General features: G+C 44.0%; 2 protein-coding genes and 1 pseudogene across 3 annotated transcripts; all 3 read right to left on the reverse strand.

Moving 5' to 3' along the window:
- Positions 1-2,074: 2,074 nt before the first annotated feature.
- Positions 2,075-14,931, reverse strand: LOC109886503 (translocating chain-associated membrane protein 2). 2 transcript variants are annotated; one of them, XM_020478166.2, is made up of 11 exons: positions 14,710-14,931; positions 12,507-12,570; positions 12,114-12,223; positions 10,852-10,968; positions 10,707-10,765; positions 10,210-10,294; positions 8,441-8,511; positions 5,685-5,789; positions 3,601-3,744; positions 3,286-3,443; positions 2,075-3,111 (listed from the first exon to the last, which is right to left on the reverse strand). In XM_020478166.2, the coding sequence occupies exons 1-11, from the start codon at positions 14,827-14,829 to the stop codon at positions 3,035-3,037; spliced, it is 1,110 nt and encodes a 369-aa protein (XP_020333755.1). In that variant the 5' UTR covers positions 14,830-14,931; the 3' UTR covers positions 2,075-3,034. The 2 variants fall into 2 exon arrangements, with proteins under 2 accessions (XP_020333755.1, XP_031656587.1); XM_031800727.1 differs by lacking the exon at positions 5,685-5,789 and having other exon boundaries at positions 14,710-14,925.
- A 2,091-nt stretch (positions 14,932-17,022) lies between these two features.
- LOC109886502 (XK-related protein 5-like) lies at positions 17,023-28,640 on the reverse strand. The gene is made up of 7 exons (XM_031800919.1): positions 28,386-28,640; positions 26,742-26,925; positions 25,991-26,175; positions 24,952-25,164; positions 23,338-23,507; positions 19,679-19,790; positions 17,023-19,250 (listed from the first exon to the last, which is right to left on the reverse strand). Exons 1-7 carry the CDS (start codon positions 28,510-28,512, stop codon positions 18,220-18,222), a joined length of 2,022 nt encoding a protein of 673 aa, XP_031656779.1. The 5' UTR covers positions 28,513-28,640; the 3' UTR covers positions 17,023-18,219.
- Positions 28,641-31,473: 2,833 nt separating this feature from the next.
- Positions 31,474-32,199, reverse strand: LOC109886500 (ruvB-like 1 pseudogene; annotated as a pseudogene).
- Positions 32,200-72,089: the final 39,890 nt, after the last annotated feature.

A 72,089-nucleotide genomic window follows, 5' to 3' on the forward strand; every position in this document is an offset into this window, starting at 1 on the left:
CACTTAAAAAGATGAGAGGCCTATAATTTTCATCATAGGTACACTTCAACTATGACTGACAAAATGAGAAAAAAAATCCAGAAAATCACATTGTAGGATTTTTTATGAATTTATTTGCAAATGATGGTGGAAAATAAGTAGGCCTACAAACCTGACTCGATTACACCAGCTCTGTCAAGAGGAATGGGCCAAAATTCACCCAATTTATTGTGGGAAGCTTGTGGAAGGCTACCCAAAACATTTGACCCAAGTTAAACAATTTAAAGGCAATGCTAACAAATACTAACTGAGTGTATGTAAACTTCTGACCCACTGGGAATGTGATGAACAAAATAAAAGCTGAAATAAATAATTAATTAATTAATAAAAGGATTAAATGTCAGGAAATGTGAAAATCTGAGTTTAAATGTATTTGGCAAAGATGTATGTAAACTTCCGACTTCAACTCTATATTAATTTGGGGACAAGTCGAAAAGCATTAAACATTTATGGCAATTTATCTAGCTAGCTTGCAGTTGCTGGCTAATTTGTCCTATTAAGCTAGCTTGCTTGCTGATGCTAGCTAATTTGTCCTGGGATATAAACATTGAGTTGTTATTTTACCTGAAATGCACGAGGTTCTCTAGTCGGACATATACTCCACACATAAAATGGTCAAACGAATCGTTTCTAGTCATCTCTCCTCCTTCCAGGCTTCTTTTTCTTCATATGGCAATTGGCGATTGGCAAAGGTGCATTACCACAACCAACCTCAGTTCATCATTCAATCACCCACGTGGGTATATCTTCCTAAAAACCAATGAGAAGATGGCATGTGGGTATATGCTTCTAAAAACCAATGAGTAGATGGGAGAGGCAGGACTTGCAGCGTGTTCTGTGTTACAAATATAATTCATTTCTATTTTAGCGCCTGGCAACACAGATGCTCGTTAGCACGCACGAGAAGTGTGGGTGCAATGATTGAATAACGCGTGTACATTTATTTTGCAAAGCTCGTGCACGCGACGTGACCAGTGTGGTCAGCATGTTAGCCTAGTCCCAGATCTGTTTGTCTTGCCAACTCCTATGGCCATTGACGTGGCAGATCTGGGACCAGGTCTAATTCTTGTCTCATTGACATTTCAGCCCATTCGGAACAGAACCTTCTTCCAACCATTAACAGATGTATTTCACAGATTGAGTGAAACAGAGAACAGTGATATTCTTCCATAAACCCTGTTGCCTCAGTTCACAAGTATCTCATCTAAGATTTTTACCCATAGTACAACCACCCACATTGGTAGCCAACTCTTATGACCCCTTGTCTTTGTCTCCCTTCATCAGTTTTCAGATACCGCTTTGTGCTGACCACTACATGCTAAAGTACCTGGAGTCCATCTCAGACCAGATCCCCTCTCACACCATGACCTCCCTGAGGCAGAGGCTCAGCCTATGGATGGCTGACCAGCTAGTGGAGACCCACGCTGGCCCTCCCTCAGTCAGATAAGGGCCTACATTTCAACAGCTGTTGCCAGGGTGACACATTAACCTGGATTACTTGATTTGGGATTATTTTGTCAGATGAGTGTGTGTGGATGCATGCATATAAACCAGACTCTCCAACAGTATACTCATTCCTCTCCCTTCTTTCTTCAGATGACATCAGAGTGGAACCCTCTTCTTGATGTCATAAAACATATTACTCCCCTACACATTTTCTCCATAACAGAACATCCTTACTAGCTTCCCTCAGACTATGAACCAAGGTAAGTACACCCTTGTTGCTTTGACAAAGTCATTTCTGAAGATAATGAATCACTAACCACATGAAATAAATTAAGGTAAAAAAAAATATGAACTGTCCCTCACCTGTCCAGCTCCCCCATCAGACCTCCTCCTCCAATGAGCTATCAGACAAATTGAGGAAGCAAGGAAGGAGGTTGTAAGGATTTGACAGCCACACAAAACAGATTTGCATCATGGCAATTGCAAATGATCAGTTATTTTAATATTTTAGTGTGTAGTGTACCACACATCAGTTTTATGGTTGAAAGATTCAATGAATGTAAAAAAACAATAACAGTCCAGACCATCACAATGGAGAAAAATGCATTATTTAATTAAGTAATAATAGATACTTCTTTAACAAAAACAATGGGAAATGGCATGCGGTATTATCCAACATACATGGTCATCAGGATGGGCATGGTTTGTGTCAAGTGACCACAGCATGAGCACAACGCGGTCCGAGTAACACCGACCATGACCAAGAAGAAAGGGCAAAGGAGTAACCAGAGCCCCATGATTGGTCCAATATCAACCTTGTCCCGCCCATTCTACACACTACCCATCACTGACTGGGTAGCATCAAAGCCAGCACATTTGGATGTCCCTCTAGGGCCACCGTAGTATCAGCAACATCCTTCCTGCACCACATTACCAGGGTCGTATTTATTAGGGCACGAAACATTCAAACATTTATCAACGGAAACCGAAAATGTGCGTTTCTTATTGGACAAGTCCAGATAGTGCCTCAATGTTTCATTCCATTTGGTGCCTAATGAATATGACCAATGCTAAAAACAAAAAGCGAAGCCTGCTCATTCAACGGCGACAACAGAGCTCAAAATCAGCTGCGGTGACATTTCGACAAACACTACACCAGTACAGTACTTAACGCATGAGGCATCACATTCAATGACACATACAGTGTGCCAAACAAACAACATATTCATCGTTCTGTATACAAAGGGAGCTCCAAAAACAGAGTGGCCATAGCAGGCGGTGTGGGTGTATAAAAAAAAAAATACTGATATTAGAGTAGAGAGAGAGAGTAAATGTCTGTTCAGGGCTCATGGGGGGTTTGGTTTTGGATTTTCATCCAGCATTTTTAAAGCCGTGTTGTGTCCATAGCGACAGACCCAGGCCCCGCATCACCTCTGGAACACGCAAAACAGGAAGAGGATGAACCGTGTGGGACCAGTTTCCTGTTCCTCTGATTGATAAGCCATATAAATCAGGGCCACTGTTAGGGCAGCCATTCCGGGTAGAGCCATTAGGGGGCCTTGATCTTCTTGGGCCGAGGAGAGGCTCCATTCTCGGCTTTGATCACGCCATTTTCATGGTGGCCAACTGTAAGAGGGAGGTGGACATACACACATTAACATGTTATTGTTGCTGCAATAGAATGGCTTCAACTCTTACCATTGACCATCTTCTAACTAGAAAACTTATAAATCCCCTACTGATCTTGAACAATGGCATAAGAGGTGCTATAAACCCATTCTAAAGTGTGTGTACACTCACGGGAGTCTCTCTTAAGAGGTCGGGGGGTTTGCTTGGCAGCGGCCCTCTTCCTAGAGGCTTGTTCGTGTCTGAACTCTCGCCACCGCCTCAGCTGGAAACGGATAAACTTCCACAGGAGCCAGGACTGGGTCAGACACACCAGCAACAGCACAGTCATCCTATACAGAGGGATGATAGAGAGAGGGTTAGGGAGATAGTGGTGTGTCTGCATTTGTGTGAGAGAGGGAGAGACATATTAGTATTAGTGTGCACACACGTGTGTGTGTGTACAGTAGACATAGAAGTACGCTGTTCCAGCCATCAAAAATCTCTTACCGTATCAGCACAGTGTTAAAGTTGCCCAAGTCCCAGTCCAGTCCCTGGTTTTCAGCGCGGGCCAACCCAAAGCCCACAGCAAGGAACATAAGGGTAAGGGTCACCATCCGCGTGAACACAAAGCACACCGCCCACACGTCAAACCTGGACACACACACACCGAACACATCAGTACATGACATAAGTGGATTGTGATTATGCTAGGATTGATTGCCTTAAAGGTAGAGTCAGCAATAAGATGGCATTATACACATCGGAGATTCACAGCATTTTTAGAAAACAACAAAATAGAGATTTGCCAAGAATGTAGATATTGCGAAGAGCCAATAGTGAGAGTCTTGGCAGGTTGTATTTCAGGAAGTCACCCCACTGTGTCTGGTGATGTCACATTGCATAGTTTAGCTTTAATGAAGTGCTGTTTATACAGTTGAAGTCAGAAGTTGACATACACTAAGGTTGGAGTCATTAAAACACGAATTTCTTGTTAACAAACTGTAGTTTTGGCAAGTCGGTTAGGACATCTACTTTGTGCATGACACAAGTCATTTTTCCAACAATTGTTTACAGACACATTATTTCACTTTAGTCACAATTCCAGTGGGTCAGATGTTTACATACAGTAAGATGACTGTGCCTTTAAACAGTTTGGAAAATTCCAGAAAATGATGACATAGCTTCAGAAGCTTCTGATAGGCTAATTGACATAATTTGAGTCAATTGGGAGGTGTACCTATGCTTTGACATCATGGGAAAATCATACCGCTCAGGAAGGAGACGCATTCTGTCTCCTAGAGATGAACATACTTTGGTGCGAAAAGTGCAAATCAATCCCAGAACAACAGCAAAGGACCCTGTGAAGATGCTGGAGGAAACAGGTACAAAAGTATCTGTATCCACAGAAAAACAAGTCCTATACTGACATAACCTGAAAGGGCGCTCAGCAAGGAAGAAGCCACTGCTCCAAAACCACCATAAAAAAACTACGGTTTGCAACTGCACATGGGGACAAACTTTTAGGAGAAATGTTCTCTGGTCTGATGAAACAAAAATAGAACTGTTTGGCCATAATGACCATCGTTATGTTTGGAGGGAAAAGGGGGAGGCTTGCAAGCCAAAGAACACCATCCCAACCGTGAAGCACGGGGGTGGCAGCATCATGTGTTGGGGGTGCTTTGCTGCAGGAGGGACTGGTGCGCTTCACAAAATAGATGGCATCATGAGGAAAGAAAATGATGTGGATATATTGAAGCAACATCAAGACATCAAGACAAGTTAAAGCTTGGTCTCAAATGGGTCTTCCAAATGGACAATGACCCAAAGCATACTTCCAAAGTTGTGGCAAAATGGCTTAAGGACAACAAAGTCAAGGTATTGGAGTGACCATCAAAGCCCTGACCTAAATCCCATAGACAATTTGTGGGCAGAACTGGAGAAGTGTGTTAGAGCAAGGAAGCCTACAAAATTTACCCAACTTATTGTGGGAAGCGTGTGGAAGGCTACCCAAAACTGTTGCCCAAGTTAAACATTTTAAAGACAATGCTACCAAATGCTAATTGAGTGTATGTAAACTTCTAACCCACTGGGAATGTGATGAAAGAAATAAAAGCTGAAATTATTCTCTCTACTATTATTCTGACATTTCACATTCTTAAAATAAAGTGGTGATCCTAACTGACCTAAGACAGGGAATTTGTACTAGGATTAAATGTTAGAAATGGTGAAAAACTGAGTTTACATGTATTTGGTTCATGTGTATGTAAACTTCCCACTTCAACGGTATATCACAATATGAATAGCACTACATTAAAAAGGTAGATCCTGCAACATGTTTTGCAGTTGGAAGTAAAAGTAAGTAGCCATAGGCTCCTGCGCGCTCTTATTCTGTAACATGAAGCAGCATAATGGACAGGACGATGGTCAATCACAGGCCATTAGCACAAATCCATCTGAGTGCCAAGTAGAGAGGCATCGGGCACCATTTTTACAGTCTTTGGTATGACTCAACCAGGGATCAAACCCCCCAACCTTCCAATCTCAGGACGGACACTAAGCACAAGGACACTGAGTTGGAAGTATGAACTCACATTTTTTGGTGGCTCTCATCAGTGAAGTAGAACATTCTTGCGATATGGAAGCCCATCTCAGACAGGTACTGGAGGCAGAGGAGCACCAGGCCCACACGACTCAAACTGAGGGAGGGGAGGGAGGGGACGGTGAGGGAGAAGGACATGGTTATGTATGTGTTATGAAGTCCTTATGCAAGTACACATTTGGAGTAAATATGAATATGGCAAGTCGGGTGCTCTTAATTATGGTATAGGTGTTTATATATGCTAATGTAAAGTGCCGTCAGAAAGTTCCCTTGACTTATTCTACATTTTGTTGTCTTGACAAAGATTTTCTAGCTGATTTAAGTCAAAACTAACTAGACCAGGGTCATTCAATGTCATCTTGGTAAGCAACTCCATGTATAGGTTATGCATGTGTTATTTAGTCCTTAAGCAAGTACAACTCCATGTATAGGTTATGCATGTGTTATTTAGTCCTTAAGCAAGTACAACTCCATGTATAGGTTATGCATGTGTTATTTAGTCCTTAAGCAAGTACAACTCCATGTATAGGTTATGCATGTGTTATTTAGTCCTTAAGCAAGTACAACTCCATGTATAGGTTATGCATGTGTTATTTAGTCCTTAAGCAAGTACAACTCCATGTATAGGTTATGCATGTGTTATTTAGTCCTTAAGCAAGTACAACTCCATGTATAGGTTATGCATGTGTTATGTAGTCCTTAAGCAAGTACAACTCCATGTATAGGTTATGCATGTGTTATGTAGTCCTTAAGCAAGTACAACTCCATGTATAGGTTATGCATGTGTTATTTAGTCCTTAAGCAAGTACAACTCCATGTATAGGTTATGCATGTGTTATTTAGTCCTTAAGCAAGTACAACTCCATGTATAGGTTATGCATGTGTTATTTAGTCCTTAAGCAAGTACAACTCCATGTATAGGTTATGCATGTGTTATTTAGTCCTTAAGCAAGTACAACTCCATGTATAGGTTATGCATGTGTTATTTAGTCCTTAAGCAAGTACAACTCCATGTATAGGTTATGCATGTGTTATTTAGTCCTTAAGCAAGTACAACTCCATGTATAGGTTATGCATGTGTTATTTAGTCCTTAAGCAAGTACAACTCCATGTATAGGTTATGCATGTGTTATGTAGTCCTTAAGCAAGTACAACTCCATGTATAGGTTATGCATGTGTTATGTAGTCCTTAAGCAAGTACAACTCCATGTATAGGTTATGCATGTGTTATTTAGTCCTTAAGCAAGTACAACTCCATGTATAGGTTATGCATGTGTTATTTAGTCCTTAAGCAAGTACAACTCCATGTATAGGTTATGCATGTGTTATTTAGTCCTTAAGCAAGTACAACTCCATGTATAGGTTATGCATGTGTTATTTAGTCCTTAAGCAAGTACATCTCCATTGTTAGTATTGTGGAGTAACTACAATGTTGTTGAGCCATCCTCAGTGTAATGGATGTGATTGGAGAACTATGTAACTGTTTTAAAGTCACCATTGGCCTCAGTGAAATCCCTGTATCTTTGTAGTTACTGGGTATATTGAGACACCATCCAAAGTGTAATTAATAACTTCACCAGGCTCAAAAGGGATATTACAATGTTACAATATTACAATGTCTGTTGACCCATCTACCAATAGGTGCCCTTCTTTGCGAGGCATTGAAAACCTCCCTGGTCTTTGGGGTTGAATCGGTGTTTGAAATTCACTGCTCGACTGAGGGAACTTACTGATTGTATGTGTGGGGTACAGAGATGAGGCAGTCATTCAAAATGAATGTAAAAACACATGTTGCACACAGAGTGAGTCCATGCAACATGTGACTTGTTAAAACACATTTTTACTCCTGAACTTATTTAGGCTTGTCATAACAAAGGAGTTGAATACTTATTGACTCAAGACACTTCAGCTTTTCATTATTAAATGAATTTGTAGAAGTTGTGAAAAACACAACACTTTGACATTATGGGGTATTGTATGTATACCAGTGACACAAAACCTCAATGTAATCCACTTTAAATTCAGGCTCGAACAACAAAAATGTGAGAAAGAAATTAAGGGTAGTGAATAAATTCAGAAGGCACTGTATGTGCTTATCTATGCTTCTTTGTTTTGGGTGCTCGTGCGATTATATATGCATGTGTGCTAATATTAGGAACTTATGTACACGTGCTTCTATTAGGGATGTCACGTTTAAAAGAAACGCTAACCGAAAACCATTCAAATCACAGGGCAGTTACCAAAAAACTAAACAGGTCCCGATCATCATCAAGCGAGAAAAGAAACATTCAACAACAATGCTGTAACGTAAGGAGATATTCATCTTTCAAACGATTTGCTCAGAAAGTTATCCTCGTTAACAATTGAAAAGAATTGCAGTGGGAGACAAGGAAGTGACTGCAGCGAAAGTCCTGTAATGGCAACACTTTGAGAAGTTCGATAAGAAGGTTGTGAAATGCAAACTTTGAGGTGGAATTGAGCCACAGTGGCAGTACAGCTGCTGAAAAGGAGGCACCGCGAGACCCAACCTGTTGCTGGTAGCAGTGCGATAAGGGATGGAATGAGAAATCACACCGCACTGATTACAGAAAGGATTGCGGTTGATATGCAGCCATTGTCAACGGCATGTCTAGAACCAGACTACAAGATGCCATGTAGGAACAATAAAAAAAATGTTTTTTTAAAGTGGCAGTTATAAACATTAAGAACATTTGTCACATCCCAACTGTAGCTTGTACATGTGCTTACTTGAGCAGGTATGCTGCAGAGACGTGCAGCAGGTAGAGACAGATGTACTGCAGCTGGCGAGGGATCTCTTCCTGAGGACAACAACACAGAGCAGTCACATCAGGAGTGGGTTCCCAACCTTTTTGGAACCATGGCACAACTTGATGGGATTTCAAATTCTGTATTTAGTTGGAATGGCTTTTATTTGGTCCTGCAATAATCGGTATCGGCGGTGAAACATCATAATCGGTCGACCTCTAGTCTGAATACTTTCCAAATGCACTGTAGATGGGAGGGGTTGAGCGGAGCTGAAGGATGGGACTAAAAATAAACTAAATGTAACTGTGTATGTGTGTGTATGCATGTATAAACAGGAAGTAGACGCTTAAGTGTTGCTGTCCATTAGTTTACTCAAATTACGGGAGAGGTGGTGGGGTAATGGGAAAATTATATTTTTTAAATACACATATTTAGGGCTCCCGAGTGGCGTAGCGGTCTAAGGCACTGCATCTCAGTGCTAGAGGTGTCACTACAGACCCTGGTTCGATTCCGGCCGTGATTGGGAGTCCCCTTGGCCCAGCATTGTCCAGGTTAGGGATTGGCCGGGGTAGGCCATCATTGTAAATAAGAATTTGTTAATCGACTTGTCTATTTGAATAAAGGTTAAATATTTTATTTTGTATGGGGGATTGGGTGATGCAAACAATTACATTGATGGAAGCCACAATCTACCATGTAACAGCTGATCTATTCCCCCAACAAATCTTTTTTTTTTGTTGATGGGGAACCACTGCTTTGTGCACGGTAGCAAAACATTTTGCAATGGAAAAAGTCAAACATGCGTTTCTAATTGGACAAGTTCGGGTAGGTCCCTCCCCGTTTCTGCCGGTTTGCTTCCATTTGGTTCTTATGGAATGCAACTTGGTTACATCATCCTACTCTCAATTCATAAAGATCGTCTGCATCTGGTTCTCTGTCAACGGGAATGTTAATGCTCCGAATGAGGTTGTGTGGGTGCAAACTAATGTTGTATTAAAAGGATAGTTCGCTCAAATGACACATTCACATATTTGTTGCCTTACGTTCAAAGCAAAGCAGTCTATGGACAAGGATTGCAACTTTCAAGGTGAGGAAGTAATGTGATTTCGGTCAAAAAGCACTTGAGAAAAAAAACAAACCCGCACACTGCTCTTTAATAAACCTTAGGTTTCGGCCCCACGGCCTTCGTCAGAGCTTTTGAGAGTAAAATTTTTGTTTTTGCACCCTTATGTAGACCTAGCCCCACCCACATCCATTCCACGCATCCAATGGGGTTGGAGTTGAGGTTTAACCTACATAGCACAGCCCACGTGGACATTTAATCATGTAGATAACATGGGTGGTAGAGCACGTAATAATGTCATTTATTTGGAACCGTTTTCCTGTATGTGGGTGGCAGAAATATTCACACATCATCATATCATTACACTGTGCGCAACCTCTGCGTCTATAAGAGGGCGTAAAAGAGCCTGGCTGATTTTCTTTTGTGGCTGGCAGTCGGCATGGACCAATTATTGCAATCTCTCCTATAAACAATAAGTGGTGGATTCTTAAATTCAGCTGGCAAGGCTGGGTCCGCAAAGAAGATAGCTCCGGTGCCTTTTGAATGGTGAAAAAGCCTTTACATTTAGGTGGAAAATGCTTTTTATGGGGAATATGATGTGACAGAATTCCTTATTCAAACTAAAGGAAGATTTCATTCATTTTCACACCAATATCACTCCTCCGTTTCTCACAGCCTCAGCACTGACCTTGCGTACTTTCTGGAAGTAGAGCTCAGGAAGGGCGTGAAGCCAGTAGGCCAGCTGAGTGAGGTAGAAGAACTTCACCTGAAACCTGCAGCGCGCACACACACACACAGACACAGACACGTTGTTTAAGGATATGATGCAGAGCAGGGCTCTCCTGACAACTCTGGTCCTGGAGAGCTATTGGGTGTGCCGGCTTTTGTTCCAGCCCTGCAGTAACATACCCGGTTCAGCGTAGAGAAGGGTTGTTTAACCCATCATGAGAGGCCTACTAATAGTTACACCTGAGAAGAATACAATCTTACATTTTTACTGTACTGGAAGATAAACTATAAGTTACATTGCCATTTTGCTAATGGTTATGGTTATCACAAGACATCTTGTTCGTGTCTGCGCCCTACAGATCCTGGTCGAGTGTAGTGCACTACACAGGGAATAAGGTGCCATTTGAGACACAGACAGGAACAAGATACCCCTGTAATAGTGCCGAGTCATCATACCTGAGATGGACATGTGGGTAGTTCTCCCAAAGGCTGCTAGGGTGAAACAGGTATCCTTCCTGAAAAGGGAGACTTTAGTGGAAGTCTTCATGATGATTTGACTTTACGCGACACTTTGGTGTGTGTGTGTGTGTGTGTGTCTTACTGTTATGAGTATGTAGAAACTCCACACGCTAGACACCAGGTGAAACACACACAGCTGGCCTGACTCATTAAACTTGGTGTTCTTGCTTTTTGAGAGATGGAGACGCCTATTCACTTTCTGAAAACAGAACAACAAAAAAGCATTTGATTACAAATAGGTTCTAGATATCGTGGGAGACAGGTTGTGTCAAAATGGGGTTCATTTCCTGGTTCCATAGAAACATTGTCATAATGATACACAAGGAAGTGTACAGAAACAAAAGATGCAAAGTGCCATCTTTAACCACTCTGACACACTATGAGCAGAGACGTACCGTACAAGTGTTACCCCAGGGGGATCAGGGGGACACAGTCGGTCTTCAACGAGCTCCGGGGGGCCGCATTGAAAGTGTGTTATATTTCCTCGCTGTCAAAGTTGGGGGGAAAAAACGTCCTCAAGCCATATTTTGGGATTTTTTTTATGCTCCCTGATTGTCTTACTTTCATTCCGGTGATTGTTAGCGAGCTGAATAGTCAAGAAACTGTATGAATGTAGGTCCATTCTTTCAGAGTTTCGATTTGGATTTAGTCATAAAATAAATGTCTTAAACCACAGGTTTGACACCCGTGTTAACCCATTGTAGAACACAGTTGATGATAGTGTGAAATAATATTACAATCCTTTTCCTATTAGCCAGGGTCCCAGATCTTTTTGTACAGTCTTGCCAACTCTTATGTTTAGCATTGCAGTGACCATAAGAGTTGGCAAGACAGCACAAACAGATCTAGCACCAGGGCCCCTAAACACAAAGCACTCCTACTAGGAAACGCTTTGTGAATACGGCCCCAGGCTACATCCCTGTATTCTGGAGGTTTTGTATAGGAGAGGAGACATAAAGACAACCCCATTTGACCTTGTGACCTCATAATGAGTATGTGTGCAGTAGGCCCAACAACCTTGATCTAAGGTCTGTTTTGCATTTCCAATTTAAATGGTTCATGCTACATTTGGCTGATCCTAGCTCTGTGCATACAAGGGTAACTTCTACTCAGATCAGTCAGTCTCCATTGTTCCAGGGTTTAATCTCCATTTTACCCATCGGTGTTCCCCTATCTACCATTGTATCGACAAGGCGGGCCACCCCACCTATCCCTATTGCCTCCAGTCTACAAGATTTTGGCATCTATTGGATTTAAATTACAGACAGTTAAGATGCCAGCGTTTCTGGATGTTGCATTTAGAACACCAATACCCACAATGCAGTGAGGCTTGGTATTACTCACATCCAGGATGTACTCCTGCACCACAGCGTGGAGGATGATGGTGATGAAGAAATAGAAGAGGATGGTGGCCCAGTCCCGCCAGCCATACTGGTACAACGTCACCTCTCCCTCTGGACAGACAGACAGTGGAGGGCAGGTAGGCATAATGAGTGACAAAGTACACACAAAGCAGGCAACAGCCAGGAATGCACCGATGATGACAGGTATGATAGAAATGGCAGATAAGCCTACTCTGATAAACAGGATATGGATGTATCCCAAATGGCAACCTATTCCCTACACAGCGCACTACTTTTGACCAGAGCCCATTGGGCCCTGGTCAAAGTAGTGTACTATATAGGGTATAGACTCATAGCTGATGTGGTAGTGTTGAATGGGGGATGTGGCACAAACCTGGTGACTGGGTGCTGATGTTGTACTGGGGTTGAATGAACAATATTGCAGTTTTTGCTGTTGCCTAGAAAAGAGAAGCATAATCACATTTAGGTTAGATATATGCTGAGATTAGATATAATGTTTTATGAAACTGCCGAGCGGCTTGCCTATGAATGACTTTCTTGTTTACGAAAGCAAGTAGACAGACAAATACGGAGTGGATAAAGTTCTGTTTCCGTATAGCGTCATGTAGTGACGATTGACACAATTGGCATGCTGACTGCAGGAATGTCCACCAGAGCTGTTGCATGAGGATTTTGTTAACTGCTCTACCATAGGCCACCTCCAATGTTGTTTTAGAGAATTTGGCAGTATGTCCGACCAGCCTCACAACTGTTACATGTGTAACCATGCCAGTGGGGAAAAACTCATTCTGATTGGCTGGGCCTAACTCCCAAGTGGGTGGGCCAATTGCCCTCCCCCGCCCACCCATGTGAAATCCATAGATTAAGGCCTAATTAATTCATTTCAACTGAATGATTTCCTTAAATGTACTGTAAAATCGTTAATTGTTGCGGTTATATTTTTGTTCGGTATAGTTCGCGTGTACTAGCTACCTAGCATGTCCTAGCTGGCTAGCGTGCATGTAGTGACGCAGAGCGTCGTGGGCAAGGCACGTAGAGATCTAACGCTAATGGGCGTGGTACTGTTACAATAACCCTCAATGGCAGAGGGCGAGTAGTTACTGCAGTCCACAGATACTTTGGGAAAGGAAAACTCTCTCAAACACCTCACACGTTTGGGGCGGTAATTTGACGATGTTCTTCTAAAGTGAATTCCGAGGGGGGCGGTGCTGTGTGTGTATATATATATATATATATAAAAAACGAGTCGTCTCGCCAGGACGAAGGGATACGCCGTTTATTTTACGGTAAACTCGAGCGCACTAACAGGTTGCCAACATTCCACGCGCGCCAGGGCCACCTGGTGTCAAAACTAAACCCCACCGAGTTCTAGTTTGCATGGGTCAGAGTCAACTGTTACCACAGTGACTTTCCGAGACGTGAAAGCTCAAGGAAACCCCCTCCATAGTCTATATGTAGCCTACACACCAAGGCCAACAGCGCGAAGGAACTGAGAATACCGGATTGATACCTGAAACAGTCACAGCAATGCAAACGACTTTGCCAAACCAACCGTAGACTAGGTTGTTTATGACAGATTAGACTACCGCAAGGGTTTCCCTACGTGCGAATTCATCAGCCGGCCTATGACGACCATTTTTTTTTTGTCGAGGCATTCAATGATCTACCCAAATCGAAGGGGTACAACGCTAATCTAACATTTGTAATTGAATTAAGATGACAGGTCGGGCGCAAGTAGAACGCAATTCGTGTCACGGTCAGTGCACGGAAAAACAAACACGTCCACTCTTTCACTGCAACACAACCCGCTGCAGCAGCGCTCAAACATTGAGACGTGGCAGTTAACGCGATCAAATTGGTGCAACGGGCTTCCTTCGTCGAACAGCTTTGTCAACGGGAACCAAGGGGCACTGAACATGTAACGTTATTCGTTTATGGCAATTAGTTGTGCCTTAAAATGAGCCTTTCCTTGATTTCAAATACACCGAACTAGTTTGTTCAAGTTTAACGTCAATGAAAAAAGTGCCATACTCTTACATTTTCAATTCTTACCAAAAAAAAAACTTTAAATTGGTTACTCGTAGGCTATGCAAAAACTTGTACATTTCAGACTGAACGAGTCCCGTTGCAGCTGACAAAATGAGCTACTTTTAGATGAACTACTGTAGCCTAGAAACAGCGATGTCGAGATGAAGGAAATGATAGGAAGTTATGCTGTAAAAAATGTCCCGTCTTTCACTTCCACTTCACCGCTGTCAACTTGCACATAAACCGTGATCAAACCACGATAAATTGTGACTTTGCAACCCTAGGTAGCCAACGCTATTGTGTTAACAAAAACTGCAACATTGTATCTACCAACCACCGCCATATCGGCATAACACAATGATTAACAGTGTAGCCAACAGCGGTAGTCAAAGTTAGTTGCAACTGCTTTCACATGAAACAGATGAAAGATATTACATGACGTTCAACTACATGCCATGGGAATATCTCGTGGTTGAATCTGTAGCGGACCTGCCAACAAAAAACAGCTGAGGTAGACGAGGGAAAATTGGAATCAGAATTCATCTCACCTCAAACATCAATCCAATCAGAATGAAAATGACCAAACTAAAGACGATATCGGCATGATTCTGTATTAAGAATTCCTGGCTGAAGAAGGGATAACTCTTGTTTCTCCTCCGGAATGCCATTTCAGCAGAATGACTTTTTCCCGACTTTTTACTTTATCCAACAAAAAAAAACTGACTGCGAAGTTCAGGAGTTAACTTTCTCCTTGCTCTGCGCATGTGCAAACTCTAAAAGGGGACGTTTTGAGAATTCCTCATTAAAGGTAAGGCTAAGTGAAATTCCTTCCTTTCTAGCAACTTCAGAATTACAGAATGCTGCAGAACATTCAAACCATTTTCTTATTTACAACAAAAACAACATGTCTGAAGTGATTTTAATGTAAAAAAAATAGTTCGATGATCGAGCTTGTTTAAGTCACCCGCCTCTTTTCATAGGACAAATAAAGACACAAGTTACCCCACATTACCTATGCATTTCTATGTAATGCATACATGCATACCATAACTAATTTGCTCTTACTGTAGATATAAAATTATAATATAATTCATACATTAATTTGTGTACATTGAATTAAATGAAAGTTGAAATAATTATAATATATAACCTTTATTGCTTGTTCGTTATTACATCAACTGTGGCCTTGACCTATGTAACAAAATGTTGAATAGGCAAGCACCTGAGAGGGGGAAAAGTATGAAAACCAGCATCATTTCAGTGTTCTGTATGTGTTGCCTATGTACAGTGCCTTCCGAAAGTATTCACACCCCTTGACTTTATCCACATTTTCTTACAAAATGGGATTAAAATGGATGTAATTGAGTTTTCCACTCCTGGATTGTGCAACATTTGCCCATTTATTATTTTCAACTTTTTTCAAATTCTATCAAATTGGTTGTTGACCATTGCCCGACAACCATTTTTAGGTCTTGCCATAAGTTTGCAAGCAGATTTAAATTAAAACTGTAACTCGGACACTCAGGGATATTCACTGTCTTCTTGGTAAGCAACTCCAGTGCATATTTGTCCTTGTGTTTTAGGTTATTGTCTTGCTGAAAGGTGAATGAATCTCCTAGTGTCTGGTGAAAAGCAGACTGAACCAGGTTTTCCTCTAGGATTTTGCCTGTGCTTAGCTCCATTCCGTTTCTTTCTTACCTTGAAAAACTCCCCAGTCCTTAACGATTACAAGCATACCCATAACATGATGCAGCCACCACTATGCTTGAAAATGTGGAGAGTGGTTCTGTTATGTGTTGTATTGGACTTGCCCCAAACATAGTTAAATTGCTTTGCCATAATTTGTGCAGTATTACTTTTATACCTTGTTGCAAACATGATGCATGTTTTGGAGTATTTTTTATTCACTCTGTCAATTAGGTTATTATTGTTGAGACAGGCTTAGTTTTCTCCTATGCAGCCATTAAACTCTGTAACTGTTTTAAAGTCACCATGGTGAAATCCCTGAGCGGTTTTCTTCCTCTCCGGCAACTGAGTTAGCGTGGACGCCTGTATCTTTGTAGTGACTGGGTGTATTGATACACCATCCAAAGTATAATTGATAACTTCATTATGCTGAAAGAGATATTCAATGTCTGCTTTTTAAAATTTTCTTCTTTTTTTAAACCTATCTACCAATAGGTGCCCTTCTTTGCAAGTCATTGGAAAACCTCCCTGGTCTTTGTGGTTGAATCTGTTTCAAATACACTGCTCGACTGAGGGACCTTACAGATAATTATATGTGTGGGGTACAGAGATGAGGTATTCTTTTAAACATCATGTTAAACACACAGTGAGTCCATAATTGTTAGGAAATTTCTTTACTCCTGAACTTATTCAAGCTTGCCATAACGAGTGGCGTAGCAGTCTAAGGTACTACAAGGCGTCACTACAGACCTTGGTTTGAATCCGGCTGTATCGCAACCAGGCCGTGATCGGGAGTCCCATAGGGCAGCGCACAATTAGCCCAGTGTCGTCAGAGTTAGGGAAGGGTTTGGCTGGGGTAGGCAGTCATTGTAAATAAGAATGCGTTCTTAACTGACTTGCCTAGTTAAATAAAGGTTAAATGAAGGTTAAATAAAAACATAAACAAAGGGGTTGAATACTTAATGACTCAAGACATTGCAGCTTTTCATTTTTAAATCATTTGTAAACATTTAAAAAAACATAATTCCACTTTGACATTATGGGGTACTGTGCGTAGGCCAGTGACCAAAAACATCTCAATGTAATCAATATTAAATTCAGTCTGTAACACAACAAAATGTGGGAAAAGTGAAGGAGTGTGAATACTTTCTGAAGACACTGTATCTTACCCTGGGTCATTTATAGAGCATTTAATCAACAATACAATGATCCCTTATAAGAGATGAAAAAATTAGCACAGCAAAACATTGTCACAAAATATGTCTTGGATATCCCTTATTCTTCCACTTACCTTCACATTTGAGGTGTGAAAACTGTTTAAAACACAACCACGCGCCTGACACAGTACAATAAAGCATATTTTAGAGTTTCTCAATTGGAAAAACTGCATTTAGCAAGTTAACATGTTCAACATGTCTTTAAGACAAAGAATAAAATAAAATAAAAATTATATCCTTGCAACAATGTACCTTAAAAATATTAATTAATTAGCTCAATAAATACGTTTGTTAATATGAATAACTTCGCAAAAGGCAAAATGGGACATATAAAATGTGGGACAACTGTCTGATTTCACCATCAAACAGTTTTGTCGAGTTGACTATGAAGCCCTGTCTGTCCTAAGCAGTGTCAGCAAATGAGTGTATACGTTCACCTGGGGTGTAGTCATTAGTGCACAGCACACCGTAGCAAATGATAGCTAAACATTTTGCAAAGGACAGGTTCAATTTAGTACTTCCCCGTTTTGGTTGTTTGGTTCCTAGTGAACCCTTGACCTGTTCAATGTGCTCATTATGTTCATTTTGGGGGTATGGGGAGTGAGTATCTTTTCAAAGCAATAACAAAAACCCAACAGGAAATTAGAGGTGCACTGATACTATCAATGATGGTACTCAGTATCTGGCCGATACGGTATCTGTAAATGCCAGCCAAAACAAAGTTCAGATACCAAGCTGACATATTGCAGTGAGTATCTTCACTTTAGCCGAGATCATGTCACCACTTCTTAGAATTATTTTTTAGAAGCATTTAAATAGGTTTTTATGTGGTATTATTTGTTTATTGTATTATATTTGGTTGATTAGGAGGTAGTGTTGATTGAACTGGGTTAAAGTTACTGATGTAAAAAGTAAGTACCGGTACTCGGCGGAATATGAAATCCTCAATAGAAAGCACTTGGTACTCGGAACAATCAGCAAGAAATGGTAACGGACAGCTTTATAGGAAATGTATATTACTTAAGATACTTGTGCTTAAAATGAGCTAGCTTTGAGCTGGGCTTGTGTTTCATTATGCTTCCTCTCCATTGACTTTTCAATCTCTTTCCACCATCCCTTTTTTTTCTCCTCCCTCTCTTTTTCCCTCCCTTGTTCTTAAAATCCATCGTCCTGGTCTCGCCGTGACAGTATCAGCTGCCTCCTGGGACCACTCAGATGAGGGATGCTGGGCGGTGCGTCCCCCTGCACCCCAGAGTCCAGTTTGGGTGTGGAGGTGTAGCGAGGCCCCATCTGCAGTCCCCTGACGTCCCTGTGCAGGGCGGGGTCGCTGGGGATGGAGCCGAGGCCTGCCATGCCCATGGGGGGGCTGGCCCGGTCCAGGCGGGGGTTGCTGGTGCTGCTGGGGGACTGGGGGTCAGCACTGAAGTACAGTGTGGAGCTGGACAGGGTGGTGCTGGGGCAGAAGTATGGCTCGGGGCTGTCCCCGAACACTGATTTGCCCTCGGGCGAGCTGCGCTTTAAGGAGTCAGACACCGGCGACTCCAGTGGGCTCTGCATGTCCTCCAGGCTGTCCTCGCTCTCCTCCTCGCCAGGCGTCTCGGCGGATATGGGCTCATCGCTGGCGCTCTGGAACTCCTCCTTGCAGTCCGAGAGGGGTGCTAGGCCCCGCTTCGTCCCCTGCGATTCGGACACCGAGGCCCCGGAGACCCCGTCGTAGTTGCCCCCACACGCCGTGGTAGTCCTGCCACCACCTGTACCCGTGGCCTCCGAGTTACAACAGTAATCGTCCTCGTCCAAGTTGGCCACCACGCCACCGGAGCCATAGGCCCGGTTGATCTTTCCTACGTCACTCGTTTTTAGTGCCAAGCGAATCAGGAGCCAGTGGTGGTGGCGGCAGAGGCACGAGTTACCCAGCCTGGGACCGCAACTCCCAGGATGCTCCAGGAGGGAGCCGGCCACGCCAGAGAGGGAGAAGCTGCCGTGATTGTGCAGGGAGGAGGGTGCGTCCTGTGGAAGGCTCTTGTCACCTCCCCCACCCCCTAGGGAGTAGGAAGACTCGCCCTGCTCTAGGCCCTCCAGGCAGGTGGAGCCCATGTGGTGGTTGCGGTGGCCGAGGCCATGGCCTGTGGCGATCTCAGTGGACTTGGGGTGGAGGAAGCGGTAGTACAGGACTAGAGAGGTGGCGCCTGGAGTAGGGAGAGATAAGAGAGGGGGAGACTTAGAAACACGCTTTGTGTGATGCAGAGTATTTGAATGGACCATGACGTACGATACTGAACAAAGTATAGTATTCATTAAAGGTTAAGGCTAAGGGTTAAGGGGATGGGATTGAAAGTTCCTTATGGGGTTCAGTTGCTTGTGTCTGAAGCTTGACATGGTGCCTTAGACAATGTATCCCTTACAGCCATGAACATGACTAAATATGTCATATTTTAGGTTTCCCTTGTATCAAACATTTGCCTTATATGAAATGTAACTATGAATTTTCAAAGTACTTGTTTTCTTTTAACACAATAGGTTTTTAACATCCTCTTTGTTCTGTGCACAGGCATCAGGCATAACAGGGGCTTAAACTAAATGCTACATAAGGGAGGGAATCCAAAGAGTGACTCACCAAGCAGGAAGCTGCTCAGCACAGCGATGGGGAGGGTCATGCTATCCCATGATTTCTCACTGAGGAAGTCGGACGCTGCCACTAGTAGGGTGGTGTTCTCCAGTAGCATGGCCTATCGGAGAAGAGGTCAGAGGGAGGTCAGGAGAAGTCATGACAGGACTAAGACGGGACAATGGAATGCAAGGACAGAAAGTGTGTGTGCATCTGCAGCTGTGTGTGCGCCCATATGAACATGAGTGAAATAATAGGCCCCCCAAAAAATACAAAACATACAACTCGTCACAAAGACACAGGGGTGAACGCATAAGACAACGAATGACACCAAGCAGCAGGAGACTCAATTGAATTCGATAGATCTTTATTGTCCCTGAATGGCAGTCCTCGTCCTCCTATTCATCATATGTACCACTTAGAAGCAGGAAATTGAAACGGAACTGAATAGGAACATGCACAAAAATCTGAATGAATAGAATTAAAATATACAGTATTGTCTCCAAAGGGCAATTCAGTTGCAGCATACAGAATTTCTCCTCTACTGAATTCTTTCTTCCTGGCAACTGAACCTTTTTTGGAACACCATTATTTGTGTCTTACTGAGATTTACTGTCAGGGCCCAGGTCTGACAGAATCTGTGCAGAAGATCTAGGTGCTGCTGTAGGCCCTCCTTGGTGGGGGACAGAAGCACCAGATCATCAGCAAACAGTAGACACTTGACTTCAGATTCTAGTAGGGTGAGGCCAGGTGCTGCAGTCTCTCTCTCTCCAATTAAAGTCCAAGGGATTTATTGGCATGGAAAACATATGTTTATATTGCCAAAGCAAGTGAAATAGATCATTAACAAAAGTGAAATGGAATGGCAGCTCAGTTTCCACCTCATTTTGTGGGCAGTGTGCACATAGCCTGTCTTCTCTTAAGAGACAGGTCTGTCTACGGCGGCCTTTCTCAATAGCAAGGCTATGCTCACTGAGTCTGTACATAGTCAAAGCATTCCTTAAGTTTGGGTCAGTCACAGTGGTCAGGTATTCTGCCACTGTGTACTCTCTGTTTAGGGTCAGTCACAGTGGTCAGGTATTCTGCCACTGTGTACTCTCTGTTTAGGGTCAGTCACAGTGGTCAGGTATTCTGCCACTGTGTACTCTCTGTTTAGGGTCAGTCACAGTGGTCAGGTATTCTGCCGCTGTGTACTCTCTGTTTAGGGTCAGTCACAGTGGTCAGGTATTCTGCCACTCTGTACTCTCTGTTTAGGGTCAGTCACAGTGGTCAGGTATTCTGCTGCTGTGTACTCTCTGTTTAGGGTCAGTCACAGTGGTCAGGTATTCTGCCACTGTGTACTCTCTGTTTAGGGTCAGTCACAGTGGTCAGGTATTCTGCCACTGTGTACTCTCTGTTTAGGGTCAGTCACAGTGGTCAGGTATTCTGCCACTGTGTACTCTCTGTTTAGGGTCAGTCACAGTGGTCAGGTATTCTGCCGCTGTGTACTCTCTGTTTAGGGTCAGTCACAGTGGTCAGGTATTCTGCCGCTGTGTACTCTCTGTTTAGGGTCAGTCACAGTGGTCAGGTATTCTGCCGCTGTGTACTCTCTGTTTAGGGTCAGTCACAGTGGTCAGGTATTCTGCCGCTGTGTACTCTCTGTTTAGGGTCAGTCACAGTGGTCAGGTATTCTGCCGCTGTGTACTCTCTGTTTAGGGCCAGTCACAGTGGTCAGGTATTCTGCCACTGTGTACTCTCTGTTTAGGGCCAGTCACAGTGGTCAGGTATTCTGCCGCTGTGTACTCTCTGTTTAGGGCCAGTCACAGTGGTCAGGTATTCTGCCACTCTGTACTCTCTGTTTAGGGTCAGTCACAGTGGTCAGGTATTCTGCCACTCTGTACTCTCTGTTTAGGGTCAGTCACAGTGGTCAGGTATTCTGCCACTCTGTACTCTCTGTTTAGGGTCAGTCACAGTGGTCAGGTATTCTGCCACTCTGTACTCTCTGTTTAGGGTCAGTCACAGTGGTCAGGTATTCTGCCACTCTGTACTCTCTGTTTAGGGTCAGTCACAGTGGTCAGGTATTCTGCCACTGTGTTCTCTCTGTTTAGGGTCAGTCACAGTGGTCAGGTATTCTGCCACTGTGTACTCTGTGTAGGGTCAGTCACAGTGGTCAGGTATTCTGCCGCTGTGTACTCTCTGTTTAGGGTCAGTCACAGTGGTCAGGTATTCTGCCGCTGTGTACTCTCTGTTTAGGGTCAGTCACAGTGGTCAGGTATTCTGCCGCTGTGTACTCTCTGTTTAGGGTCAGTCACAGTGGTCAGGTATTCTGCCGCTGTGTACTCTCTGTTTAGGGTCAGTCACAGTGGTCAGGTATTCTGCCACTGTGTACTCTCTGTTTAGGGTCAGTCACAGTGGTCAGGTATTCTGCCACTGTGTACTCTCTGTTTAGGGTCAGTCACAGTGGTCAGGTATTCTGCCACTGTGTACTCTCTGTTTAGGGTCAGTCACAGTGGTCAGGTATTCTGCCACTGTGTACTCTCTGTTTAGGGTCAGTCACAGTGGTCAGGTATTCTGCCACTGTGTACTCTCTGTTTAGGGTCAGTCACAGTGGTCAGGTATTCTGCCACTCTGTACTCTCTGTTTAGGGCCAGTCACAGTGGACAGGTATTCTGCCGCTGTGTACTCTCTGTTTATGGTCAGTCACAGTGGTCAGGTATTCTGCCACTGTGTACTCTCTGTTTAGGGCCAGTCACAGTGGTCAGGTATTCTACCACTGTGTACTCTCTGTTTAGGGCCAGTCACAGTGGTCAGGTATTCGCTGTTTAGGGCCAAATAACATTCTAGTTTGCTTTGTTTTTTTGTTCATTCTTTCCAATGTGTCAAGTGATTATCTTTTTGTTTTCTCTTGATTTGGTTGGGTCTAATTGTGTTGCTGTCCTGGGGCTCTGTGGGGTCTGTTTGTGTTTGTGAACAGAGCCCCAGGACCAACTTGCTTAGGGGACTCTTCTCCAGGTTCATCTCTGTTTGGTGATGGCTTTGTAATGGAAGGTTTGGGAATCGCTTCCCTTTAGATGGATTTACAATTTAGTGTCTCTTTTCTGGATTTTGATAATTAGCGGGTAATTCTGCTCTGCATTAATTATTTGGTGTTTTATGTTGTACACAGTCTCAATTTGGTGTTTGTCCCATTTAGTGAATTCTTGGTTGGTGAGCAGACCACAGAACTCACAACCATAAAGGGCAATGGGTTCTATAACCGATTCAAGTATTTTTAGCCAGATCCTAATTGGTATGTTGAATTTTATGTTCCTTTTGATGGCATAGGCCTTTCTTGCCTCGTCTCTCAGATTGTTCACAGCTTTGTGGAAGTTACCTGTGACAGTGATGTTTAGGCCGAGGTATGTATAGTTTTTTTTGTGTGCTATAAGGCAACAGTGTGTAGATGGAATTTGTATTTGTGGTCCTGGCAACTGGACCTTTCTTTGGACCATTATTTTGGTCTTACTGAGATTTACTGTCAGAGCCCAGGTCTGACAGAATCTGTGCAGAAGATCTAGGTGCTGCTGTAGGCCCTCCTTGGTGGGGGACAGAAGCACCAGATCATCAGCCAACAGTAGACACTTGACTTCAGATTCTAGTAGGGTGAGGCCGGGTGCTGCAGTCTCTGTGTCTCTCTGTCTCGTACGTACCACGTAGAAGCCGGCCATGCGAAAGCGCGAGGGTCCGTCTTTGACGTTGAGGAAGAGGAAGATGTGGACCAATCCCAGCGCGACGTTGAACAGGCGCCAGCGCCAGGGTCCGGTGCAGATTTCCGGTTGCTGGGCGACCAGCCAAAAGGACGCCGTGAGCCAGTGGAAACCTGGAGGTCAGCGTAAAAATAGATAGCTGGCTGAGATTACTGGTTAAAGTTGATTCTGATATGATTAAGATATACATTTTTTATTATCCCAATTAGGGTGTGGTGCCTGGCCACAAACAAATGGAGATTTTAAAAAGGATGTGCAGAAAGAGAGAGAGAAAAGAAGGAGTAGAGAAAGAGAGTGGACCGGTGTTATTTTGTTGTGTTTACTCAGGGGACTTGGTTGTAGTAAATAATGCATCAATGCAGATTCCAGATCCTTTATAATCATCTGACAGCACACAGCCAATCAAAATGGTCAATTATAATCAACTGATTTAATAAACTCATTTGACCTACAATTGACCTCTACGTGCATTATACCAAATTTACAAAGCCTCGGGTTAAATTCGAAATAAATACATATATATATTAAATCAAATCAATAAAAGGCATCTATCTTCTTAATGCAACACATTGTCCTTCAAAGCTTGTTCCTTGGCAACCAGTTTTCACCATCATGACTAACTAGGCAAGTCAGTTAAGAACAAATTCTTATTTAAAATGATGGCCTACCAAAAGGCAAAAGGCCTCCTGTGGGGACGGGGCCTCAGGAGTCTGGTGGGAGGAATGGAATAACCCCCTTTTCCTGGTCAGAAGTCTAATTAGCTTAATACAAAAATCCCTATACAAATCTGTCAGTTTAAGCTATCTGTTTTTTTTTACATTGGCTGCGTCTCAATCCACCGCATCCGCCTTTGTAACATCTGTGGTGAAAGGTGACAGAGCCAGAGCGGTGTTGTCAAACCATGAGACATCCTGAAAATCTGTCTGCTCACAAAGTCCTCTGTAGCGTCCGAACGGTATGGAATACAAACTACAATGAGATGAGACTCTCACAAACACGACGGTGTTCTCTGTTTTGCTCGACGACCCCCACAAGCGTCTTGGTTCTCGTCTGAAGTCGGTTCAGCCGATCTGCCAACTTCTGTCTGTAGCGTCCGAGCAGTTTGGGCTACACACTAATGTGACCTCTCTGTAGAAAGGTGAGACTCTCAGGATGTTGGTTGTTTTGCTCTAGGAGCCCACGGACCTCACAAGACTTGTCTGAAGGTCCCTCAGTACTAGTTGATAAAATGAATGGAAGTATACAGTATATGGAGACTAATCTTTCTTATATCTCTCAGATATGGGATAGACACTTCGGGAACAAACTTCCATTTGATTTTTGGGGGGGGCTGTCTGTTGTTCCATGTAGTGAATATGTTATTAAATGCATTTGTATGGGCTAATAGCAGTAAGGCCAAAAATGTTTTTTTATTCAATTGTATTTATTTTTTATACTTCAAGGGGTCTTAAAATTCAAAAACAAATAGAAAAATGATCCTTCTTAAATAATTCTCTACCCTCCCTCCCTCGTTCTCTTTGTCTCCCTCCCACCTCGCTCTCCCTTTCTCTCTCTCACCTGCCACTCCGCAGGTCCACCAGTGGAAGTAGCGGGCGAAGGACATGAGGCTTGCCACGCGGGCGCCCAGCATGCCCGCCCTCCACAGCAGCTGGCACAGCAGGGCGGCCGGGGGCATGGCCAGGTGGCCCGGGCGGATCAGGCAGCATGCCCGGCTGAACAGCACCAGAGCCCAGGACAGTGACAGCAGGCACAGGCCTGCGCACACCGCTACTGTGGAGAGGGATGGGTGGGTAAGGGAGTGGGGGAGAGAGAGAAATTTAAGACATGTTTTAAGGTATACAGACATTTTGGGGGTACAAAAATGACAAGGTATTTACTAAGAAAATGGCATGTATAGTAATAGAACATGTTGTTTAAGTGACTGGCTGTAACAGCCTTCTCAAAGGGTCCCAGCCTAATTCTATAAGTCTATGGTCCCAGATGAGCTGGCACAATCTGATGGACAGTACAGTTTACTGTGATTTCAATGAACATTCAGGAGTCATCAGCTCTTTAGGATATGAAAATATATTTACCCAACATTATTACATCATCACAGACATATGCAGGGAAAATGTTATAAGTAATTATTCAGGACAGGGCTAGTATAAACTACAATAGTACCTCACCACAGGTTACAGAAAGCTTTGTCATTACTCCCAATCCAACTCAACCCTAGATCTGGGGCTGTATGCTGATCTAGGATCAGCTCCCCCACTGTCCATGTAATCTTATTCATGGTGATATAAAAGGCTAAACTGATCTTAAAATCAGCACTTAAAAACCATACCAGTTAGGAGACCAGGGTTGTATGTATCAAGTGTCTCAGAGTACGAATACTGACTTAGGTTCAGTTTTAACTTGTGGATCATAATTAACAAGATCACATGGATGGGACCTGATCTTAGATTAGCACTCTTACTATGAATACCAACCCACTAAGAGATGGTAAAATTGTAATTATTACATAGTAATTAATTAGATATGATGTAGGCTACATGTTTGTTTCTTTGTAATGAATGAAATGAAGCATCACCTGGGTACAGTGGTGTCTTACCTGGGGAGTGGAGTTCCACGTCAGTGACAGCTAAGACGTAGGTCTGCAGCAGTGTCTGAGGGAGGGTGAGGACCAGGGCCTCCAACAGGCGGAGGGCGGACACATCGGCCTGCTGCATCACAGCCGCCCCGAGCTCCCCCGCACTACCCTGCATGTCCCATACGGATATCATGCAGTCCCACAACCTGCCAGACGGGGAAGACAAAGGGCAATGGCTGTAATACAGAGCTGGTGCAATGGGGGCAGCGCGAGAAGGTACTTGGTTATGTATAGTGGATGATGATGTGTGTTGGTGGGATTGTGTGTCTGTAATTTAGATATGTAGAATTCTAAAGATGATCTACACATAAAATGCTAAAATTGTAGGTTTAATGACGTAAACCTCTCAAGGTAACCTCTAATGCCCATCACTTACAGTATAGTAATAGAGGGCAGATAGGACAGGAGATCTTATTTATCCAACTAAGTAAATCAGTGGCTGGTTTCAAAATGATTGTTACTTTGAAATATTCTGAGCTGAAAGCAACTTCTCTGTCAATTTATCATTCTGAGGCAGATCGTTCTGTTGTCAGGGTCCTGTTTTTTAAGGCACACTGTAACAAAACGTTCAAAAGCATTTTGCAACAGAAAACAAAAGCGGACATTTCTAATCGGTCAAGTTCAGCTAGTAACCTCCACATTTCAATCAGTTTTCTTACATTTTGTGCCTATTGAACATACCCAGGTGTAGCGATTGTTCAGGTGGGCTCACCTTTGGAAGATGCCCAGTTGCAGCACATGTGTGAGGGTCAGGAACCAATAGTGGTCTTCCCCGTCGTCACGGTACCACCTGAGACTCAACACCTGGACCAGTATCCCCGGCAACAGGAAGGCGAGGGTCATCCCCGCCCACTGCGTTTCTTCATTCCATAGGTAGAATCCTACACAATAGATCACTTTATAGATCACACACACACAGAGGGAAGAAATAGGTCTATTATACATTTATATCAATGTAATAGTGTATCCGTGTACTACAAGGTCTATTTACATACATACAGAATATATTGGTTACATTCTGTACAGTCTATGGTGGGAGTGAATGGTGATACATTCCATTGCACACAATGCCAGCTACATTTTTTTTTATTTTATTTTACCTTTATTTATCCAGGCAAGTCAGTTAAGAACACATTCTTATTTTCAATGACGGCCTGGGAACAGTGGGTTAACTGCCTGTTCAGGGGCAGAACGACAGATTTGTACCTTGTCAGCTCGGGGGTTTGAACTCGCAACCTTCCGGTTACTAGTCCAATGCTCTAACCACTAGGCTACGCTGCCGCCCCCACATAAATGAACAAGTGAGGTGAGTGACTTAGTGAGTGGATGGCTGGATAAATGAATGAATGGTATATTTGGAAACAATCCCCTCGCCTTTATTTCACAACAAAAACAGACGAAAGCCATATCAAATGTATTGATCATTGTTAATTAAATGCTATTTATGTGTATGCCTCTTGGCCACACACTTGGCAAGGGGAGAGAAGAGCTCTTGATGGCTAGTTCTGGATTATTTCTGTTTTATCCATCAGGACTGACTGTCTCTGTTGGTGGGGCCCTAGAGAGGCTCTCAGGCTAGTTTATTTGGATCCACATTTGCTACTTGTCCATTGGGTTTCCAAAGCCACAAAGTCAAAATTGTCTATCGTAAAAATGTATGGAAGCAAAAATGTGCTTTTTGGTCTTAAGGTAAGGTTAGGAATACGTTTAGCAGGGTGATTAGGTTAGGGTCAAGGTCAGGGTGAAAATGACATTTTTAGAAGAGCAATTGTAGAAATGGGAGGGGTTTGGGACTTTGTGGCTGTAGTAACTAGTGACGACCTTGTCATTGATCTGCTTACTCTACACAAGGATGCACGGCGCCCCTTTCCCGGATAACGGCGCGGAGGAGACCTAATCTGTCCGTGCCCTTCGACTGACCCGCGTGTGATATGCATACAAAAACTAAAAACATCACGGTATAAATAAAGGCTAGCCTTCAACGTACAACACCGCAATGAAACTGGCTATACACGTATAGAGAATGAAACAGAAAGGTCGGTGGTAATTCGTGCAATGTTACCGGGCCACATTCACATTAACGTATGCACATACAGTAGCTAGCTAGCTAATGTGGCTAACGTTACTAGCCTAATGTTAGCCAAGTGATGCTGAACTGTACTAGACGTGTAACGTTATCTAGCTAAATACGCATTCCATGAAATCCATAATAACACATTTCCCCGGAAAAACAAGAGCTCTACCATTGCATATAACTAATTGAAGGTCACTAACGCAGTCCAATGCATGACTGAACATGCTGTGAATGAGGCAGAATACAGTGGCTAGGCTACTGTAGCGTTTGGTATCCACTTACGCGCGGTCCTTTCAGCCAGTATCACCAGCCCCGACACACCAAAAAGGATAGCCTGGCACCACGCAATCCAGGACCCACTCCGGGCCGCCACGGGCATCATATGGGCGGCAGGCCCAGTGTTTATCATGATACGGAGACTTGGGCGCCGCGGGAACCAGCCGGGGACATCATTATTGTCATCCTTCTCCCTTGGTGGATCCCGTTACCTACCAGTACTCGTCCTCCGGGCTGGCTCCCGTTAAAAATATTTGACGTCACTGCAGTTTTTAAAGAGGCAGTGCACTACACGGTAAAGTAAGTGTTGTTTAAACTCCATATTGTCACATTGACGTTGAGACGTTACGCCTTTTCATCTGGCGGCTATCCTGATTTATACAGTGCCGGCCCTGGACGTTCTGCCGCCCTAGGCGAGACAAACATCTCAGCCAAAAGTCGGAGGAACAGAACATAATAGCAGCCCATTTAATAGGCCTATTACACAAATTAAACACCCTTTTAGCACATCTGGTTAGTAGGCTATATAATCAGTTCAATGTCAATAATATAGCCTAATATTTTCAATCTAATTACATTGTTAACATCACCAATGTCCTGGACGTTCTGCCGCCCCAGGCCAGACAAAAATAATTACATCTTAGACATCCTTATGAATCTAAGCATGGCACTTTCAAAAGTTACCTTTCCACCCAGACAGAGGCTCCACTGACGCAGAAAACTGTAAGCTTCAAATGCTGGCTACTGGCTACAAATGTTGTATAACCCAACAACAGAAGTGCTTCCCTAAAAGCTGCCTGGGTTTAAACAAACACGTATTATATTTTCAGAAAGAGAAAAGCACAATTAATAGGGACAGAATAGCAAAACATTGTTTTTTAATCTCCTCCAATATTATAGGCTACGGTTTAGCTTCAGATTGTCATAGAGAGGAATCAATATATCCCCATATGCATCGGAGTCCCGTCTTTCGCGGGCATTTTAGAGCTTGTTTCTACCATAAGGCATCGTTATAGAACGCTTGCTATAATCTGGATACGTTATATGTATTTATTTAAAATACACAAAACAATAGATATAATTTTTTCCTTTTTCTTTAACCAAGGGTATGTGAAACACTCACTCAATTCGAGCCCTGGTTTTAGTCAAACACACCAAGCCCTTCCCAGACACGGGGGTATTTAATCAGTACATGCGAAAGTATTGGATTATTTGGCTATACCGACATCTATGGACAGGATAATTGTGTCTGTCAAACAGGTAGGCTGAACACGTATTGTTTGGAAGATGAAGAAATAAGCTCCAATTATCTATGTCATTCTATGTTTATGCCCATAAACATGTTTGGTGCACTTTAACCCCTGCATCGGAGAGTTACATTGTTGCTATCACTATGCAACCTATAGTTGGAAAACAACGTTTTTTATTAATAATATCCCACCTGTTATCCCACATGGGACGACCCCATAATTGTTACAATTACAATAAAAATAACAAGTTTATATAACATATTTAACATATATTTTATATTACTGTAGAACTGTAAAACAGTAAGATAATTTGAGTTTTGGAAACAACTGCTGTCATAAATTCATGGCGGGCGTTGTTTCGCTGGAGCAGTGTAAAATAACCTTTATGTCAATGACCCAGCCTTAATGAATTTAGTTTATTTACATATCGAATGTTATTGTCCAACATCAGTTTCAGAATGTATTTATTTCGTCTCCACCGAGAGAGGCCTATTTCCTCTGCTGTGGTGCTGCAGTGCAGTCAGCGATGTGTCCTCTCGGTAGCTGTCCATGGTCCTGATTCTTCCAGTCCCTGGTTCCATCCCTGGTTCCATCCCTAACCAGCGCAGATTTGCACTCGTGTGAAAAAAGTTTGCAGAAAAAAACAAAATGCTGCATCGTTTTGCTTGGAATAGACTAGCCTTGGTATCGCCACTCTCTCCCCCGCTCGCCATCCTCCTATAGTAGTGGGCCACCTAAAACTTTCGTTGCCCCTCATCTCTTGTGAAATTCCCCTCCTTATCCTGATGTGGCCCTGCCTGCCTGCATTAACATATCCTGTAAAGATCCACTCATTTATTTTGGCCACTCACTGGGCTCTTGAATGTTTTTTGTTTGGGAGTCAGATTTAGTAGCAGCACCACCACTGTCATCGGGCGACGAATCTCAGTGTGGGTCCAAGATAGTAGGGTCTTCGCCGGCATTGTTTGGAGGTGTGGCTAGGCCTGGTGCGACCACCTGTTCTTGTCCAACCAGGGAGTTGTCATCATCGGTGGAAGTGCATGGCTCGGACTCCTCCGGTTTGCCCTCTTCGAGCAGGGGCTCGTCGTTCTCGGCGAATGAATGGCCTGTCCTCATAGGCTGGTCATTCTCCACACCGGCTGGTGGACATTGCTGCCCACTGATTTTACCAGCGAATTTCTTTGGTTTAGAGATTGTGCCTCTTTTCCCATTGTTTTTTTTATTTTTATATTCGCTTCCTGATCGTTTTTGTATTTTAGACATGATAGCAAATGGTTTCACATCTCTATAGATTACTTTTAGTAAAAATTATATCCACTAGTAGTTGCTAGCTAACTTTACAGGCTACTGCCTTAGTCACCAATCGTCTTCGTCACATATTAACTTTAAAAAATCCAATTATTTAATTGGCAGATTCATTTTGATTAATGTTTCACAATTGGATAATCCCATATAAACACACACATCACCATAGCTACCAAGGACAGTGCGAGTGAACTTCGGGAGAAGCGGGAGGGGGCGGGAACTGCAGCAACGCTATGAGCTGGTGGCTGGGGTGCCGCGGGCGGTGAAGCAGTGATGCCAATTTAGCAATTTTGTTGCTAGATTTAGCAACTTTTCAGGCTACCCTGGCAAAAAAAATTTTAACAGCACCTAGCAACAAATGTAGCTACTTTAAAAAATATATATTTGGAACTTTTAGCCACTTGTGAAAAGTGACTCAAACGCTAAAATGCACACATTTTCCGTCTAAATGACACAAACACGATTCTCTGTCACACACCCAGTCACAACACACGTGCCTGGCTCAAAAGTGCACTGTGAGTAACGTCAGCAGCAGGCGCTCAGCTCCGGCACGGCAGCAGCAATTTCAAGTAGGTGAAACACTCGATGTCCAGCATGTGCACCTCGTCCACAAACAGCACCCCAGGGACCAGCTCAGCCACACCCTGGTCAATGTAGCGGTTTACCACCTTGTTGATCTCAGCTCGCAGCTTGTCTGTGATCTCGGTCCTCTTGGGCTTCATCAGCTGTCCCATCATAGACAGGATATCTTGACCTCCCTGTGGTCTAGCATTGGCAATATCCAGGTCGTGTAGCGTGATGTCTTGGATAATCTCATTCTTCTTGTGGACGTCCCCCTTAGGCAGCGGCACATACTCCTCAGCCTCCAGGTCAAACTCTGTGGCAAATGTGTCACACTGACCTTGTCTCTTGACGGCGCCACTGTTTGCTTCAATGTAGATGACGTCTCCCGCTTCCACACGCTCCTTCTGCAGGCTGTCATAAATACTGGGGTCCAGCTTGAGCTGCTTGGTGCCCTTGCCGGTCTTCAGTCCGATGATGACGTGGCTGATGGTCTTCCCGTAACCACCCATGGGGTTCTCTGTCTCACAGGGGGTCAGCTCTGTGACCTCCCCCTCATACACCTCCTTGGTCTCTTTAATACGCAACCCTATGGCCCTCCTGGAGTTCTCCATTAGCACCTCTGTTTTCTTGATCTCAGAAGAGCAGACCTCACTGCCCACCATGGGGCAGAAGGGCACCTTGTTGCCGAGCTCCTGTGCCATAGCCCCCCCCCCCCAAAAGTTAATCCTGCTCTTTCTTGTTTCTCTCATTCCAGCCTTCCTCTCATCCTTTTGTTCCGAGCCCCCATCAAGCTGCCCCATCTGTGCATCATCCACTGTACTAGTTTGTTACGTTCAGAAAAATACATGGTTTTAAAGGTTCCTTGCATGTTAATAAAATGATTTTTTTCTATAAAATGGAAAACTTGGGGGGGGGGCAGCAGCAATTTCAGCAAATTGCAAATCATTGTTGGCTGACTGCAGCAGCAGTCGTACTGGTTCGTTGAGCCAAACCCAATGAATGTAGTTGGTTACGAATGTTGGATCTTAAACAGAACTTACAACATCAATCAACATGTCTCAATCCAAGTGTACAGCCAGAAGAACAGAAACGAGTGGGAGTCTGTACCTGAACAAATGTCAAATCATATTTTTTGCCGAGATGGCCAGTCAATTTGAGTAACGTTATTGTGTATTCTCCGTAATGATGCAGTTTTACGTTATCACTCAATGACATCACAACATCATTCAGCAACTTTTAGCAACAAATCAACCTGCCTCTAGCAACTTACCCTGAAAATTAGTTGGCAAAACTGCTGTGAAGTAGCTGATCAGTGGCGCCGGAGGGCGGGCAGCCAATTGTCAAAATGCCGCCCCAAATTCAAGTGCCTAATCTTGCCTAATGGGAGGCCGCACCTGTGTTTATAATCTTCCATATCACACAGATCCAGGGATATAATCTAGAGATATAATACATTGGGTTCTATGCCCCTGAGAAAACACTCAGGAAAGAAAGATACACTTATTCAAACACCTAAGAAAGAGGATAAGGACACAGGAACACAGTGAACCTACAGCGACTTCAGACAACCTGCGCGTGTGTGTTAGTGGTAGTGGTGTGCGGGGTCAGCTGTTTGTTCACCCGCACTTACCTGTAATTGCTAATAACCCATCTGCAACTGCCCGACTGAGTGTACAAAACATTAGGAACACCTTCCTAATATTGAGTTGCACCCCCTTTTCCACCTCAGAACAGACTCAATTCGTTGGGGCTGTGACTCTACAAGCTGTTGAAAGCGTTCCACAGGGATGCTGGCCCATGTTCACTCCAATGCTTCCCACAGTTGTCAAGTTGGCTGGATATCCTTTGGGTGGTGGACCATTTTTAATACATAGAGGAAACTGTCACAGCAGCGTTGCAGTTCTTGACACACTCAAACCGGTGCGCCTGGCACCTATTGCCAGTGGTGGGTAAAGTATCCAACTGTCATACTTCAGTAAAAGTAAAGATACCTTAATAGTAAATGACTAAAGTAAAAGTCACCCAGTAAAAACCTACTTGAGTTAAAGTCTAAAAGTATTTGGTTTTAAATATACGATCAAAAGTAAATGTAATTGCTAAGATATACTTAGGTGTCAAAAGTAAAAGTATGAATAATTTACAATTCCTTATATTAAGCAAACTAGAAAGCTCAATTTTCTTGTTTTTCTTAATTTATGGATAGCCAAGGGCACACTCCAACATGCAGACATAATTTACAAACGAAGCATGTGTGTTTAGTGAGTCCACCAGTTCAGAGACCGTAGATATGACCATGGATGTTCTCTTGATAAGTGCGTGAATGGACCATTTTCCTGTAACAAGTACTTTGGGGTGTCAGGGAAAATGTATAGAGTAAAAAGTACATCATTTCTTTAGGAATGTAGTGAAGTAAAAGTTGTCAAAAAAGATAAATAATAAAGTATAGTACTACAAAGTATTTTTTACTTAAGTAGTTTGCACCACTGCCTACTACCATACCCCTTTCAACTGCACTGAAATATCCTGTCTGAATGGCACACATACACAATACATGTCTCAATTCAAGACTTAAAAATCCTTCTTTAACCTGTCTCCTCCCCTTCATCTACACTAATTGAAGTGGATTTAACAGATGACATCAATAAGGGATAGCTTTCAACCTTTTTATGATCAACACCTGGGGTTTGTTCACAAATTCACTCTGGAGTGCCAGAGTGTGCTCTGGGCGTTAATAAATTCAGAGCGTTGTCAGATTGTCTGTTCATAAACTCAGAGCTCACACTGGATGCTCTAGCCTATGAGTAGGGTTGGTCTGAGCGTTCTGACCGAACGACGGCAGTCAAGCACCTAAGCTAACTGGCTAAAGTTGGCTAGCTTGCTCGGTGCTTCCAGACACAAATGAGTTTACAAGTCACTCTGACCATTTTAGTCTCCCTAGCAGAGCTGGTTATTATGCTATTTTCACGTTATCATGAGCATAGGTGACTGTAATTGTACTACTGGCAACAATTTAATGACGTTTTTTTTTGTGACGTTTATTTACACCGGTCATATTCAACTGATGTAGTGCACAGATGGGAGTGCTCTGAAATCGGAGTAGATAGCCAGAGTGAATTTACGAACGAACCCCTGGTCAGTCTATGTAATGGAAAGAACAGGTGTTCCTAATGTTTTGTCAGTGGTGTAAAGGACTTGGCTAAATATACTTTAAAGTACTACTTAAGTCATCTGTATTTTACTATTTACATTTTTGACAAATTTATTTGACCACATTCCTAATGAAAATAATGTACTTTTTACTACGTACATTTTCCCTGACACCCAAAAATACTTGTTACATTTTGAATGCTTAGCAGGACAGGAAAATGGTCCATTCATGTATTTATCAAGAGAGCATCCCTGAAAGTGTTAAATGTACACTATTTTCAGTGAACATATGAGTTCCACTGAACTGGTGTTAAAATAACACATTTGAAAGTGTTAAAGATTTAACTCTGTTGCTGTGTTACCAATTCAACTCTTAAAGTGTTCTTTGGAACTTGACTCTGGTGTTTGCATAGCTCTACTGTAGAGTAATCCGCAACACATACCGTGTAAAACATCAAACTTGATTTAGAGTAAACTCGACTCTCTTTGCTTAGAGCTGACACTGTTACACTCTCAGTGTAAGAAATGAGCTTGTAGTGTTACAGTAAATCATCTTTGATTGTTGTTTTAACATCATATGCTGCATTTGTATATTTCCCAGGGTGCCTTTTTCTTTTTGAGTGAATTGTAGTTGCCACCCATGATTGTATTTGTTAGTGACAGAGACATGGATATTGAATTCTTTCCTTTGAAAGGCATGTGCCTTTCACCATGTGAGTACCTAGGTGAATATCATCATTAAACTCTATGACAATACAAATAGTATAAGGCTTTACGTTCATGGCCTAGTTTTACCCTAACAGCCTGCAAGTCACATTGGCTTGCAAAATGATGTGTACTTCCAATTGGATTCCAGCCAGAGTTAGGACAGTTGATGTATTTATTCACCTGCAACCTGCAATCAGAATTACTGTATGGGTTGATAAGAAGACTACCTAAACCATTTAAACGGGAACAACCATTAACGGGTACAATAAATCTAACTCATTGGATAGGTTTAGAAGAATGTATGTTAATTATGTTTGTGTAGCATAAGATTAATCAATGCAAAAACACAGACATTAAAACAATCCTAAACAAATCTACCTGCAGTAGAGCACGCTGGGAAATGATGGGCATAGTTTTGATGGGACTGTTTCTTACAGAGTGAATTTAAGTTCTGAATCAACAGTAGAAATGTTACACAAAAAAATCAACACTGGCCAATTTGCTGTGTACTGCCTCTGATCTGGCAGGCTCACTAAACACAAATGCTTCGTTTGTAAATGTGTCTAAGTGTTGGAGTGACCCTGGCTAACCGTACATAAAAATAAAAAACAATTGTGCTGTCTGGTTTGCTTTTTGTGCGGTCTACCCTGTGCTGACTACCCTGTCATTTTCATTGATCTGTTTGTCACTGTCCGCAGAGTAGGCTACCCTGTCATTTTCATTGATCTGTTTGTCAGTGTCCGCAGTGTGGGGTGCTGTCAACAGTCAGGGGGTGCTGTCAACAGTCAGGGGGCGCTTTCAACAGTCAAGGGGCTGTCAACAGTCAGGGGCGCTGTCAACAGTCAGGGGCGCTGTCAACAGTCAGGGGGCGCTGTCAACAGTCAGGGGGCTGTCAACAGTCAGGGGGTGCTGTCAACAGTCAGGGGCCTGTCAACAGTCAGGGGCGCTGTCAACAGTCAAGGGGCTGTCAACAGTCAGGGGCGCTGTCAACAGTCGGGGGGCGCTGTCAACAGTCAGGGGGCGCTGTCAACAGTCAGGGGGCTGTCAACAGTCAGGGGATGCTGTCAACAGTCAGGGGCCTGTCAACAGTCAGTGGGCGCTGTCAACAGTCAAGGGGCTGTCAACAGTCAGGGACACTGTCAACAGTCAGGGGCGCTGTCAACAGTCGGGGCGCTGTCAACAGTCAGGGGGCTGTCAACAGTCAGGGGGCGCTGTCAACAGTCAGGGGGTGCTGTCAACAGTCAGGGGGTGCTGTCAACAGTCAGGGGGCGCTTTCAACAGTCAAGGGGCTGTCAACAGTCAGGGGCGCTGTCAACAGTCAGGGGCGCTGTCAACAGTCAGGGGGCGCTGTCAACAGTCAGGGGGCTGTCAACAGTCAGGGGGTGCTGTCAACAGTCAGGGGCCTGTCAACAGTCAGGGGGCGCTGTCAACAGTCAAGGGGCTGTCAACAGTCAGGGGCGCTGTCAACAGTCGGGGGGCGCTGTCAACAGTCAGGGGGCGCTGTCAACAGTCAGGGGGCTGTCAACAGTCAGGGGATGCTGTCAACAGTCAGGGGCCTGTCAACAGTCAGGGGGCGCTGTCAACAGTCAAGGGGCTGTCAACAGTCAGGGACACTGTCAACAGTCAGGGGCGCTGTCAACAGTCGGGGCGCTGTCAACAGTCAGGGGGCTGTCAACAGTCAGGGGGCGCTGTCAACAGTCAGGGGGTGCTGTCAACAGTCAGGGGGCGCTTTCAACAGTCAAGGGGCTGTCAACAGTCAGTGTGCTGTCAACAGTCAGGGGGCTGTCAACAGTCAGGGGTGCTGTCAACAGTCAGTGTGCTGTCAACAGTCAGGGGGCGCTGTCAACATTCAAGGGGCGCTGTCAACAGTCAGGGGGCTGTCAACAGTCAAGGGGCTGTCAACAGTCAGGGGGCGCTGTCAACAGTAAGGGGGCTGTCAACAGTCAGGGGGCGCTGTCAACAGTCGGGGCTGTCAACAGTCGGGGGTGCTGTCAACAGTCAGGGGGCGCTGTCAACAGTCAGGGCACTGTCAACAGTCAGGGGGCTGTCAACAGTCAGGGGGCGCTGTCAACAGTCAAGGGGCGCTGTCAACAGTCAAGGGGCTGTCAACAGTCAGGGGGCGCTGTCAACAGTCGGGGCTGTCAACAGTCAGGGGGCGCTGTCAACAGTCAAGGCGCTGTCAACAGTCAGGGGGCTGTCAACAGTCAGGGGGCTGTCAACAGTCAGGGGGCGCTGTCAACAGTCAGGGGGCTGTCAACAGTCAGGGGCGCTGTCAACAGTCAGGGGTGCTGTCAACAGTCAGGGGGCTGTCAACAGTCAGGGGGTGCTGTCAACAGTCAGGGGCCTGTCAACAGTCAGGGGGCGCTGTCAACAGTCAAGGGGCTGTCAACAGTCAAGGGGCTGTCAACAGTCAGGGGCGCTGTCAACAGTCGGGGGGCGCTGTCAACAGTCAGGGGGCGCTGTCAACAGTCAGGGGGCTGTCAACAGTCAGGGGGCTGTCAACAGTCAGGGGGCTGTCAACAGTCAGGGGGCTGTCAACAGTCAGGGGGCTGTCAACAGTCAGGGGGCGCTGTCAACAGTCAGGGGGCGCTGTCAACAGTCAGGGGGCGCTGTCAACAGTCAGGGGGTTGTCAATAGTCAGGGGGCTGTCAACAGTCAGGGGTGCTGTCAACAGTCAGGGGGCGCTGCCAACATTCAGGGGGCGCTGTCAACATTCAGGGGGCGCTGTCAACAGTCAGGGGCGCTGTCAACAGTCAAGGGGCTGTCAACAGTCAGGGGCGCTGTCAACAGTCGGGGCGCTGTCAACAGTCAGGGGGCGCTGTCAACAGTCAGGGGGCGCTGTCAACACTCGGGGGGCGCTGTCAACAGTCGGGGCACTGTCAACAGTCAGGGGGCTGTCAACAGTCAGGGGGCGCTGTCAACAGTCAAGGGGCGCTGTCAACAGTCAAGGGCCTGTCAACAGTCAGTGGGCGCTGTCAACAGTCAAGGCGCTGTCAACAGTCAGGGGGCTGTCAACAGTCAGGGGGCGCTGTCAACAGTCAGGGGGCTGTCAACAGTCAGGGGCGCTGTCAACAGTCAGGGGTGCTGTCAACAGTCGGGGTGCTGTCAACAGTCAGGGGCCTGTCAACAGTCAGGGGGCGCTGTCAACAGTCAAGGCGCTGTCAACAGTCAGGGGGCTGTCAACAGTCAGGGGGCGCTGTCAACAGTCAGGGGGCTGTCAACAGTCAGGGGCGCTGTCAACAGTCAGGGGCGCTGTCAACAGTCGGGGTGCTGTCAACAGTCAGGGGGCTGTCAACAGTCAGGGGGCGCTGTCAACAGTCAGGGGGTGCTGTCAACAGTCAGGGGGTGCTTTCAACAGTCAGGGGCGCTGTCAACAGTCAGGGGCGCTGTCAACAGTCAGGGGTGCTGTCAACAGTCAGGGGGCGCTGTCAACAGTCAGGGGCGCTGTCAACAGTCAGGGGTGCTGTCAACAGTCAGGGGGCGCTGTCAACAGTCAGGGGCCTGTCAACAGTCAGGGGGAGCTGTCAACAGTCAAGGGGCTGTCAACAGTCAGGGGGCTGTCAACAGTCAGGGGGCTGTCAACAGTCAGGGGGCTGTCAACAGTCAGGGGGCGCTGTCAACAGTCAGGGGGCGCTGTCAACAGTCAGGGGGCGCTGTCAACATTCAAGGGGCGCTGTCAACAGTCAGGGGGCTGTCAACAGTCAAGGGGCTGTCAACAGTCAGGGGGCGCTGTCAACAGTAAGGGGGCTGTCAACAGTCAGGGGGCGCTGTCAACAGTCGGGGCTGTCAACAGTCGGGGGTGCTGTCAACAGTCGGGGGTGCTGTCAACAGTCAGGGCACTGTCAACAGTCAGGGGGCTGTCAACAGTCAGGGGGCGCTGTCAACAGTCAAGGGGCGCTGTCAACAGTCAAGGGGCTGTCAACAGTCAGGGGGCGCTGTCAACAGTCGGGGCTGTCAACAGTCAAGGCGCTGTCAACAGTCAGGGGGCTGTCAACAGTCAGGGGGCTGTCAACAGTCAGGGGGCGCTGTCAACAGTCAGGGGGCTGTCAACAGTCAGGGGCGCTGTCAACAGTCAGGGGTGCTGTCAACAGTCAGGGGGCTGTCAACAGTCAGGGGGTGCTGTCAACAGTCAGGGGCCTGTCAACAGTCAGGGGGCGCTGTCAACAGTCAAGGGGCTGTCAACAGTCAAGGGGCTGTCAACAGTCAGGGGCGCTGTCAACAGTCGGGGGGCGCTGTCAACAGTCAGGGGGCTGTCAACAGTCAGGGGGCTGTCAACAGTCAGGGGGCTGTCAACAGTCAGGGGGCTGTCAACAGTCAGGGGGCGCTGTCAACAGTCAGGGGGCGCTGTCAACAGTCAGGGGGCGCTGTCAACAGTCAGGGGGCTGTCAATAGTCAGGGGGCTGTCAACAGTCAGGGGTGCTGTCAACAGTCAGGGGGCGCTGCCAACATTCAGGGGGCGCTGTCAACATTCAGGGGGCGCTGTCAACAGTCAGGGGCGCTGTCAACAGTCAAGGGGCTGTCAACAGTCAGGGGCGCTGTCAACAGTCGGGGCGCTGTCAACAGTCAGGGGGCGCTGTCAACACTCGGGGGGCGCTGTCAACAGTCGGGGCACTGGCAACAGTCAGGGGGCTGTCAACAGTCAGGGGGCGCTGTCAACAGTCAAGGGGCGCTGTCAACAGTCAAGGGGCTGTCAACAGTCAGGGGGCGCTGTCAACAGTCGGGGCTGTCAACAGCCAGGGGGCGGCTGTCAACAGTCAGGGGCCTGTCAACAGTCAGTGGGCGCTGTCAACAGTCAAGGCGCTGTCAACAGTCAGGGGGCTGTCAACAGTCAGGGGGCGCTGTCAACAGTCAGGGGGCTGTCAACAGTCAGGGGCGCTGTCAACAGTCAGGGGTGCTGTCAACAGTCGGGGTGCTGTCAACAGTCAGGGGGCTGTCAACAGTCAGGGGGCGCTGTCAACAGTCAGGGGGTGCTGTCAACAGTCAGGGGGCGCTTTCAACAGTCAGGGGGCTGTCAACAGTCAGGGGCGCTGTCAACAGTCAGGGGCGCTGTCAACAGTCAGGGGTGCTGTCAACAGTCAGGGGGCGCTGTCAACAGTCAGGGGCGCTGTCAACAGTCAGGGGTGCTGTCAACAGTCAGGGGGCGCTGTCAACAGTCAGGGGCCTGTCAACAGTCAGGGGGAGCTGTCAACAGTCAAGGGGCTGTCAACAGTCAGGGGGCTGTCAACAGTCAGGGGGCTGTCAACAGTCAGGGGGCGCTGTCAACAGTCAGGGGGCGCTGTCAACAGTCAGGGGGCGCTGTCAACAGTCGGGGGGCGCTGTCAACAGTCAGGGGGCGCTGTCAACAGTCAGGGGGCTGTCAACAGTCAGGGGATGCTGTCAACAGTCAGGGGCCTGTCAACAGTCAGGGGGCGCTGTCAACAGTCAAGGGGCTGTCAACAGTCAGGGACACTGTCAACAGTCAGGGGCGCTGTCAACAGTCGGGGCGCTGTCAACAGTCAGGGGGCTGTCAACAGTCAGGGGGCGCTGTCAACAGTCAGGGGGTGCTGTCAACAGTCAGGGGGTGCTGTCAACAGTCAGGGGGCGCTTTCAACAGTCAAGGGGCTGTCAACAGTCAGGGGCGCTGTCAACAGTCAAGGGGCTGTCAACAGTCAGGGGGGCTGTCAACAGTCGGGGGCTGTCAACAGTCAGTGTGCTGTCAACAGTCAGGGGGCTGTCAACAGTCAGGGGTGCTGTCAACAGTCAGTGTGCTGTCAACAGTCAGGGGGCGCTGTCAACATTCAAGGGGCGCTGTCAACAGTCAGGGGGCTGTCAACAGTCAAGGGGCTGTCAACAGTCAGGGGGCGCTGTCAACAGTCAGGGGGCTGTCAACAGTCAGGGGGCGCTGTCAACAGTCGGGGCTGGCAACAGTCGGGGTGCTGTCAACAGTCAGGGGGCGCTGTCAACAGTCAGGGCACTGTCAACAGTCAGGGGGCTGTCAACAGTCAGGGGGCGCTGTCAACAGTCAAGGGGCGCTGTCAACAGTCAAGGGGCTGTCAACAGTCAGGGGGCGCTGTCAACAGTCGGGGCTGGCAACAGTCGGGGGTGCTGTCAACAGTCAGGGGGCGCTGTCAACAGTCAGGGCACTGTCAACAGTCAGGGGGCTGTCAACAGTCAGGGGGCGCTGTCAACAGTCAAGGGGCGCTGTCAACAGTCAAGGGGCTGTCAACAGTCAGGGGGCGCTGTCAACAGTCGGGGCTGTCAACAGTCAGGGGGCGCTGTCAACAGTCAGGGACCTGTCAACAGTCAGGGGGCGCTGTCAACAGTCAAGGCGCTGTCAACAGTCAGGGGGCTGTCAACAGTCAGGGGGCTGTCAACAGTCAGGGGGCGCTGTCAACAGTCAGGGGGCTGTCAACAGTCAGGGGCGCTGTCAACAGTCAGGGGTGCTGTCAACAGTCGGGGTGCTGTCAACAGTCAGGGTGCTGTCAACAGTCAGGAGGCGCTGTCAACAGTCAGGGGGTGCTGTCAACAGTCAGGGGGCGCTTTCAACAGTCAGGGGGCTGTCAACAGTCAGGGGCGCTGTCAACAGTCAGGGGCGCTGTCAACAGTCAGGGGTGCTGTCAACAGTCAGGGGGCGCTGTCAACAGTCAGGGGCGCTGTCAACAGTCAGGGGTGCTGTCAACAGTCAGGGGGCGCTGTCAACAGTCAGGGGCCTGTCAACAGTCAGGGGGAGCTGTCAACAGTCAAGGGGCTGTCAACAGTCAGGGGGCTGTCAACAGTCAGGGGGCTGTCAACAGTCAGGGGGCGCTGTCAACAGTCAGGGGGCGCTGTCAACAGTCAGGGGGCTGTCAACAGTCAGGGGGCTGTCAATAGTCAGGGGGCTGTCAACAGTCAGGGGTGCTGTCAACAGTCAGGGGGCGCTGCCAACATTCAGGGGGCGCTGTCAACATTCAGGGGGCGCTGTCAACAGTCAGGGGCGCTGTCAACAGTCAGGGGCGCTGTCAACAGTCAGGGCGCTGTCAACAGTCAGGGGGCGCTGTCAACACTCGGGGGGCGCTGTCAACAGTCGGGGGGCGCTGTCAACAGTCGGGGGGCGCTGTCAACAGTCGGGGCGCTGTCAACACTCGGGGGGCGCTGTCAACAGTCAGGGGGCTGTCAATAGTCAGGGGGCGCTGTCAACAGTCAGGGGGCGCTGTCAACAGTCGGGGGCGCTGTCAACAGTCGGGGGCGCTGTCAACAGTCGGGGGCGCTGTCAACAGTCAGGGGGCGCTGTCAACACTCGGGGGGCGCTGTCAACAGTCGGGGGGCGCTGTCAACAGTCAGGGGGTGCTGTCAACAGTCAGGGGGCGCTGTCAACAGTCTGGGGGGCGCTGTCAACAGTCTGGGGGGGGCTGTCAACAGTCAGGGGGGGCTGTCAACAGTCAGCACCTCATCCCTGGTGTAACATCCAACGTGGTTCCATATTTGGATCGATATTGATCGATCCATGGATATATGGATCGATATTTTATGGTGTTTTCAAGACAACAGGGAATAATACAAGGTCAAATCATGATGTCAGTAATCTTCAGGTCGGAAAGTCGGAGTTCTAGACAGAGTTCCCGAGTTGGAGTTGGATGACCGTTCAAAACTATTTTTCCCAGTCGGAGCTCATTTTGTTAGAGTTCCCAGTTTTCTTGAACACACTGAAGTCAAAGGTCAGAGATTTCCGAGTTCCCAGTTCCCAGTTGTTTTGAATGCGCCTTTAATGCTCAGAGGGAGACAGCAGGGTATTCCCTTTGAGTCAGGAACCAAAACTCCTCCGTAGTGACCCGTGAATGCATTGTCTTTAGCATTCGGTCACATGACAGCTCGATCAGCTGTTCGATTTCACTTACCGGCATGTCAACGGAGCCAGGACCACAGTCAAACAGATAGGGAAGTAGGTCCCAAAGTGCTCTTCCAAGCGTTGGACGTAACTATTCACTACTTGTGTAGGACTCTTACATGTCAACGGAGCCAGGACCACAGTCAAACAGATAGGGAAGTAGGTCCCAAAGTGCTCTTCCAAGCGTTGGACGTAACCATTCACTACTTGTGTAGGACTCTTACATGTCAACGGAGCCAGGACCACAGTCAAACAGATAGGGAAGTAGGTCCCAAAGTGCTCTTCCAAGCGTTGGACGTAACCATTCACTACTTGTGTAGGACTCTTACATGTCAACGGAGCCAGGACCACAGTCAAACAGATAGGGAAGTAGGTCCCAAAGTGCTCTTCCAAGCGTTGGACGTAACCATTCACTACTTGTGTAGGACTCTTACATGTCAACGGAGGCCGGACCACAGTCAAACAGATAGGGAAGTAGGTCCCAAAGTGCTCTTCCAAGCGTTGGACGTAACCATTCACTACTTGTGTAGGACTCTTACATGTCAACGGAGCCAGGACCACAGTCAAACAGATAGGGAAGTAGGTCCCAAAGTGCTCTTCCAAGCGTTGGACGTAACCATTCACTACTTGTGTAGGACTCTTACATGTCAACGGAGCCAGGACCACAGTCAAACAGATAGGGAAGTAGGTCCCAAAGTGCTCTTCCAAGCGTTGGACGTAACCATTCACTACTTGTGTAGGACTCTTACATGTCAACGGAGCCAGGACCACAGTCAAACAGATAGGGAAGTAGGTCCCAAAGTGCTCTTCCAAGCGTTGGACGTAACCATTCACTACTTGTGTAGGACTCTTACTGATGCTGTTTCCTGTTAGAAACATGCACAGCCAAGGGAAGGGCGCATGGTTCACTTTTTAAAGACTCTCCCCAATAAAAATGATTTCCTCTGAATCCACTGATTCTCATCTGTAAAATGTTTTAGTATTTCCCCTGCTTGCATTCAGTTCGTTCAGTTTACCAAATATGTCTGTTACATGGTCAAGGAGACATTTTCTTGTCATTACACAGAAGGTCAACAGTCTTATTCTCAATGCATAAAATCTTTCCAACACTCCCCCTCGATAACCCCCAAGCCATTGCCATGCTCTGATCCCATATCTAAACATAGTTTTGCAAACGACAATGCAGAGGCCTGCCTGCCATCCCGCCATAGATGAAGCCCCATCTCTGCGATAGCCCAGCATTCGATCCCATGGAATCTGTTTTTCGTCAATTGTCAGCAGCACACTGAACATCGCCAGTGCAGTTTCATGCTTGGGAATCGTGAGACAGTACAATATGTTGTCGGGAATAGCATCCCCCGACATGTATAGCAAACAAAAGTCAATGCATGGCATCTCATATCAATTACAAACGGTAATATCAAGGTCTGCACAAGTGTGCGGTTTCATAGTGTAGTGGGCATAACCATTCACCGTGGGAATGATTCAATAGTGTGTGGTTTCATAGTGTAGTGGGCATAACCATTCACCATGGGAATGATTCAATAGTGTGTGGTTTCATAGTGTAGTGGGCATAACCATTCACTGTTGGAATGATTCAATAGTGTGTGGTTTCATAGTGTAGTGGGCATAACCATTCACTGTGGGAATGATTCAATAGTGTGTGGTTTCATAGTGTAGTGGGCATAACCATTCACCATGGGAATGATTCAATAGTGTGTGGTTTCATAGTGTAGTGGGCATAACCATTCACCATGGGAATGATTCAATAGTGTGTGGTAATGATTCAATAGTGTGTGGTTTCATAGTGTAGTGGGCATAACCATTCACTGTGGGAATGATTCAATAATGTGTGGTTTCATAGTGTAGTGGGCATAACCATTCACCATGGGAATGATTCAATAGTGTGTGGTTTCATAGTGTAGTGGGCATAACCATTCACCATGGGAATGATTCAATAGTGTGTGGTTTCATAGTATAGCTAGTCATTCACCATGGGAATGATTCAATAATGTGTGGTTTCATAGTGTAGTGGGCCTAACCATTCACCGTGGGAATGATTCAATAGTGTGTGGTTTCATAGTGTAGTGGGCATAACCATTCACTGTGGGAATGATTCAATAGTGTGTGGTTTCATAGTGTAGTGGGCATAACCATTCACCATGGGAATGATTCAATAGTGTGTGGTTTCATAGTGTAGTGGGCATAACCATTCACTGTGGGAATGATTCAATAGTGTGTGGTTTCATAGTGTAGTGGGCATAACCATTCACTGTGGGAATGATTCAATAATGTGTGGTTTCATAGTGTAGTGGGCATAACCATTCACCATGGGAATGATTCAATAGTGTGTGGTTTCATAGTATAGCTAGTCATTCACCATGGGAATGATTCAATAATGTGTGGTTTCATAGTGTAGTGGGCATAACCATTCACCATGGGAATGATTCAATAGTGTGTGGTTTCATAGTGTAATGGGCATAACCATTCACCATGGGAATGATTCAATAGTGTGTGGTTTCATAGTATAGCTAGTCATTCACCATGGGAATGATTCAATAATGTGTGGTTTCATAGTGTAGTGGGCCTAACCATTCACCGTGGGAATGATTCAATAGTGTGTGGTTTCATAGTGTAGTGGGCATAACCATTCACTGTGGGAATGATTCAATAGTGTGTGGTTTCATAGTGTAGTGGGCATAACCATTCACCGTGGGAATGATTCAATAGTGTGTGGTTTCATAGTGTAGTGGGCATAACCATTCACCGTGGGAATGATTCAATAGTGTGTGGTTTCATAGTGTAGTGGGCATAACCATTCACTGTGGGAATGATTCAATAGTGTGTGGTTTCATAGTGTAGTGGGCATAACCATTCACTGTGGGAATGATTCAATAATGTGTGGTTTCATAGTGTAGTGGGCATAACCATTCACCATGGGAATGATTCAATAGTGTGTGGTTTCATAGTATAGCTAGTCATTCACCATGGGAATGATTCAATAATGTGTGGTTTCATAGTGTAGTGGGCATAACCATTCACCATGGGAATGATTCAATAGTGTGTGGTTTCATAGTGTAATGGGCATAACCATTCACCATGGGAATGATTCAATAGTGTGTGGTTTCATAGTATAGCTAGTCATTCACCATGGGAATGATTCAATAATGTGTGGTTTCATAGTGTAGTGGGCCTAACCATTCACCGTGGGAATGATTCAATAGTGTGTGGTTTCATAGTGTAGTGGGCATAACCATTCACTGTGGGAATGATTCAATAGTGTGTGGTTTCATAGTGTAGTGGGCATAACCATTCACCGTGGGAATGATTCAATAGTGTGTGGTTTCATAGTGTAGTGGGCATAACCATTCACCGTGGGAATGATTCAATAGTGTGTGGTTTCATAGTGTAGTGGGCATAACCATTCACTGTGGGAATGATTCAATAGTGTGTGGTTTCATAGTGTAGTGGGCCTAACCATTCACCATGGGAATGATTCAATAGTGTGTGGTTTCATAGTGTAGTGGGCCTAGTCATTCACCATGGGAATGATTCAATAGTGTGTGGTTTCATAGTGTAGTGGGCCTAACCATTCACCATGGGAATGATTCAATAGTGTGTGGTTTCATAGTGTAGTGGGCATAACCATTCACCGTGGGAATGATTCAATAGTGTGTGGTTTCATAGTGTAGTGGGCATAACCATTCACTGTGGGAATGATTCAATAGTGTGTGGTTTCATAGTGTAGTGGGCCTAACCATTCACCATGGGAATGATTCAATAGTGTGTGGTTTCATAGTGTAGTGGGCCTAGTCATTCACCATGGGAATGATTCAATAGTGTGTGGTTTCATAGTGTAGTGGGCCTAACCATTCACCATGGGAATGATTCAATAGTGTGTGGTTTCATAGTGTAGTGGGCCTAACCATTCACTGTTGGAATGATTCAATAGTGTGTGGTTTCATAGTGTAGTGGGCATAACCATTCACTGTGGGAATGATTCAATAGTGTGTGGTTTCATAGTGTAGTGGGCATAACCATTCACTGTGGGAATGATTCAATAGTGTGTGGTTTCATAGTGTAGTGGGCATAACCATTCACCATGGGAATGATTCAATAGTGTGTGGTTTCATAGTGTAGTGGGCATAACGATTCACTGTGGGAATGATTCAATAGTGTGTGGTTTCATAGTGTAGTGGGCATAACCATTCACCATGGGAATGATTCAATAGTGTGTGGTTTCATAGTGTAGTGGGCATAACCATTCACCATGGGAATGATTCAATAGTGTGTGGTTTCATAGTGTAGCTGGCATAACCATTCACTGTGGGAATGATTCAATAGTGTGTGGTTTCATAGTGTAGTGGGCATAACCATTCACCATGGGAATGATTCAATAGTGTGTTATTTCATAGTGTAGTGGGCATAACCATTCACCATGGGAATGATTCAATAGTGTGTGGTTTCATAGTATAGCTAGTCATTCACCATGGGAATGATTCAATAGTGTGTGGTTTCATAGTGTAGTGGGCATAACCATTCACTGTGGGAATGATTCAATAGTGTGTGGTTTCATAGTGTAGTGGGCCTAACCATTCACCATGGGAATGATTCAATAGTGTGTGGTTTCATAGTGTAGTGGGCATAACCATTCACTGTGGGAATGATTCAATAATGTGTGGTTTCATAGTGTAGTGGGCATAACCATTCACCATGGTAATGATTCAATAGTGTGTGGTTTCATAGTGTAGTGGGCATAACCATTCACTGTGGGAATGATTCAATAGTGTGTGGTTTCATAGTGTAGTGGGCCTAACCATTCACCATGGGAATGATTCAATAGTGTGTGGTTTCATAGTGTAGTGGGCATAACCATTCACTGTGGGAATGATTCAATAATGTGTGGTTTCATAGTGTAGTGGGCATAACCATTCACCATGGGAATGATTCAATAGTGTGTGGTTTCATAGTGTAGTGGGCATAACCATTCACCATGGGAATGATTCAATAGTGTGTGGTTTCATAGTATAGCTAGTCATTCACCATGGGAATGATTCAATAATGTGTGGTTTCATAGTGTAGTGGGCCTAACCATTCACCGTGGGAATGATTCAATAGTGTGTGGTTTCATAGTGTAGTGGGCATAACCATTCACCGTGGGAATGATTCAATAGTGTGTGGTTTCATAGTGTAGTGGGCATAACCATTCACTGTGGGAATGATTCAATAGTGTGTGGTTTCATAGTGTAGTGGGCATAACCATTCACCATGGGAATGATTCAATAGTGTGTGGTTTCATAGTGTAGTGGGCATAACCATTCACCGTGGGAATGATTCAATAGTGTGTGGTTTCATAGTGTAGTGGGCATAACCATTCACCATGGGAATGATTCAATAGTGTGTGGTTTCATAGTGTAGTGGGCATAACCATTCACCGTGGGAATGATTCAATAGTGTGTGGTTTCATAGTGTAGTGGGCATAACCATTCACCGTGGGAATGATTCAATAGTGTGTGGTTTCATAGTGTAGTGGGCATAACCATTCACCGTGGGAATGATTCAATAGTGTGTGGTTTCATAGTGTAGTGGGCATAACCATTCACCGTGGGAATGATTCAATAGTGTGTGGTTTCATAGTGTAGTGGGCATAACCATTCACCATGGGAATGATTCAATGGTGTGTGGTTTCATAGTATAGCTAGTCATTCACCATGGGAATGATTCAATAGTGTGTGGTTTCATAGTGTAGTGGGCATAACCATTCACCATGGGAATGATTCAATAGTGTGTGGTTTCATTGTGTAGTGGGCCTAACCATTCACCATGGGAATGATTCAATAGTGTGTGGTTTCATAGTGTAGTGGGCCTAACCATTCACTGTTGGAATGATTCAATAGTGTGTGGTTTCATAGTGTAGTGGGCATAACCATTCACTGTGGGAATGATTCAATAGTGTGTGGTTTCATAGTGTAGTGGGCATAACCATTCACTGTGGGAATGATTCAATAATGTGTGGTTTCATAGTGTAGTGGGCATAACCATTCACCGTGGGAATGATTCAATAGTGTGTGGTTTCATAGTGTAGTGGGCATAACCATTCACCATGGGAATGATTCAATAGTGTGTGGTTTCATAGTATAGCTAGTCATTCACCATGGGAATGATTCAATAATGTGTGGTTTCATAGTGTAGTGGGCCTAACCATTCACCGTGGGAATGATTCAATAGTGTGTGGTTTCATAGTGTAGTGGGCATAACCATTCACTGTTGGAATGATTCAATAGTGTGTGGTTTCATAGTGTAGTGGGCATAACCATTCACTGTGGGAATGATTCAATAGTGTGTGGTTTCATAGTGTAGTGGGCATAACCATTCACTGTGGGAATGATTCAATAGTGTGTGGTTTCATAGTGTAGTGGGCATAACCATTCACCATGGGAATGATTCAATAGTGTGTGGTTTCATAGTGTAGTGGGCATAACCATTCACCATGGGAATGATTCAATAGTGTGTGGTTTCATAGTGTAGTGGGCATAACCATTCACCATGGGAATGATTCAATAGTGTGTGGTTTCATAGTGTAGCTGGCATAACCATTCACTGTGGGAATGATTCAATAGTGTGTGGTTTCATAGTGTAGTGGGCATAACCATTCACCATGGGAATGATTCAATAGTGTGTGGTTTCATAGTGTAGTGGGCATAACCATTCACCATGGGAATGATTCAATAGTGTGTGGTTTCATAGTATAGCTAGTCATTCACCATGGGAATGATTCAATAGTGTGTGGTTTCATAGTATAGCTAGTCATTCACCATGGGAATGATTCAATAGTGTGTGGTTTCATAGTGTAGTGGGCATAACCATTCACTGTGGGAATGATTCAATAGTGTGTGGTTTCATAGTGTAGTGGGCCTAACCATTCACCATGGGAATGATTCAATAGTGTGTGGTTTCATAGTGTAGTGGGCATAACCATTCACTGTGGGAATGATTCAATAATGTGTGGTTTCATAGTGTAGTGGGCATAACCATTCACCATGGGAATGATTCAATAGTGTGTGGTTTCATAGTGTAGTGGGCATAACCATTCACCATGGGAATGATTCAATAGTGTGTGGTTTCATAGTGTAGTGGGCCTAACCATTCACCATGGGAATGATTCAATAGTGTGTGGTTTCATAGTGTAGTGGGCATAACCATTCACTGTGGGAATGATTCAATAATGTGTGGTTTCATAGTGTAGTGGGCATAACCATTCACCATGGGAATGATTCAATAGTGTAGTGGGCATAACCATTCACCATGGGAATGATTCAATAGTGTGTGGTTTAATAGTATAGCTAGTCATTCACCATGGGAATGATTCAATAATGTGTGGTTTCATAGTGTAGTGGGCCTAACCATTCACCGTGGGAATGATTCAATAGTGTGTGGTTTCATAGTGTAGTGGGCATAACCATTCACTGTGGGAATGATTCAATAGTGTGTGGTTTCATAGTGTAGTGGGCATAACCATTCACCGTGGGAATGATTCAATAGTGTGTGGTTTCATAGTGTAGTGGGCATAACCATTCACTGTGGGAATGATTCAATAGTGTGTGGTTTCATAGTGTAGTGGGCATAACCATTCACCATGGGAATGATTCAATAGTATGTGGTTTCATAGTGTAGTGGGCATAACCATTCACTGTGGGAATGATTCAATAGTGTGTGGTTTCATAGTGTAGTGGGCATAACCATTCACTGTGGGAATGATTCAATAGTGTGTGGTTTCATAGTGTAGTGGGCATAACCATTCACCGTGGGAATGATTCAATAGTGTGTGGTTTCATAGTGTAGTGGGCATAACCATTCACCATGAGAATGATTCAATAGTGTGTGGTTTCATAGTGTAGTGGGCATAACCATTCACCATGGGAATGATTCAATAGTGTGTGGTTTCATAGTGTAGCTGGCATAACCATTCACTGTGGGAATGATTCAATAGTGTGTGGTTTCATAGTGTAGTGGGCATAACCATTCACCATGGGAATGATTCAATAGTGTGTGGTTTCATAGTGTAGTGGGCATAACCATTCACCATGGGAATGATTCAATAGTGTGTGGTTTCATAGTATAGCTAGTCATTCACCATGGGAATGATTCAATAGTGTGTGGTTTCATAGTGTAGTGGGCATAACCATTCACTGTGGGAATGATTCAATAGTGTGTGGTTTCATAGTGTAGTGGGCCTAACCATTCACCATGGGAATGATTCAATAGTGTGTGGTTTCATAGTGTAGTGGGCATAACCATTCACTGTGGGAATGATTCAATAATGTGTGGTTTCATAGTGTAGTGGGCATAACCATTCACCATGGGAATGATTCAATAGTGTGTGGTTTCATAGTGTAGTGGGCATAACCATTCACTGTGGGAATGATTCAATAGTGTGTGGTTTCATAGTGTAGTGGGCCTAACCATTCACCATGGGAATGATTCAATAGTGTGTGGTTTCATAGTGTAGTGGGCATAACCATTCACTGTGGGAATGATTCAATAATGTGTGGTTTCATAGTGTAGTGCACATAACCATTCACCATGGGAATGATTCAATAGTGTAGTGGGCATAACCATTCACCATGGGAATGATTCAATAGTGTGTGGTTTCATAGTATAGCTAGTCATTCACCATGGGAATGATTCAATAATGTGTGGTTTCATAGTGTAGTGGGCCTAACCATTCACCGTGGGAATGATTCAATAGTGTGTGGTTTCATAGTGTAGTGGGCATAACCATTCACTGTGGGAATGATTCAATAGTGTGTGGTTTCATAGTGTAGTGGGCATAACCATTCACCGTGGGAATGATTCAATAGTGTGTGGTTTCATAGTGTAGTGGGCATAACCATTCACTGTGGGAATGATTCAATAGTGTGTGGTTTCATAGTGTAGTGGGCATAACCATTCACCATGGGAATGATTCAATAGTATGTGGTTTCATAGTGTAGTGGGCATAACCATTCACTGTGGGAATGATTCAATAGTGTGTGGTTTCATAGTGTAGTGGGCATAACCATTCACCATGGGAATGATTCAATAGTGTGTGGTTTCATAGTGTAGTGGGCATAACCATTCACCATGGGAATGATTCAATAGTGTGTGGTTTCATAGTGTAGCTGGCATAACCATTCACTGTGGGAATGATTCAATAGTGTGTGGTTTCATAGTGTAGTGGGCATAACCATTCACCATGGGAATGATTCAATAGTGTGTGGTTTCATAGTGTAGTGGGCATAACCATTCACCATGGGAATGATTCAATAGTGTGTGGTTTCATAGTATAGCTAGTCATTCACCATGGGAATGATTCAATAGTGTGTGGTTTCATAGTGTAGTGGGCATAACCATTCACTGTGGGAATGATTCAATAGTGTGTGGTTTCATAGTGTAGTGGGCCTAACCATTCACCATGGGAATGATTCAATAGTGTGTGGTTTCATAGTGTAGTGGGCATAACCATTCACTGTGGGAATGATTCAATAATGTGTGGTTTCATAGTGTAGTGGGCATAACCATTCACCATGGGAATGATTCAATAGTGTGTGGTTTCATAGTGTAGTGGGCATAACCATTCACTGTGGGAATGATTCAATAGTGTGTGGTTTCATAGTGTAGTGGGCCTAACCATTCACCATGGGAATGATTCAATAGTGTGTGGTTTCATAGTGTAGTGGGCATAACCATTCACTGTGGGAATGATTCAATAGTGTGTGGTTTCATAGTGTAGTGGGCATAACCATTCACCATGGGAATGATTCAATAGTGTGTGGTTTCATAGTGTAGTGGGCATAACCATTCACCATGGGAATGATTCAATAGTGTGTGGTTTCATAGTGTAGCTGGCATAACCATTCACCGTGGGAATGATTCAATAGTGTGTGGTTTCATAGTGTAGTGGGCATAACCATTCACCATGGGAATGATTCAATAGTGTGTGGTTTCATAGTGTAGTGGGCATAACCATTCACCATGGGAATGATTCAATAGTGTGTGGTTTCATAGTATAGCTAGTCATTCACCATGGGAATGATTCAATAATGTGTGGTTTCATAGTGTAGTGGGCATAACCATTCACCATGGGAATGATTCAATAGTGTAGTGGGCATAACCATTCACCATGGGAATGATTCAATAGTGTGTGGTTTCATAGTATAGCTAGTCATTCACCATGGGAATGATTCAATAATGTGTGGTTTCATAGTGTAGTGGGCCTAACCATTCACCGTGGGAATGATTCAATAGTGTGTGGTTTCATAGTGTAGTGGGCATAACCATTCACTGTGGGAATGATTCAATAGTGTGTGGTTTCATAGTGTAGTGGGCATAACCATTCACCGTGGGAATGATTCAATAGTGTGTGGTTTCATAGTGTAGTGGGCATAACCATTCACTGTGGGAATGATTCAATAGTGTGTGGTTTCATAGTGTAGTGGGCATAACCATTCACCATGGGAATGATTCAATAGTATGTGGTTTCATAGTGTAGTGGGCATAACCATTCACTGTGGGAATGATTCAATAGTGTGTGGTTTCATAGTGTAGTGGGCATAATCATTCACTGTGGGAATGATTCAATAGTGTGTGGTTTCATAGTGTAGTGGGCATAACCATTCACCGTGGGAATGATTCAATAGTGTGTGGTTTCATAGTGTAGTGGGCATAACCATTCACCATGGGAATGATTCAATAGTGTGTGGTTTCATAGTGTAGTGGGCATAACCATTCACCGTGGGAATGATTCAATAGTGTGTGGTTTCATAGTGTAGTGGGCATAACCATTCACCATGGGAATGATTCAATAGTGTGTGGTTTCATAGTGTAGTGGGCATAACCATTCACCGTGGGAATGATTCAATAGTGTGTGGTTTCATAGTGTAGTGGGCATAACCATTCACTGTGGGAATGATTCAATAGTGTGTGGTTTCATAGTGTAGTGGGCATAACCATTCACTGTGGGAATGATTCAATAGTGTGTGGTTTCATAGTGTAGTGGGCATAACCATTCACTGGGAATGATTCAATAGTGTGTGGTTTCATAGTATAGCTAGTCATTCACCATGGGAATGATTCAATAGTGTGTGGTTTCATAGTGCAGCTAGTATTTCACCATGGAATTGATTAAATAGTGTGTGGTTTCATAGTGTAGCTAGTCATTCACCATGGGAATGATTCAATAGTGTGTGGTTTCATAGTGTAGCTAGTCATTCAGCATGGGAATGATTCAATAGTGTGTAGTTTCATAGTGTAGCTAGTATTTCACCATGGGAATGATTCAATAGTGTGTGATTTCATAGTGTAGCTAGTCGTTCGCCATGGGAATGATTCAATAGTGTGTGGTTTCATAATGTAGCTAGTCATTCACAATGGGAATGATTCAATAGTGTTTGGTTTCATAGTGTAGCTAGTCATTCACCATGGGAATGATTCAATAGTGTGTGGTTTCATAGTGTAGCTAGTCATTCACCATGGGAATGATTCAATAGTGTGTGGTTTCATAGTGTAGCTTGTATTTCAACATGGGAATGATTCATTAGTGTGTAGTTTCATAGGGTTGTGAACCTAGTCATTTACTGTTGGAATGATTCAATAGTGTGTGGTGTCATAGTGTAGCTAGTATTTCACCATGGGAATGATTCAATAGTGTGTGGTTTCATAGGGTTGTGAACCTAGTCTTGTAGGAATGATTCATTAGTGTGTGGTTTCATTGTCTTGAATTGAGGCTTGGTTGGCTTTGTATGAAGTATGGTTTATCTAAAAGGAGACAAATGTCAAATAAAATAAAATTTGATTTGTCACATACACATGGTTAGCAGATGTTAATGCGAGTGTAGCGAAATGCTTGTGCTTCTAGTTCCGACAATGCAGTAATAACCAACAAGTAATCTAACTAACAATTCCAAAACTACTACCTTATACACACAAGTGTAAGGGGATAAAGAATATGTACATAAAGATATATGAATGACTGATGGTACAGAGCGGCATAGGCAAGATACAGTAGATGGTATCGAGTACAGTATATACATATGAGATGAGTTTGTAAACAAAGTGGCATAGTTAAAGTGGCTAGTGATACATGTATTACATAAAGATGCAGTAGATGATATAGAATACAGTATATACGTATACATATGAGATGAATAATGTAGGGTATGTAAACATTATATTAGGTAGCATTGTTTAAAGTGGCTAGTGATATATTTGACATCATTTCCCATCAATTCCCATTATTAAAGTGGCTGGAGTTGAGTCAGTGTGTTGGCAGCAGCCACTCAATGTTAGTGGTGGCTGTTTAACAGTCTGATGGCCTTGAGATAGAAGCTGTTTTTCAGTCTCTCGGTCCCAGCTTTGATGCACCTGTACTGACCTCGCCTTCTGGATGATAGCGGGGTGAACAGGCAGTGGCTCGGGTGGTTGATGTCCTTGATGATCTTTATGGCCTTCCTGTAACATCGGGTGGTGTAGGTGTCCTGGAGGGCAGGTAGTTTGCCCCCGGTGATGCGTTGTGCAGACCTCACTACCCTCTGGAGAGCCTTACGGTTGTGGGCGGAGCAGTTGCCATACCAGGCGGTGACACAGCCCGCCAGGATGCTCTCGATTGTGCATCTGTAGAAGTTTGTGAGTGCTTTTGGTGACAAGCCAAATTTCTTCAGCCTCCTGAGGTTGAAGAGGCGCTGCTGCGCCTTCTTCACGATGCTGTCTGTGTGGGTGGACCAATTCAGTTTGTCTGTGATGTGTATGCCGAGGAACTTAAAACTTGCTACCCTCTCCACTACTGTTCCATCGATGTGGATAGGGGGGTGTTCCCTCTGCTGTTTCCTGAAGTCCACATGTGCAAATAATATCGGGCAATAACAGCAATGAACAAACATAATCGTCTGTTAATGGCACTAATCAATGACAATATGGAAATGCAATGGCAATAATCAATGACAATATGGAAATGCAATGGCAATAATCAATGACAATATGGAAATGCAATGGCAATAATCAATGACAATATGGAAATGCAATGGCAATAATCAATGACAATATGGAAATGCAATGGCAATAATCAATGACAATATGGAAATGCAATGGCAATAATCAATGACTATATGGAAATGCAATGGCAATAATCATTGACAATATGGAAATGCAATGGCAATAATCAATGACAATATGGAAATGCAATAAGCATATGAATGGGTAAAGCTATGCAGAAATATAGCAGCAGTTAAAGAATGGCAAGATAGGGGGTGCAATAGCATGCAGCAATGGTAGGCCGATGCTATAGCAGTCTAATTTATCAATGGCTACATAGCATAGCAAGATAGGGGGTGCAATAGCATGCAGCAATGGTAGGCCGATGCTATAGCAGTCTAATTTATCAATGGCTACATAGCATAGCAAGATAGGGGGTGCAATAGCATGCAGCAATGGTAGGCCGATGCTATAGCAGTCTAATTTATCAATGGCTACATAGCATAGCAAGATAGGGGGTGCAATAGCATGCAGCAATGGTAGGCCGATGCTATAGCAGTCTAATTTATCAATGGCTACATAGCATAGCAAGATAGGGGGTGCAATAGCATGCAGCAATGGTAGGCCGATGCTATAGCAGTCTAATTTATCAATGGCTACATAGCATAGCAAGCAAATAAACAATACAACGCTAACAAAAGATAGGGGGTGCAATAGCATGCAGCAATGGTAGGCCGATGCTATAGCAGTCTAATTTATCAATGGCTACATAGCATAGCAAGATAGGGGGTGCAATAGCATGCAGCAATGGTAGGCCGATGCTATAGCAGTCTAATTTATCAATGGCTACATAGCATAGCAAGCAAATAAACAATACAACGCTAACAAAAGATAGGGGGTGCAATAGCATGCAGCAATGGTAGGCCGATGCTATAGCAGTCTAATTTATCAATGGCTACATAGCATAGCAAGCAAATAAACAATACAACGCTAACAAAAGATAGGGGGTGCAATAGCATGCAGCAATGGTAGGCCGATGCTATAGCAGTCTAATTTATCAATGGCTACATAGCATAGCAAGCAAATAAACAATACAACGCTAACAAAAGATAGGGGGTGCAATAGCATGCAGCAATGGTAGGCCGATGCTATAGCAGTCTAATTTATCAATGGCTACATAGCATAGCAAGCAAATAAACAATACAACGCTAACAAAAGATAGGGGGTGCAATAGCATGCAGCAATGGTAGGCCGATGCTATAGCAGTCTAATTTATCAATGGCTACATAGCATAGCAAGCAAATAAACAATACAACGCTAACAAAAGATAGGGGGTGCAATAGCATGCAGCAATGGTAGGCCGATGCTATAGCAGTCTAATTTATCAATGGCTACATAGCATAGCAAGCAAATAAACAATACAACGCTAACAAAAGATAGGGGGTGCAATAGCATGCAGCAATGGTAGGCCGATGCTATAGCAGTCTAATTTATCAATGGCTACATAGCATAGCAAGCAAATAAACAATACAACGCTAACAAAAGATAGGGGGTGCAATAGCATGCAGCAATGGTAGGCCGATGCTATAGCAGTCTAATTTATCAATGGCTACATAGCATAGCAAGATAGGGGGTGCAATAGCATGCAGCAATGGTAGGCCGATGCTATAGCAGTCTAATTTATCAATGGCTACATAGCATAGCAAGCAAATAAACAATACAACGCTAACAAAAGATAGGGGGTGCAATAGCATGCAGCAATGGTAGGCCGATGCTATAGCAGTCTAATTTATCAATGGCTACATAGCATAGCAAGCAAATAAACAATACAACGCTAACAAAAGATAGGGGGTGCAATAGCATGCAGCAATGGTAGGCCGATGCTATAGCAGTCTAATTTATCAATGGCTACATAGCATAGCAAGCAAATAAACAATACAACGCTAACAAAAGATAGGGGGTGCAATAGCATGCAGCAATGGTAGGCCGATGCTATAGCAGTCTAATTTATCAATGGCTACATAGCATAGCAAGCAAATAAACAATACAACGCTAACAAAAGATAGGGGGTGCAATAGCATGCAGCAATGGTAGGCCGATGCTATAGCAGTCTAATTTATCAATGGCTACATAGCATAGCAAGCAAATAAACAATACAACGCTAACAAAAGATAGGGGGTGCAATAGCATGCAGCATTGGTAGGCCGATGCTATAGCAGTCTAATTTATCAATGGCTACATAGCATAGCAAGCAAATAAACAATACAACGCTAACAAAAGATAGGGGGTGCAATAGCAACGCTAACAAAAGTAGAAAGTATAGCCATTAAGCAGGCCTAGTTAGCATAACAAAGGCAATGCACAAAAAGTGCAACAAATTAACATGTGTCCATTAACACAAGTACCAAAGAGAACAGATCAATACTCAAAATGACTGTTTGACTGAGCGCTAGCATTTCGCAGCCATTAGCAGCCGATATCAACGATACAAAATGAATGGTGAGGGATTCCTCTTTTTATAAGATAAAAGGCTCCTATTTCAATGACACATAATGGTTGTTGTTTGTGGGGGTTGTTTGTCATGCTCAACTACTCAGCTCTGTCTGGGTGAAGGATCAAGATTTAAAGGAGGCACCTTCGAGTTATATAGAGGGCACATCTGTCACGAGTGCCCTAATCCGCCTCCACGTCACTGAGCAGGGAATTCTGTACAAAGATATACAACCTTTTGTCTTTACCAATATAAACATATATATGCCATTTACCAGATGCCAGTTTTTCCAAAACAACTTACAGTCATGCGTGTTTAAATTATAAGGAGTGGTGGTCCCAGGAATCAACACCACTATCCCGGCATTGTAAACACCATGCTCTACCAATACCCAATACATACCCATTACATGCCCAATACATACCCAATACATACCCATTACATACCCATTACATACCCATTATCAGCCTGAAAACGGCATTCTGGCACATTTTTGCAAAAAAGAAACATGTCACAGTAACTGCCGTTTTTCTCAGTACATTGCAGTCAATGGGAAGAAATGATTGTCACAGGATTGATATTTTTTCTCAGTACATTGCAGTCAATGGGAAGAAATGATTGTCACAGGATTGATATTTTTTCTCAGTACATTGCAGTCAATGGGAAGAAATGATTGTCACAGGATTGATATTTTTTCTCAGTACATTGCAGTCAATGGGAAGAAATGATTGTCACAGGATTGATATTTTTTCTCAATACATTGCAGTCAATGGGAAGAAATGATTGTCACAGGATTGATATTTTTTCTCAGTACATTGCAGTCAATGGGAAGAAATGATTGTCACAGGGTTGATATTTTTTCTCAATACATTGCAGTCAATGGGAAGAAATGATTGTCACAGGATTGATATTTTTTCTCAGTACATTGCAGTCAATTGGAAGAAATGATTGTCACAGGTTTGATATTTTTTCTCAGTACATTGCAGTCAATGGGAAGAAATGATTGTCACAGGATTGATATTTTTTCTCAGTACATTGCAGTCAATGGGAAGAAATGATTGTCACAGGATTGATATTTTTTCTCAATACATTGCAGTCAATGGGAAGAAATGATTGTCACAGGATTGATATTTTTTCTCAGTACATTGCAGTCAATGGGAAGAAATGATTGTCACAGGATTGATATTTTTTCTCAGTACATTGCAGTCAATGGGAAGAAATGATTGTCACAGGATTGATATTTTTTCTCAGTACATTGCAGTCAATGGGAAAAACATGCATAAAGGCATCTCTCTCTCCCTCAAGTTCATTATTACTTACATTGTCAAAGTATACATATCGAACAATATATATTTATTTATAAATAAATGGTGGGACCAACAGCAATAATAATAGTAGTAGTGGACATGGGATTACCATTAACAACAACTACAACAACAATATTAATGAGAACAACAACACATTAAATCAATGCTAGTAGACCAGTGTCAACATGACTGAGAAGACACATGACCTGGTAGTAAACCAGTGTCAACATGACTGAGAAGACACATGACCTGGTATGAAAGACAAAACAAAACAAGATGGGAAATATTATCGACATTACTTTGCACTTTTCACTGGCTGTCCCTCAGGTTGTGGCAGGAGGACACAAAACTGCACATTTTGGCTTTTCACCCAATAAATATTAGATTTTTTTCTTCTTTTTTCAAATTTTGGGAAATAAATAATCTCTTAGGTCTGAGTATTTGTCACAGTGTAATAGGAAATGAAGCTCTGTCTCTACCTCTCCCCTGGAGCAGAGTGAGCACAGCCTCTCTGGGCAGCCAGGTTTGTCTGTGACTCTATAGCCAGACTGTGCTCACTGAGTCTGTACCTAGTCAATGTTTTCCTCAGTTTTCTATCAGTCACAGTGGTCAGATAGTACATGGTGGCAGACTGTCTGTTCAGAGCCAAATAGTTTGAGTATAGCCTATTTGAATTTGTTGTCTGTATATTTGATCATTTCATTTAAAATACCATCAGCAACACAGGCCTTTTTGGGTTGGAGAGTGTATAGTTTTTCCAATAATTATTCTTCTGTAATTGGGGTATCCACAGGATTCTGATAGTCTTTGACTGCTGATTCAAGGATTTGTCATTTTTCTTGTATATCTTTTTGTTCTAGGCTCTTTGTTATATTGCTGTAGAGGTTTGCAAAGTGATTTCTCCACATATCCCCATTTTGGAAAGCCAGTTCCTCCTGATGAGGTTTGTTTAATTTATTCCAATTCTCCCAGAAGTGGTTTGATTCTATGGATTCCTCAACTCCATCCAGCTGATTTCTAATGTGCTGTTTCCTTTTCTGTTCTAGGGTGTGTTTGTATTGCTTCAGTGGTTCCCCATATTGAAGGCTTATATTTCTGTTGTCTGGTTCTGTGGTTTTGATTAGATATATTTCTCAATTACTTTCTTAGATTTTTGCAATCATTATCAAACCATTTTTCATGATCTGTTATTTCTGGTTGGCTCTTGTGTTTCTTTAAATTAGCCAAGGAGGACAATTTGTCAAATATAAAGTTTATGTTCCAAACAGCCAAATTTAAACATTAATTGCTGTAGGAGAATGTTAAGGCTAAAAAGTTGTCCAGGAGAGATTGTATTTTTTGGCTACTAATTGCTTTTTGGTAGATGTCTGTACTGTTTGCACTCCATCTATAGGCCTGTTTTGTACCCTGTAATTTATTGGACCGTGACGCTTCATGGTTGGGTTCTGCTCTTCTCAGATACACTGATTTTACTGTGGTCTGAGAGAGGTGATAGTGGGCTGACTGTGAAGGCTCTGAGAGACTCTGGGTTTAGGTCGGTGAGGAAGTAGTCTACAGTGCTGCTGCCAAGGGATGAGCTGTAGGTGTACCTACCAAAAGAGTCTCCTCTCAGCCTACCATTGACTATGTACAGACCCAGTGTTCGACAGAGCTTCACGAGCTGTACTCCATTTTTGTTTTTCACTTTGTCATAGTCGTTTCTGTGGGGGTCTGTGGGGAGGGAAAGGTTGTTGCTTCCTGGTAGGTGTTTATCCCCATGACTGTTAATAGTGTCTTGATATTCTGCTGTTCTAGCATTCAGGTCTCCACAGACCAGACAAACTTCCCATTTGAGTCCATCAACAGGGATATGAATGGAGAAAGTCTCTTCTTTGAAGTAGGGTGACTCTGAGGGGGGAATGTATGTGGCACAGAGGAAGATGTTTTTATCTGTCAAGATAGCCTCCTTGTTGATTTTAACCAGATAAACAATTCTCCTGTTTTGATCAATTCGATTTAATTAATTAGTTCAGATTTGTACCATATTAGCATTCCCCCTGAGTCTCTGCCCTGTCCTGAGTCTCTGCCCTGTCCTGAGTCTCTGCCCTGTCCTGAGTCTCTGCCCTGTCCTGAGTCTCTGCCCTGTCCTGAGTCTCTGCCCTGTCCTGAGTCTCTGCCCTGGCCTGAGTCTCTGCCCTGTCCTGATTCTCTGCTCTGTCCTGAGTCTCTGCCCTGTTTGATTCCTTTTAATTTAGTGGATGGTATGATTATCTCCCTATAACGTAGTGGACAGCCAGTGGAAACATCACCTCTGCACCATGTTTCCTGTAGTACTACAATATCAACATCATCAATTTCTTTCAGGAAGTCTGGGTTTCTGCTCTTTAGCCCAAAAGCAGAAGGCTTTTCAACAAGCAACATAAAAATATTACTTTCTTAATGAGACAAACACTCACAATCCAACAAGAACTATTAGATTTTTCAATTAACGTAAAATCTTATTATGCAAATGTGATAGCCTAGGAACAGTGAGTGGGTTATAACTGCCTTGTTCAGGGGCAGAACGCCAGATTTGTGCCTTGTCAGCTCAGGATTTGAACTTGCAACCTTGTGGTTACTAGCCCAATACTCTAACCACTAGACTACCCTGCCACCCCACTTGGGTTGATCTAGTGTGAGGATAGTGGAGTTCTTGTGCTCATCTTACCATGACCCTCGGCCTATCACATGTGAGCATAGCAGACTCAGCATTTGTTTAACTTCTTAAGGTATAGGGGGCAGCATTTTCACTTTTGGATAAATAGCGTGCCCAATTTCAACTTCCTGCTACTCATGCCAAGAATATAGGATATGCATATCATTAGTACATTTGCATAGAAAACACTGAAGTTTCTAAAACTGTTTGAATCATGTCTGTGAGTATAACAGAACTTATGTAGCAGGCAAAACCCAGAGGATAGTTTTTTTTTTTGTTCTCTGTTCAGTGAGGTCTCATTGGGAAATGGTATTTCTTAGGAACTTGTTTTCAGTTCCTACCACTTCCACTGGATGTCACCAGTCCTTGGAATTTGGTTGAGGTTATTCATTTGTGCAATGAAGAAGTATGGCCATCTAGGAACTGCGTAACACTGTTGAGAGTTGCGCAAGATTTGAAAAGTAGCTTGGTTTGTTGTCTTCCTGTATTGAACACAGATAGACCAGTCTTCAATTTGATCAATTATTAACGTTTAAAAATACCTAAAGTTGTATTACAAAAGTAGTTTGAAATGTTTTGGCAAAGTTTACAGCGAACTTTTGACATTTTTTGTAGTGAAGTTGTGCAATTTGGAAACGTTTTTTTTCTGGATCAAACGTGCCAAATAAATGGACATTTTGGATATATATGGATGGAATTAATCGAACAAAAGGGCCAATTGTGATGTTTATGGGACATATTGGAGTGCCAACAAAAGAAGCTCGTCAAAGGTAAGGCATGTTTTATATTTTATTTCTACGTTTTGTGTAGCGCCTGCAGGAGGGATGGAGATTGCTCCGCTGTTCCTGGGTGGAGAGGTCGGGCTGCGGTTTAAAGCAACGTCCTTGAGAGTCTTGGCAAGGATGGGGACTGTCTCCCTGTACAGGTGACCATGGTCATAGAGACATTCCAGATCGAGGGTGGAATGGTGGGCCAGGTGTACAATAGGTCGCAGGGCACAGTCCCGGTTGAGGCTGGTGTTTATTCTTTGGATTGTAGCAGGGTGGAGGTCCTTCCTCTGTAGAAGGGTTGACACCACGATTCTTGAGTTGGGGAAGATTGTGGAGGCCTTCTCAATCACTTCCCGTAGTGAAGTCGCCACCCTCTCCTGCTGAGCACGCAGCTCGTTGCTTCCGGTGTGTATGATTATGTGGCTTGACGATCCAAGATGGGCCTTATCAAGCAGCTCCATGCCACTGCGTTGTTGGGCACCACACCTTTCTCATTTTGTATCGAGGGAAAAGTTTATTCTCCTGAACAAACTTCCCATTTGAGTCCATCAACAGGACGATGTCAGCCAGTGTTGGAGCTGGGGTGTGGCTGGTCTGTGCCACTGTCAGTGGGAGGCTGTTCTGTGGGCTGGGGAGGAGGGGTGCAGCAGGCAGGGCTGGGGAGGCCTGGCTGGTTGATCTGGGCTCCTCTGCTGTGTGAGGGCAGGTCATAGAGTGATGATCTAGCTGCTCCTGCTGCCTGTTCTCTTTCTCTCCTGCAGCTCCTCTCTTAGTGTGGTCAGATCGTTATTACTGTTCTGCCTGTCTTTTTGGAGCTCTCTCACCTCCTTTGTTAGATCAGCCAGCTCTCTCTTGAGTCCGTCTCTCTCTTGCTGAACGTCCTTCAGCTGTGTTGCAAGGCTGTTGTCCTGCTCTGTCCGCACCTTGGTTAGGAGCTCCTCTAAGGTGTGGTTGTCTGGTTGCTGTTTGCTCACACTCTCCCTGAGCAGGACCACCTCCAGTCTGGGGAACTCATCCCTCATGGCAGCCATGGTGGTGAGGAGGGCCTGAGCCTGCTCTGCACTGAGGGGGTCGCTCTCCTCCTGGGGCATGTCCTCCACTATGGTGGGAAGAGAGGTGCTGGATGAGCCTTTTGGGTGGGGATAGTAGGGGTGAGGGTGATGCTGTTGGAGTTTAACTTGTGGGAGGGCATGTCACTGGTGGTGTCATTCTCTCTCTCTGCTCTCTCCTTAATGGTCTGAAAGTCTGTTTCAAACAGCCTAAGATTACCTTGCACCATGACAGTCCCAGTCTTGTAGAGGTTGATTGTTATCATGGCCTGAAAACAGAACTTGAGATGCATAACTATTCACCCCCCCAAAGTCAATACTTTGTAGAACCACCTTTTGCAGCAATTACAGCTGAAGTCTCTTGGAGTATGTCACTATAAGCTTGGCACATCTAGCCACTGGGATGTTTTTCCATTCTTCAAGGCAAAACTGCTCCAGTTCCTTCAAGTTGGATGGGTTCCGCTGGTGTGCAGCAATCTTTAAGTCATACCACAGATTCTCAATTGGATTGAGGTCTGGGCTTTGACTAGGCCTTTCCAAGACATTAAAATGTTTCCCCACTCGAGTGTTGCTTTAGCAGTATGCTTAGGGTCATTAGGGTCATTGTCTCAAATCTCTGGAAGACTGAAACAGATCTTATTTAGGGGCTTCATAGCAAAGGGTTGAATACATATGCACGCACCACTTTTCTGTTGTTTTTTTAAAGAAGTTCTTTTTTTTCACTTCACTTCACTATTTTGTGTATGTCCATTACATGAAATCCAAATAAAAATCCATTTCAATTACAGGTTGTAATGCAGAAAAATGCCAAGGGGGGTGAATACTTTTGCAAGGCACTGTAGTCTTGACCTAAGGGTCAAAGGTTGGAGAGGACTCACATATCTTGTAACAGTATTTTTTTATTGGAATTTCTCAATTATCATATTAAGAGATACAACAACAAAGAAAAGCAACAAAAAAACAGCAAGCACTTACACATACCTGCATATATATGTGTATATATATATACAATGGGGCAAAAAAAAGTATTTAGTCAGCCACCAATTGTGCAAGTTCTCCCACTTAAAAAGATGAGAGAGGCCTGTAATTTTCATCATAGGTACACTTCAACTATGACAGACAAAATGAGAAGAAAAAATTTCAGAAAATCACATTGTAGGATTTTATTTGCAAATTATGGTGGAAAATAAGTATTTGGTCAATAACAAAAGTTTATCTCAATACTTTGTTATATACCCTTTGTTGGCAATGACAGAGGTCAAACATTTTCTGTAAGTCTTCACAAGGTTTCCACACACTGTTGCTGGTATTTTGGCCCATTCTTCCATGCAGATCTCCTCTAGAGCAGTGATGTTTTGGGGCTGTTGCTGGGCAACATGGACTTTCAACTCCCTCCAAAGATTTTCTATGGGGTTGAGATCTGGAGATTGGCTAGGCTACTCCAGGACCTTGAAATGCTTCTTACGAAGCCACTCCTTCGTTGCCCGGGCGGTGTGTCTGGGATAATTGTCATGCTGAAAGACCCAGCCACGTTTCATCTTCAATGCCCTTGCTGATGGAAGGAGGTTTTCACTCAAAATCTCATGATACATGGCCCAATTCATTCTTTCCTTTACACGGATCAGTCGTCCTGGTCCCTTTGCAGAAAAACAGCCCCAAAGCGCATGATGTTTCCACCCCCATGCTTCACAGTAGGTATGTTGTTCTTTGGATGCAACTCAGCATTCTTTGTCCTCCAAACACGACAAGTTGAGTTTTTACCAAAAAGTTATATTTTGGTATCATTTGACCATATGACATTCTCCCAATCTTCTTCTGGATCACCCAAATGCTCTCTAGCAAACTTCAGACGGGCCTGGACATGTACTGGTTCAAGCAGGGGGACACGTCTGGCACTGCAGGATTTGAGTCCCTGGCGGAGTAGTGTGTTACTGCTTTGTTACTTTGGTCCCAGCTCTCTGCAGGTCATTCACTAGGTCCCCCCGTGTGGTTCTGGGATTTTTACTCACCGTTCTTGTGATCATTTTGACCCCACGTGGTGAGATCTTGCGCGGAGCCCCAGATTGAGGGAGATTATCAGTGGTCTTGTATGTCTTCCATTTCCTAATAATTGCTCCCACAGTTGATTTCTTCAAACCAAGCTGCTTACCTATTGCAGATTCAGTCTTCCCAGCCTGGTGCAGGTCTACAATTTTGTTTCTGGTGTCCTTTGACAGCTCTTTGGTCTTGGCCATAGTGGAGTTTGGAGTGTGACTGAGGTTGTGGACAGGTGTCTTTTATACTGACAACAAGTTCAAACAGATGCCATTAATACAGGTAACGAGTGGAGGACAGAGGAGCCTCTTAACAGAAGTTACAGGTCTGTGAGAGCCAGAAATCTTGCTTGTTTGTAGGTGACCAAATACTTATTTTCCACCATAATTTGCAAATAAATTCATAAAAATTCCTACAATGTGATTTTCTGGATTTCTTTTCTCATTTTGTCTGTCACAGTTGAAGTGTACCTATGATGAAAAGGCCTATCTCATCTTTTTACGTGGGAGAACTTGCACAATTGGTGGCTGACAAAATACTTTTTTGCCCCACTGTATATATATATATACATACACACATACAAACATACACATACATACACCATCTTCCTCTCCCCGCTCGGCGCTTCTCTCACCCCATCCCCACCATTGCGTCTCTCAATACATACATTTTAAACAAACATACAAAAATAAATTAAACAAAAAAGCTCAGTTTAAACCAAGAAGTTAGGTTCCACACATGAAACGCAGTGTAGTTCTGAAATACATAGATCACCACCATTCTAAGAGAATCCTTGCAGCATAATAGCTGATACCTCAGGTTCTAGGTAATTTAGATAAGGTGCATGTCAGATATTCCAGTGGCACCCATTCAAATAGTATCTTATGCCAATCTTTAATAGAAGGAACCTTATCACTAATCCACTGTAAGAGGATGTTTTTCCTTGCTGCGAAGGTAAGGATGTTGTAAAGCCTCCTCCCACCCACAGAAGTAACATGCCTACTTGGGAGACCCAACAGTAAAGAAACTGGGTCCAATTCTAGATCAACCCAGATCAGACCAGTATCTTGGTCATTTGGAACATGACCATAAACAATGTGTTAGAGTACCTGTATCAGTTTTGCATTTAAGACACTGAGGAGAAGAGGAAGAGGGGCTAAAAGCATGTCTGTGATTTGGGGATATATGCAATCTGTGTATTATTCTTAACTGGATTGCTCTAGTACGATTACATATAGATATTGTTTTTGCATATCTCCAAATGTCCTCCCACATCTCTTCATCAATAGTAACACACAATTATTTGTCCCACACTTGTTTCACCCTCTGTGTCTACAGCAGAAAAGGACATTAAAGCATCATAAAACAGATTTACAGACATTTTCCTTTGTGGGAAAAAAAAGCATTATTTCAATGACAGACATCAGGGTTGCCAATTAAGGTGGTGCTCTTCAGAATGTAATGTCTTACTTGTAGGAAGCGGAAAAAGTCCTGCTTTGGGAGTCGATATTTCTCGACCATCTGCTCAAATGACAATAAAATCTTATCAGCAAATAAGTAATTTAGTCTGCGTATGCCCTTATTAAGCCAAAATTTAAAGCCAGCATCCAGCAATCCTGGACCAAAATCTGGGTTGTTAAGAATTGGGGTAAGAGCAGAGGTTAGTTTGGACCTTCCCAAAAAACATTGAACTGACCCCATACCTTGAGTGTGTTAAGTGTAATGGGATTATTGCAGTGATCTTCTACAGACTTGAAACTTCTGAAAAATAAAATATCCTGTAAGGGGTATTTTGAAAGAAGTCTCAATGTCTAACCAAATAGACGAGTCATCGTTTGTGATACAGTCAGAAATATAACATAGGTGGGCACACCACTGATAGAACCTGATATTTGGCAGGCCCAAGCCGCCCATAGGACTTGGCAGCTGCAATCTTAAGTCTTGGCTTGCGTTTACTCCATATAAAGGAACTTAGCCATCCATTTACATCCTTTATTACCTTATTGGAGAGTAATACTGGGATCATTTGGATTGGGTAAAGTAGTCTAGGTAAAATGTTCATTTTCAAGAGGAATATTCTACCCAACCATGAAATCGGAAGACAGTTACAGCGCTCCAGATCCTGTCTTATTGTATCAAACAAGGGAACAAAATTGGCTTTGTACATTTGCCGGAATTTAGGAGTTACAAATATACCCAGATACGTAAAACCTGATGGAGACCATTTGAAAGGGAAGGGGGAGAAGTATTAGGTACAGAGTGAAGGTTACCAAGTGGCATAGACTCTGATTTAGTTAAGTTAATCTTGTAGCCTGAGAATTTGCTGAATAATTCAATAATATTAATAAGAGACGTAATTGAAGTCTCAGGACTAGAGATGAATATCAGGACATCATCAGCATACAAGCTTATTTTATGGTGAACACCAATGAGCAGCCCCTGTAAAGCAGGCGCTACCCTGATGGCCTCGGCCAGTGGTTCCATAACGAGTGCAAATAGGAGAGGGGACAAAGGACAGCCCTGTCTGGTACCTCTTGTGTATAGAGAAGCTTTTGACCTTAGTCCATTAGTAAGGACAGCAGCCTGAGGATCATCATATAAAACTTTCACCCATTTTATAAAGTTGTCCCCTAGACCAAATTTATTTAGAGCAAAGAATAGGCAAGACCACTCCACACTATCAAATACTTTCTCAGCATATAGCGAGAGCACAAGACCATCCTTAGCACTTTGTTGGTAGGCTTGAATTACATTAGGAAGCCGCCTGAAATTGTTCCATGACTTACGGCCCTTAATGAAGCCAGTTTGGTCTCCTTTCACAATTAGTGGCAGTGAGTCCTCTAATCTTGTGCCTAGAATTTTAGAAAGCAATTTTCTATCCACATTCAGAAGGGAAATGGGTCTGTACGAGGAACAGGACTCTGGACATTTTCCCTTTTTGAGAATAAGTGATATGTTGGCTTCTCTCAGCGTTTGAGGGAGCTGGTCATTTGAAAATGAGTGGTTAAACATATCATGCAATGGCTCAAGGATCAGGAACTCTTTATAGAACTCAGTACAAAACCCGTCTGGTCCTGGGGCCTTACCATTTTGCAGATTCTTAATTGCGAACATTATCTCTTCCTTGGTAATAGGGGCATTAAGGAGAGACCTCTGGTCTTCGGAGATAGTAGGGAGCTCAATCTTAGAAAATAAGTTCTCCATTAATTTGGGTGCGTCATTTGTCAGCTCTGAGGCATAAAGATTTGCATAAAAATTCCTAAATGAGTCATTTTATCTATTTATTTTCATGTAAATGATTGCCATCAGAATCAGTAATAGTAACAATTGATTGTGAGTCAGCTCTCTTTTTAGCTAGGTACGCCAAGTACTTTCCTGGCTTATCGCCATGTTCATATAGCTTTTGCCTGACAAATCTAATTTTCTTTTCAGCGTCCTGTGTTAGGAGAGAGTCCAACGTTGATGAGGACTGATATTTCCTTTAATAGGGCAGGAGTGGGAGTTTTAATGTAGTTCTTCTCTTTAGTTCCCAATTCACCCTCTAACGTTTTTTGCTTTTCACGCTTTTTCTGCCTCTTCGTGGCTGTGTATGACATAATCAGACCCCTGGCATACGCTTTACAGGTCTCCCAAAGGACCGAGGGGTTGTCTGTTGATTGAGAGTTAATAGAGAAAAATGCTTTAAACTCTGTAATAAAATATGATGTGAATGTATGGTCTTTAAGAATGGTTGTGTTCAACCTGCAATGTCTTGACCGATTGAATGCCCCGTTGAGTTTTATGTCCAGGATCACCTCAGCATGATCAGAAATGACTATGCTTCCTATACCAGCGGATAAAACAGACTGCAAAGACGTCCTGGGCATAGAAAAATAATCTATTCTAGTCTGACATCCATGAGGTGCAGAGAAAAAAGTGAACTCTCTGTTGGAGGAATGAAAAGTTCTCCAAACATCAGCATACCCCAGATCATCACAAATAGCTTTAAGTGACTTAGCTTGAGGAGAGACTGAAGTTATACTGCTGGGAAACTTATCAATAAGGGGTTTCAACAAGCAATTAAAATCTCCTCCAACCACTGCAGTGTCCGAGTTTAATTCTGAAAAGTCTAGAAATACCTTAGTGAGGAAATCAGGGGGGGAAGAAAATATTCATTAATAACCAACAAGATAACCAACAAGATTACTTGTTGGTTATTACTGCATTGTCGGAACTAGAAGCACAAGCATTTCGCTACACTCGCATTAACATCTGCTAACCATGTGTATGTGACAAATACAATTTGATTTGATTTGATTTTTACTCTGCCCTTGTAAAGTACCATTAATTATAACAAAGCGACCAAATGTATCTTTCACATATGTCAAGACCTTAAGGGGTAAGTTATTTTTCACAAGAATTGCTACACCTCTACTTCTGGATGTAAATTATGAGCAAAACACTTGACCAAATCCTCCTTGTTGTAATTTCAGATGCTCCTTATCATCCAAAAGAGTTTCTTGCAATATCAATATCAAGATTTTCTTTTTCCAAAAAAGACAGTACCTTCTTCCTTTTAATGGGTTATGGCTCCCTCTAATGTTCCATGTACATACACGCAGTGTTACCTGCCGTTGCACTTTGACCATTCAATATCCAGACTGAATCCTACTGTAAAAATGGGGTGGTACCTTTTTCCATGTGTTGAACTCTCTTCTATCTCACTGAGCATAAACAAACGATATGAACCCTGAACTCAAACTGTACTAAACTCAAAAATGAAACATGTAAAGATCCAAAAGGGGGGTTTCCCGCTAGCTAACATGCAGGGAATTTCAACTTTCCAATGTAGACTCTTAAGTCCGCATTGCCACTCAATAGTCTCATCCTGTATAGATATGGAAATTAAAATCAATAGAAGAAGATTGAAGCTCTTCCACCTAAAACCAAGCCTGGGCTCCAATATGGATTCACACATATCTCAGACTGAGCTATAGTGGCAGTTACTTAAGCAAGAAAAATAAAATACTAATATTCATGAACAGGAGCACGTGAGAACTCCCACCACTGCTTCATGATGAGTTTCAAATTTAAAAAAGTTATCCAATGCTGCGGGGGTGCAGCATAAAGTTATTTACCCAAGAGAGTCAATAAACGCAGCAGCCTCTTTAGGTGTGTACAGTTTTTTAGGCGATCCATTGACCATAATTTTCAATGTGGCCGGATACAGCAGTGCGTAGTCCATCTTCATTCTCTTGAGTGTAGCCTTCACCTCATCAAACGCTTTGCGTCTTCGTACAACCACTGTGGAATAAGCATTAAAGAATGAGACCTTTTGGGCCTCCCAGGTGGCGCAGTGGTCTAGGGCACTGCATCGCAGCGCTAGCTGTGCCACCAGGGACTCTGGGTTTATATGACTATGGCAACCCCCCATAGTCCCTGAGCCCAAGAATGCGAAGATAACCTGCATAAATGACTACTACCCGTAGCACTCATGTCGGTAGCCATGAAGTGCTTTGAAAGGCTGGTCATGGCTCATATCAACACCATGATCCCGGAAAGCCTAGGCCCACTCCAATTC

Source organism: Oncorhynchus kisutch, linkage group LG21 (genome assembly GCF_002021735.2).
Source record: "Oncorhynchus kisutch isolate 150728-3 linkage group LG21, Okis_V2, whole genome shotgun sequence".
Taxonomy (NCBI): Eukaryota; Metazoa; Chordata; class Actinopteri; order Salmoniformes; family Salmonidae; genus Oncorhynchus; species Oncorhynchus kisutch.

What these genes read in the sequence shown, in the direction of transcription:
- LOC109886503 (XM_020478166.2), bottom strand. Translation starts at nt 14,829, where the DNA reads ATGGCATTCCGGAGGAGAAACAAGAGTTATCCCTTCTTCAGCCAGGAA. An exon ending in TGATTGGATTGATGTTTGAG is followed by an intron (nt 12,571 to 14,709) that starts GTGAGATGAATT and finishes TCTCTTTTCTAG; the next exon opens with GCAACAGCAAAAACTGCAAT. An exon ending in TACCCACATGTCCATCTCAG is followed by an intron (nt 10,295 to 10,706) that starts GTATGATGACTC and finishes TGCGCGCTGCAG; the next exon opens with GTTTCAGGTGAAGTTCTTCT.
- LOC109886502 (XM_031800919.1), bottom strand. Translation starts at nt 28,512, where the DNA reads ATGATAAACACTGGGCCTGCCGCCCATATGATGCCCGTGGCGGCCCGG. An exon ending in ACTGGCTGAAAGGACCGCGC is followed by an intron (nt 26,926 to 28,385) that starts GTAAGTGGATAC and finishes TGATCTATAAAG; the next exon opens with TGATCTATTGTGTAGGATTC. An exon ending in GCATGGCCGGCTTCTACGTG is followed by an intron (nt 19,791 to 23,337) that starts GTACGTACGAGA and finishes CTTCTCCGATAG; the next exon opens with GCCATGCTACTGGAGAACAC.